Genomic DNA, 71,125 nt, shown 5'->3' on the forward strand with positions numbered 1-71,125 from the left:
ATGGTAAACCAAATGAAGGAAACGTCATTTTCCTTGAATTTTCTGCTCACATTTCGTTGGGGAAATGGGTTTCTAAATGCATTAATGTATACAAAAATGCATATATTAAGAAGGATAGGATCCAAGCCACCCTTAAGTTTTCTCTGAAACAGTAGAGCTTTGCCTCTGCATGGCCAAAGTGATCTGGTTTCTCAACACGAGATGCATGGTTGAACTTGGTGGAAAGGAATGTACTGGAGCCAACATCAGTGTCAGCATATGACTTGGTGATTGAGGCTTATTGGTCTCAAGCCTTAGAAACTTTAGGTAAGTTAAACCCAAACCCTGGGATCCTCAGGGAGAAAGTGACAAAAATGGATGCTGTGCACACAGTCACAGGATGCAGTGTTTTCCATAATCCCCCAGGAAATCCTCCCCACCATTTTCCACACTCACATCCTCATCACTTTATGATGAGAAGAGACTCAGTTCAGATGACAGCTTTAACTTCACCAAGACCACAGCCTCAGGCTGAGCTGGCTGCCTGGTCCACCCTCAAAACAACAGAAGGGAGTTTCACACTCAGGCTAAGTAATGAATGGAGCAAATGTAATTTTATCCTGAAGTGACTGATAACTCCTTTATTCTAAGCCTTTTGTACCAAAGGTCTAAGAAAAAGAAAGGCCGGCCACAGAATTAAAAGGGGTCTGGTCTTTAAATGAAAAAAACATAACGTTTCTCAAATATCCAATTTTATTTTATGGTTGTTGCATTGTTGAACACAATCTGCAGTTAGGATCAGAATTCCCAGGCCAATAGATTTTTAAACCATACCACAGGAGTCAACCTTAAAAGAAGTGAAATCTAATACTATATAGATTTCCATTTCTAAATACAGTATATTACAGAAGGTTAAATACACCACCTCTGTTTACTTACAGCTATAAAAAGATACATTAACTATACCAATTATAAATAATGTAGCATTTCATATTAAAGGCATTATTGTACAATGAAAGAATAAAGAACCCTCTAATGTATTACTATCAAGGTTAGTGTCTATAGTTACTCGAGAAAAAATCCTGAAAATTCAGTGTATGAAGTCAAATCCTGACTGAACAAGTTACTGATTGTCTAAGTGATAAGTGTTAACTGATTTAGAGAAGAAGGTGGATTGCTTATTGCATATTTCCAACAAGAATCAGAACCTCCTTTCACATATGACTTTCTTTATACATACACTGGTTTTAACATAGACCTCTGCTTTCTTGCTGCCCCTCGACTTCATTCTCAGACATAAGCACCATGAGAAAAGTACCAGTTAGTAACTGTAAAAGTATCTGAATAACACAATTGAAGTTTGGTTTGGTTTTGTTTTTTAAAGCTATATGGGAAGGCTTTCAGTTTTCCAAGTTACAACTCGGAATTGCACATCCTTCGGCTACACAAAGAGGAAAAGAAAAGTTCACAACTCGTTTGTGCAATACTCAGGCCACTGTAGCTGGGGACCCAGTTCCTCCATGGAGTCCAGATGTTCTTTGTTAATTAACCACTACTTAAGTTCAAAACAGGACTTTGAAAAACCAGGGCTGTATCAATAACAACAGTCTTCCCAGTTGCGTATGTTTTACTCGTCTAAAATTTTGATAATCAAACTGGAGAAAAGCAAAACTACACAGGTTTATCATAAAACCATTAATGCATAATGGTAGGCATGCCTAATTGGGCAAAGCAAATTGTGGCTCTGATTTGTAAAATGTGGGACTTAATGATCCTAGGAAGTGTCTGGGTCTTTAACAGCGATGGTGACGCTAGTGACATTTCCTGCCTAAGAAAGTGCCTTGTTTAAGGTAGAACATGACATAGTGTTAGATAAGCTCTTTGGGAGATTGATTCGGTCACATTCCAAAGGCAGTATTGATTTTAAGCTGGTCCTATGGTCAATGTCAAGATGCGGGCCTCGAAGACCCACGTCTGTTTACACCCAAAGGCCTTCAAAACCCCTCCGAGGTACTTGCTGGCTTCCCCAAAGCTCACCACGTCAGATCCTCCTGATCTTGTTCGTTTGTGTTTTTGTTTTTGTTTTTGTTTTTAACTTAGTGCGATTCCTTCCCACTGAATGGTAGGAGGGGCTTGTTCTCTGGACAGGTAACCCTGGGGAACTCACAGGTACAGGGCCCCGTTTGCAGAATGTGCAGGGATTTTTTCCCCCCAAATTCTTACTGGAGTCAGAGTCAGCAAAGCATTTTTAAGAGACTGTGCGATACTTCAAATATCACTTCCTGCTGGCGATGCCCCGAGCCTCCTCACTGTCCCCTGGGATCTGGTGGACAGGGGACACCGGAAATGGCCACTAGTCCCATCCTCAGGCAGGACTGCAATTTCACACACAACATATTGGTCAATAAAACAGGAATGTGAGAGGAAAATAAAAGTTGCTCAGATCCAGTAGATTTAAAGTCCCCAGAAGAAAGTATCCCTGGAAGGGCATAAATGTAGGTTTTTCCTCTGCAGTTTGATCTGCCACATTCAGCCGTCAGATACTTGTGGAAGGAGCCTGTCTTTCCTTCAGGGGTTCTTGTCATCAAGTTTGATGGTGACAGTTTTCACTTCTGTGTATTCAGCCAGCGCATATTCACCTCTGTGATTACAGAAAAGAGGGAGGTTTAAGATGGGCAGACACTTAGCCGTGCTGTGGGAACTCAGTTCTAATGCTTGATAGGCTAGGACTCCGCTGGGCAGTCTGGGGTCTGTGTAAAGGGCCAAAGAGCGAGGACTTAACAGAGTAATAGCCAGCACTCTAAGGCCATTAGGAAGTTTAAGTACATGGATATGTAACTTAAGGTGAAATATCAAGTTGTGCGTGTGTGATGCTTTTGAAATATTCAGAAGGACTGAGTTTGCCTGTAAAGAATGAAGGGGATTAAAAAAAAAAGAGGTGAATTCCCTGGGTGGCGGAGAATAGAGAGGGCTGCGTGGTGAAGGAGCGGGGTGAGCTGGGGTGAGCACAGAGGACACTGGGTTTGTAAGTTTTGCTGGCCATTTGGAGCCACTTGAAGAGACAAAAGAGGCAGAGACCCAAAGCTATTGACTGGGGATGTGGCCAGAGGGTCCCTGAGGGGCAGGGACGTGGAGGACCTGGAGCTGACCTGGGAGAGCACAGCTGGAGATCAGCTGTAAGAAGAGTGAGGCCAGCATGGAGCAGCACAGAGCGGACGCAGGGGGTCCACAGTGTTTGCGTTAGTGTCTCTGTGTATGTCCTTTCTTTCCATCTTGTGGAGCCCAGGGACCCTGCTCGGGCTTCGCAAGTCATCCGCAGGGCAGCTGCCCTTCCCAGAACTGAAAGGCAGCTTTGGATAGATTTAAATGCCTCCTCAACACTGACGTGAATAAGAATGTGTACGAATTTAGGAAAAGAGGTGGAAGCAGCGGTGGCCGCCGAGGCTCTGTGGTTAGCAAGACTTGAGACAGAGTCCCATCTCATCCTTTAGATCAGTGTTTCTCAAAGCAGGGTTCTCAGACCAGAGGCAGCAGCTTCACTGCACAACTTGATGGAAATGCAGATTCTCAGCCCCCAGACTTACTGTGGGAGGCAGAATAATGCCCTCCACTCCTTAAGGTGTCCACATTCTCATCTTCTGAACCCATGGATACTCGGCATAGGGGAATTATAGTTGCAGGTGGAATTAAAATTGCTAATAAGCTGACCTGAAAATAGAGAGATTACCCTGAATTTATCTAGGTGGGCCCAATGTCACCCCAAGGATCCTTAAAAGTGGAAGAGGAAAGCCAGAGAAGAGAGTCAGAGGGAAATGAAACTACAGAAACAGGTTCCGAGAGATGCAACACTGTTGGCCTTAAAGATGGAGGAAGGGGCCACCAGCCAGGGAGCGGGGGAAGCTCTAGAAGCTGGAAAAGGCAAGGAAACAGAGCCTCTCCTTAGAGTCTCCAGAAAGGGATGTAGCCTGGCAAACACCTTGACTTTAGCCCAGGGAGGCCATGTCAGATATTTATCCTACAGAACTCTAAAATGATAAATTCATGTTTTTCAAGCCAGTAATTCTGAGGTAATTTATCTCAGCAGTAATAGAAAATTCATATACCTACTGAGTCTAGGAGTGGGGCTCAGAAATTTGTGTTTTAGCAGCCAGGGGACCAACAAGCCAGGGGATTCTGATGTGGCTCAAACTGGAGAACCATGGGTTTAGATCTATGCAGCTTAGGCAAGATTTTTGACTTCCCTGAGCCTCAATATAATCATCTGTAAAATGGGAATATCATCACCTCCTTACAGATATCATGATTAGAGTTAATTCAATAGAGCATCTACTATGCAGTAGATAAAAACTGAATGGTAGAAAGTCATATTATTATTGTATTATTAATATGTCATTGAGATTCTTTGATAGTTTCCTAAAACAAAGTTCAAGAACCCATGATAATGGGTGATTATTCTGTAATCTTTTCTAAACATAATGAAATATAAAAGCCATACACAGAATGCTAAATTCAGCTTTTGTGAACAGAAACTCCAATTTAAAAAATTCGAAGACAAATGACAAATTAGGAAAAAAAATGCATTTGTAACCTTGTGTGAGAAACAGTGTGCTGTCTTCCTTAATATATACAAAGAGCTCTTAAAAACCAATTAAAAAACCCACAAACACCAGATGGAAAAATCAACAAAAGAAATGAATAGTCAGTTTGCAGGAAAAAAAAAAAAAGACTACCAGTAAGTGTTACAAAGATGCTCAATCCCTTACAATTAAAGAAATGCAAACCAAAAGAGTGGGGAGCCCACTTTTCATGTGGTGGATTACTCAATGTGGGGAATTTCTTCTGAAAACAATCTCCCACATCAGCCTGGTTTGTAATAGCAAACCCCCTTAGAAACAACAAAATCCCATCACAGGAAACCACCAATAAAAAGGATAGGATATCCAAAGCCTATTCTTAAGAGCAAAAAGTACTTTGTTCCCATTTTATCTGATAACAGGAAAAATAAAAAAAAAACCCATACCCATTTATATCCATTGTATGCATAGGAAATGTATAATAACCTTGAAAAGTGAGCACATAGTGTTGCATTGTAAAAAGTCAAACTGGTTAATGATTTATCAACTTAGCAAAGCAAAGCAAACCAAGTGATGAAATCATGCTGAATTAGTACCTAACTAATAAGTCCAGTATTAAATCATTCCTGTAAGATTAAGTGCATGACTCACCTCATTCTCTCTATTCCTGCAGTCACTGCCCTAGTTCAAGTTCTTGCCGCTCTTATTCGACCTAACTTTTTTTTTCTCACCCAGTCATGGCTGCCTTGGTGTTCAAGGCCATCCATGAGCTCAGCTTTTCTCCCACTGGACCTCACCAGAATGTCGGGGCGTTGGCACTGCTGATAATAGCGTTCACTGCTGTGTGCTCAGAGCCTAGAGCGTGCCTGGTGCATCAAAGGTGCTCACTAAACACATGCCAGTGAGCGCATGAGCAAGTGAACAAAATCAACGACAGAATACTGGTTACCGCTACCAAATGGGATGGAGGGCCTTGACTTTCCACGTGTCTCCACTGTCTGGATTTTTTTGTGACTGCGTTACTTTTATTGCAAAGCGAAACAAAGAATGAAGAAAAGCACCTAGAAGGAAGAGAAATTGCAGGCTTCATCCCAAGATGTGCACAGGAACAGATCCCCGGAGGGGCCCGTGGGTGGGCGGCAGAGAGCCAGCCGGCCTGGGAGGCCGGGGATGGGAATAACCATGGAATCCACCGCGCAGGGCTCCAGCATCAAAAAAGGGAACTTACTGCAACATGAAGACATTAACTAGAGACCACTGACAGCGGAAATGGGTTTTCAAGCCAGTTTCCAGGCTCCTTGTGAATTCTGTTTAAGTACTTTATCAAAAGCTTTTGGAAAATATGTGCCAAGGGTCAAAAAAACAGACATCCAAAAAAAGTCCCAATGGCGGCTCACCAGCAGGATGACACTCGGACCGTGTGCAGCAAATATTCCCTGTCCTGTTCTGCCGCGGGCAGGGGGTGCCATGGAGCCAAAGCACTGGGGTGGTAGGGGAGGTTGGGAGGGAGACGGAGGCAATGAAGGCGAGGAAAGCAGTGAGGGATACTGGGTGTGAGGCAGTAGCCTAGAAGTCAGGCGGGCCCCACGCATCCTTCCTGCAGCTTCAACATCCAAGGACATCAGCTTTGGGAACTGAAGTTCTTGCTGCAGGAGAAGACTGTGTCTGGCTTCTGGGAGCAGGGCCATGCAGAATTCTGGGTCCCCCAGCTGTCACAACCTGACTGGTTGAAGCAGCAGAACAGAGGAGACAAATGACCATGCGTGCTCTGGCTGGCTTCATCCCAGGTGGCTCAGAGACGTGACGCTTGCTGAGCAAGGCCCTGTGGCATGGTGGGTTCAAGGGTTCAATCCCAGCTTTGTCACTCACTGGTGGGGTGACCTGGGGAAAGCACAGCACAGCACCTCCCTGGGTATCCCTGGGTTTCCTCATAGGAAAAGAGGGTTTTTTTGCTTTTTTTCTTGCTCCTTTTATTACACACTCATCCTTAGAATGAAATGGTTGGATATATAAATGTAAGACATAACGTGAGAAAGTCTAGGGGGAAAAAAATCCTCATTTTAATCTGAGGCTAAGAATATCAGCTTCAATTAGCCTTAATCTGCAATCTACCTATTTCTTTCCCTTACAAACAGAAATAACAGACAAGCTTGATAACTTAACTCTTCATTGGTGGTTAGGGCTCTAGAATGTCCTTAACTTTCTTTTAAAGATCACTTTAAAACCAAAGCACTAATTTGACACAGTAAAAGCATAATACAAATATCCAAATTTCAGATCTGGCTTTTGTGAGATAGAGCCTAAGAATAAAGCAGCAGTGCCCACCGGCAATGGACCAAACGTGTGTGTCCCCCTGAAATTCATATTTCGAAGCCCTAACCCTTTATGTGAAGAAATCAGGAGGTGGGGCCTCCAGGAGGTGATCAGGGCAAGAAGCCCTCATGATCGGAATTAGTGTCCTTATAAAGGAAACCCCAGAGAGCACCCACGTCCCTTCCACTGCATGCGAACACAGAGAACACGGCCACCTATGAACCAGAAAAAGGGTCCTCACCAGACACCTTGATCTCAGACTTCCAGACTCCAGTCCAGACCATGGTATCCTGTACCAGCAGCCTGAAGGGACTCAGACAATCTCACGGACTATTACAAGGAGGACGTGCCTTAACACGCGCAGGGCACTCAGACAGAGTCCACGCTCAGCAAATGCCAGGTGTGGCCAGTGCTACTGGGAGGCCCTGGAGGCAACCCAGGTGAGCCAGTCCAGGTCTCATGTCCCTCTCGGCAGGGCAGGTGGGTGTGAAGAGGCTCACAGAACACAACACAAACAAGCCACTTGGCAGAGGACATGAGTTTTCTGGAGAAGGTCTTCATGGCCAAGAATTTACTGAGGTTCCCTGAGGGGGAAACCAGTCTTCGGAATCAGGGGGACACCAGCGGACACACTCTACTCAGACATCCAGATGGCTCTGGCCCATTTGCCATGAGCCAGGGCTGGACCAGAAAGAAGGACGGAAATGGGGGAGGGACCCAGTTCCCTGGGGAATAGGCAAGGGCATTTGCTTATGGATGAAAGCCAGCCCGGCTCCTCCATAATATCTTTATTAAGAATCTGGAAGGGGAGCTGCCCAAGGCCCCACGAAGGCCCACGCCGAGGGGAAGCACTTGAGTGCTCCCACTGGAAGATGTACAGATAAGTATGAGGCGATGCATTTGTATATAAATAACACAAACTGTTTAAAGAAAAGAAAGAGCTCAGAGTCCTTTGAGATGTCCCAGTAACGACCCTGTGTCTTGTCACAGATGGTTCCCCTGGGAAGATGGATCCTATAAGCTGTTTGTCCAGAAAGGCTAATAAAACCCCAGGCACCACCAAGAAGGACGTGGGAGAGAAGGCAGCATCCGGCTGGAAACCACAGCGTGCCCACCCCCTGGGACACTCCGTCCAGCTCTGGGCCTGGGCCTTTTATCTTGGGCCAGACACAGAGGGCCCACCCATTCGTCGAGGCCTACGAAGCTCATCCTCCCAGAGGGCACAATAAGGGAGTCCGTGGCGGGTTGGAAGGAGCGTGTGTTAAAGCATGCCTCCAAAGAGGCACCGAGAAGGAGCCAAGTCACCACGGTTTGTCCCTGGGACCTCCGCTGGTGGTCAGAAGGGACACAGCCCGACCTGGGAAAGAGCCCATCTTCCTTGCTGAGGGCCAGGGTTTGAGTTGAGGGATTACATCCCCTGTCTGGCAGAAAGTGCACTTTCCAGCTCTGCCCTGTCCTCATGCAGCGAGCAAGCGGATGTCAAGTATCCACGTGGGATGGGTTCAGGGGAGGACATATAAGGTGAGGCGGGGGGTTGGTCCCGGGGTCGGAAGGGGCATGGTGGGAGGATGAAGGTGGGGAAAAGCAGGAGGAGGAGAGGGGATACCCGATCCACACCAGCCCACAGGGAGAGGGCCGCCCACACACAGGAGCGTAGGGAAGGGCTCAGTGGGGTGGAGCCAGGCCACCCCCTGCGCATGCGCGTCTTGTGCATCTTTTATCCTCCCCGCCGACCGGTGTGGAGTGACAGCAGCACTTACAGTTCTCTGCCGTTTCCCGACATTTTAAAGCCACCAAATGGAGCCTGTGCGTAGATGGCGTTGTAGCAGTTGATCCTGGAGAGAAAATAAAGAGAAGCCCAGGGTCACCTGGAGAGGACCCAGCGGACCTCGGGCGTTCCAACCACTGGGCGCTTGGTGCAGAGCGTCGCCTAGCGGATGACTTTTTGTCGAGGTTTTAACTCTGCCTTCTCATTCTTCCCTCCAGAAACTAAAATCTGAATATATTTCAGCATAAAGTTTCTCAGTGGGGTAGAAAGGGAATGATAAGGGGAGAAAAAGGAGCAAAATTACGGTGAAGGGAGTATGAATTAGCTCTGAAATGAGACCCTCCTGGCATCAAAGTTCTTCTGCTTCCAGGCTTGTTACTCCGCCTCTCTGAGCCCAATTCCTCTTTATCTTCTAATGTCTTTAAAATGCGACAGGCAGAATTCTTGGGGAAGCAGGAACTTTCATCCATATTTTGCCCAAGAGCAGAATAAGAAATAAAGCCAGAGGGAAGGCGCCACAACACGGTAATCAGGAGCACGGGCAGCAGGGCTGGACGGCTGGCTGGCTGGCTCTGCTCTGCCGCGGGCTAGCTGTGTGACCCCGGGCAAATCACTCAGCCTCTCTGTGTCTTGATTTCCTTCTCTGTACAATGGCGGTGACAACAGTCCCCACCTCAGAAGGTGGTCATGAGAATGGACAAAGTGCTTAGACAGTGCTTGGCATGTGATACACGACTGAAAGCTCTCTGTTAACAGAAGGGTAAGGAAACAGCCTCTCGGGAGAGCCGAGCACACACGTTCTACTCACCAGACAGTTCCGGACTCCAATGCGGAAGCCAGCTTCAGTGCTTTGTCGAGGTTTTTCGTGAACACAGCTGCTGTGAGTCCGTATTCAAGGCTATTTGCTCTTTTTATCACTTCTTCGATATTTTTGAACTTCAGGATTGGCTGCACGGGTCCAAAAATCTATGATTGATGGCAAGAATGGCAGTGAGAGGCTATTCAAATGAAACATGTATGCTCTGGGCAGGCATTTTCCTCTGTCCTGTGCCTTTTTTGTACACCCAAATTGCTCACGCAAACAGAAAGGGTGACGGAAGAGAGAAAGTCCAAAGGTTTTTGAGTTGTGTGATGGCTGAAATCCAAAGGGAAAGATTAAATTAAACAAAAATTAAAAATAACAACCAAAAGATATGTTGGGTCTAAGCCCTCTCACTGGCATCAGGGCTTCTGAGAAGCCCCAGCCGTGAGCCTTGAAGGAGCTCCCTCCACACTGGGACACACAGAAGACAAAATCTTGGAAGTTTTTCTCGAAAAGCTATTGCGAAGGATGTTTTCAGCTGTAGGGCTGTGTGCCCTGACCTCTTGGTGCTGCATTTTCTATCAATGAAGGTCACCTAAAATGTTTTCCTAATAATGAGACAGTGTTCCTCCCAGTCTACAGCACAGCAAAGGAAAAGAAAGGGAAGGAAAGGAAAAGAAAGAGCTACAGGCTGAACATTTAAAGGTAATTTTGAGAGGAGCTGATAACTGATTCAATGTTTGGCACAATAACCCAGCGAGATGGTGTCAGTCTGCCGAAACACCTTCCCTGGTTCCCAGAGAGCTTGCATAGGGAGGTTTAAAGAGCTGAGTCTCATGCTGTCATGGAACAGTTAGTAACCCATAAAAATCTCAAGGAGAAAGTCTGTAAAAGGCCTGAACCAGGAAGCCTTTGGCAGTGATTCACTACTTCATGTGCCCCAAAAGACCACATCCTAGGGTCCAAACACTTGGGACCGTCCAGCTTACCAGTGGCCCTGAAAGACACGGTTAGAATTACACTCCTAAGGGGGGGGTGTCTCCTTAATTTCCACTATTTCCAAGGGTGCCCATAATGGAAAACCTCTGAGAGACTTCTAGCCCTGACAAGTTTTTGGAATGAACACATGTCATTTGAGTTCGGTCTTGGGGGGACTGAAGGCAGCTTTGGGCCCCGAATTTGTGGCTTGATTCCTGGCAAAAGCCCCAGGTGGCAACAGCCCTCCACCCTCGGCTAACCCAAGGACATGTTAGAAGACAGAAAAGAGACTGTTGCTCCCCGGAGGCAGTGAGTAACGTGTGAAAATGGGGGTTAGGACAAACTCTGCACCGTCTAACGGTGCTTGAGGTACCCAAGTGCAGGACGGCTTCCCAAAGGACCCCTCAGGAGAGGGGCAAAGTCCCAGGAAAAAGGAAAATGCTCCCCTCACAGAGACTTCTGGGGTCCCCGGGTACTGGAGAAGATTCGTGTTTGAAAGATCCCACCATTCTTTCCCTCAGCCCTTGGGCTCCCAGCTTGGTCCAAGGCCCCATGGGACATAATTTTTCCTGCAGCCCCAGTACCTCCTCTTTGGCAATCCGCATGCTGTCGGTCACTTCTGAGAAGACAGTCGGTTTGATGAAGAGCCCCCCGTCTTCCAGGGCTGAGCCCCCGCATTCCAGCCTGGCTCCCTCCTTCTTCCCACTCTCGATCAGATCCAGGATTTTGTCGAACTGCTTTTGGTCAATCTGCAAAACAGTGAGAGGTAACCCTGGTTTCCTTCGGGGCCATGGCCATCAGCTTTTGTGTCCAACGGCCACCTGTGTGATCAGCTGTCCTACCCCTGATATTCTGGCTGAGACATAATTCACAGAACAGATGTGCCTTGTATGCAAACATTCCTCTAATGCACAAATCTGGGCTCTTTGGAGCAGGAGAGATGGGCTTTCCTTACCCTCTCCAGGTGTGGGGTTTAATCACACGTCTGACCCATTCCAAGCTGTCAAGCAAATCCATGGGAGATCTGAAGTGGTCCCATTCTTTGCTCTCTTAACTCTTGCATCCTGCTAGGCTTGCCAGATTTAGCAAATAAAACTATAGCAAGCCCAGTTAAATTTAAATTAAAAAAAAACAAGTGATTTTTTTCAAAGCATAAGCACATCCCAAACAATGCTTGGGAGACACTTATGCTAAAAACATATTCATGTTTATTTGAACTTCAACTCCAACTAGGTGTCATGTATTTTATCTGGCAAGACTGTACCATGCTCACAGGGCACCAGGGTGACAGTTACTGGAATTCTCTGTCCATGGTGCAGAGGAGTAGTGAGAAGCCCTTCTGGAAACAGAATAGAGTGAGGCTCGAGGTGGGGTGGAGGGGCTGTCCCCTGGTTGGTGGAGAGCCAGCTCATCAGAAGGGCTCCACTTTCTGCCACATTGTCCAGGGGTCTCCCAGGCTGTATTGTGCCCAGTGCCACCAGTCCAACACCCAGCTTGTGGACATGGTACTCAACCAGCTGTCAAAGGGCACCTCTCTGGGAGACTGTGCTCTAGGCGGGAAGCGCTCTCTCCACCTGAAATGGTCCTTCTCCCCAATCCATAGGAGGCCTATTCTTTGATAGGTTTGCTGTAGCTGAGATTTTCAGACAGAAAAACTTTTTTAAAAGCAAATTTAACTTCAGTGCCACATTTGGATGACTGTCCCAGAGGAGCAGGCTGGCTTTCTCAGAAAGGCTGGCACAAACCAAGTACGCCCCTTGACCTTCATCTCATAAAATGTGGATCCAGTGTTAAAATACAACTGTTGGATCCATTCTTCACATCTTTTATTAGGATAGAATCCAAACAGATCAAAGACTTAACCATGAGAAATGAAAGCATAAAAGCTTCCAAATTCTCTCATCTGAGAGAACCCCTCCATGAATTTAGAGCGCTGAGGGCCTTTTTATGGCTTAAAATCCAGAAGCCAAAAAGGAAAGATTGATAAATGTGAGTATGTAAAAAAAAAAAAAAAAAGGCAAAAACATCATATGCAAAGGCAAAGGGCAAAACAACAAATGGGAAAAAACTGACAAGTCATACCACAGAAATAGAGCTAATCTCTAGTATGTAAAAAGTGCTTAGAAGTGGTTTTAAAAATGATCAATAAATTTTTAAAAATATTGAAAACTGAAAAAAATGACCTGTTATACAAGAGAAAAATATGCAAACTACATGTACAGTTGATAGAAAAGGAAATACAAATGGCCTTTAAACATATTATAAGATTTTTTGCCTTATAAGAGCTACACACATGTTAAAAACAAATGAGATACCATTTTGAACTATCAGCTAGGCAAAACTCCACATTCTATTAGTAAGGTTGGAGGCTTGTAGGAACATAACTTGGTTCATCCTCTTGGAAGGTAATCTGGCAACACCTACAGAAATTACAAAGGTGCTCCCACTCAGCAAACCCACTTGGGGAATCTGACCCATGGATATTCTCGCATGTATGTGGAATGACATACTCTGCGGCACCGTGCACAACCACACACGCCCTCATCAGAACGTGTTACTGGAATTCTAGTGGATTCATACAGTGGAATTCTAAGTACCTATTAAAAAAAGAGCAAGGCAGGTTCCTATGGTTTGCTATGGAAAGCTCTTCAAAAGTTTCTTGTTAGTGGACAAAAATCAAGGTGCACAACAGCTCTGTGTATAGACATTTTGCGTAAAAACAAGGGAAATCAGAATACATCTTCATTCTTGCTTGTATCTACTTAAAGAAATGCTGGAGAAATTTCTTCTAAGAACTAAGAACCTAAGGTTCCCATAGAGGGATGGGTAACCACGCCTGTGAATGAATGGAAGGGAATTTTTCACTATTGACCCTTTATATGTGTTTTGGGTTTTGACCATATGTATGTGCTCCCACCTAAAAAAGCAATTCCAACTGCAACTGATCCAGTAATATCTCAGGGTTCCCTCAACTTCCCTCCGGGTGAACCAAGTCCTGGGTTAAAAGTGCCAGGATTATTCTTTCCTCCTCCCCGGAGGCCAGGAGGCTAGTGCGGCTTTATCTAACTACAGGCTCTGAGTGACCGCTGACCATGCTCTGCCCCGCAGGCTGTGCTGGGTCCCCATGGAAACGCTACCCGCCCAGACTCAACTCTCCCTGGCAAGTCCCTGTGAACACATTGTTTAAATCTAATAATCCTCCATGAATGTCAGCTGGTGCCTCACAGTGCAGGAGAAGAACCTGCCGGAAAGTGACGGCCGAGGGGCACCAGAGCCACAGAAACACGGCCCGAGGATGGCCAAAGGCTGCGCGTGGCTCTGCCCAATAGGATGCGGGACTCGGCCCCCTGCCAGGTGGCGTGCACGAAGTCTGAGCGCCTCTTTGCTCCGTTGCCAAATAAACTTGAATGATTTTGGGGCATTCTGATCATCAACTGCCTGTAGTGGACTCCGATCTAGGTCAGCTCACTGTTTTACAGGCATGAGACAGACAGGACTATTTAGACAGCTGTAAATCCTCTCAGAGTAGAATCTTATTAACGTAGATGACAAAGCACTTTGAGAGGGGGAAAAAAAAAAAACCCCAACAGAATCCTAGAATAACATGCTGAGGTTAGAAGGCTTAAGTGAATTTTCAAAAGGACGTTCAGCAGCTGCATCAAAAGCACTGATGAAATCAACACCGTTCTGCCTGGATCTGTTCTCTTGGAAGAGATTCCTATATCTGGCTTCAGAAGTCAAGCCTGACGCCTTGGAAAGAGACTTACAAATGACTGATGGAGCAGAAGAGATTCCTTCATACGAGATCAGCTCACATATTTCCCACAGATTCCAGATTAGTTTTACAATCACAGCAGATTTGATAATGACTTGTGGTCATGTTTGTATGCAAACCTGAATTCCAACCAAGGCCACTAGACAACTTTTTGTCACTGGCCGCTGGGTTTGGAGCTGAGTCCTGGCGGGATGGGGAGTGTTGGCCACAAGCGGAAATGTTTCTCTCCACCAGGGTCACATGGCATCAGAGCCGTAGAGCATGTGGGCTGGGCCAAGGCGAGGGTGGGCGCCGTGGCCAGAAACACACCTTTTCTATGTGGTCCTCCCTCCTCCCCAGCCAGGGTGTTTCCACAGAATGGTCAAGTAAGACCCAATCGATGTGGCCATCCAGACTGGGGAGCCTGCCATTTCATGCTCCCCCTCCCCTTAAATAAATTAGGTGCTGTGAAATTTTCATAATATTCACAGTTACTCTTTTCCAGATGAGGAAACTGAGGTTTGGAAGGAGCTTGTGGCTTTCACAAAATCACAGAGCCAAACCTGCTCTCAGAATCCATGGTTTCCTGAGTAAACACATGGTGCCAACTCAGTGGGGAAGCCGCCAGCTCCTGGGACAGACACCAGTGGGTGAGTCCTGACATGTGATTTGAAACCTCCTGGCTGGAGCAGGACTTTGGCTACAAGCAAAGTGGGTTGCTGTCGAGCTCCATTTCAATAATGCATGGGATGGCCAGGCTGCCGTCTTTTAAATATTTATCCATCTGCCGCAGTGCATAATTAGTAAGAAAGTGATACAGGATGTGCCCTTTTAAAGAGGTTATTAAACCTCGTGGTTATGAGCATTTTCATCCTGACGTTAGCTTTGAAAACCAGGCCTCCAGAGATGTGTTCCCACTGCCCCATCCTCCGAGCCCTTTCCATGGAGATTATTTGGTTTCTGACTGTCACCTTGTCCTATAACACATGTGGGCTCGAGGGCCTCCAGGCTGAGACCACCTACATACTGATACCGTCCAACCAGGGTTACAACCTGCTTCTGCGGGGCGGCCGGCCAGAGAAGACAGCCTCTGCCCGAGGTGCTCTCCTGGGGACCTTGGTGGCTCAGAGAAGGGATGGTCCTCTGGCTGGATGCAGACAGGTACATTGGCTTATGAACCAGGAATGCCTCCTTTCTGCCAGGGCCCAGCATTATCTGCTGCAAGGAGCAGAGCCTCCATGTGACCATCCCCATTTCATAACCCTGTCAAGACCTGATAGGACTGGACTGTTGATCAGCATATGAACAAAAGCCTCCAGTGGCCAGGCAAGTTGGCAAGGGGGTCCTTGCTTCGAGCGGGACCCTGGAGTCACAGAGCACTAGAGCTGTACAGGGCCAGGGCCAGAGGCCTGCCAGGTCCAGCCCTGCAACGTGCACCGTGGTTCTGACACCTCAGTAGGTTACCTGGGGCCCCTGTTCGGTCCTGACGTCGAAGGGGTCTCCGACGGGCCGTTTCTTGGCGTACTCCACGCTCCGCCTGACAAACTCGCCGTAGACCTGCTCCTCCACGAACACCCTGGAGGCGGCCGTGCAGCACTGGCCTTGGTTGAAGAACACTCCCTGATGGGCGCACTCCACTGCCAAGTCCACTGGAGGGAGGGGGCGGTGGGGGGAGAGGAAGCGATTAAGTCGTTAGGGCAGGACTGGCGACAGCTGCAACTCTAATTGCCCACACGAGAAAACAGGCCCCGGGATGGCTGCATTTCAGAAATTAATTTCGCTCAGCATTTCCCAAACAGAGAGCGGATTTTCGGGTCCACCGAGTCTGGGGTTAAGTGGGTCCCCTGACTGCAGGACTTCTCAGTGTCCTTACTGCATTAACGAGCACAGGGACTTGTCACATTCCCCATCTCACTTGTCCATGGATTCCCTCCCCTCCCATTTCTGGAAACTAACATTCTATAGAATAACCTTTGATAAGTATTGATGGCAGCCAGTTGGTGAGAATTTTTTTTTATTACTGTATTATTTAAGTATTTTTATTTTGGTGGGGGAGAGGTAGTTAGATTTATTTATTTTTAGAGGAGGTACTGGGGATTGAACCCAGGACCTCATGCATGCTAAGCAGGCGCTCCACCACTTGAGCTATACCCTCCCCACTGAGAATTCTTAAAGGGGCCAAAACTGTCCACCTTGAGTGAAAGAAGGGTCTCATTAAGTAGCAACACTATGTATGACTTATAAGGGTTAAAAAAAAGATGCAGATTCTGCCTGACAAAGGCTGAATCTGCCTTGTAGAGCCGACACGGAGTTAAAACCAGTTACACAAACTGAACTAGAAGGGTGCTTAGGAAGAGAGATGGTTGGGGACGTGCTTGAGGGATATGAACACTAAGTGGGGTGTCATTTGCATTCATTGAGGGGCTTCTCAGCCCCGCCTGTCCCCTAACGCCACTGCTAGCTTAAGAAATGCAGCTTTCCTTCACCAAGAGCAAGAGCACGGGCCCTTTGCACGTGCACAGGTGATCCACCAACAGCCAGCCCTGCTCCACGGGCGGCTCCGAGGAACACTGCCCTTGGCTTTGCGAACCAGGCCGTTGTTATCCGGCAAGGTCGTCTGTGTAAGTCGCTATGACAGCAGATCAGCATCACAAGGTTCTTGCCCATCCCTGCACCCCCCATCCTCTCTGTGCCAACTTCAAACTGCCCCTCCTCCAAAGTAACTAATTCATTTCCTGCACCCTGACTGGAGCCGGGGGTGGCAGCTGCGGTGTCGGGGGATGGTGGCGTGTTACTGTTGATATCATGCCTGAGATGCCAGTTTATGTCAGGATTTAATTTTGTGGGATGGCCCTGCCCAGCTGAGGAGTAGGAGATGGCTACAGAGGGTGTTTATGATCCTTGTCAAACTGACCCTTGGACAGGAGTCCTGTATTTTAGCTGCAGTTTCCCTCGCTGGGAGGGAAAGAGCTGAGGTGTAGAAGGGGCACCCAGATACGGAGGCACAAGAATGCAAAACCGGAATCCTGGCTCTTTGGGGTTGGGGTTCGGAACTCCAGATGTGGGTGACACAGGGGCCACACCCAGAACTGCTCCATGTGGCTCCAGAGACCATTAGCAATACTGATGACGCTTCTATTAGGGAACACCAACTTAAGCAAAAAATGAGCGGTCCATTTTCCCACCCAGCCTCCCTTTCCTTCCCTGGCACTTGTTTTCTCATCCAGTCCTCTCTCCCATTGAATGCCAGCTTCAAGGAGAAGAACCGATATCAGTCATTTACACCTTAGTGAGAAATTGTGCAAGGGTCATTTTTCCCAGGGATATTTGCAATTCCAACCTTATCTGAGTGTGGAATGGAAGACTTTGTACTCCATGAAAGTGATTCCTGGCACCAGTGGGCAGGTGGGGGTTCTGTTATTTAAGGCACAGGTGCTTCAGGGAACTTGGGAAGCCATACCTTTTGACAGCTGACCTGTTAGCAGGCCAGTGAATACCCAGTGTGACCCTTTCTTCTCTCTCCTGGACACAGAATAGCATCTATTTTAATATTGTGTCCTAAGGCTCTAGCAAGACACAGACCACCCGCAAGCTGCTGGGCATGGTTGCTTTCCCAGGGAAGAGGTGATGGAACGAGAGACAGTACTCAGGCCAGTGGGATATTTTTAAGGGTCAGCCAATGCTGGCCTCTGATTTACCAGGTCTGAGATGAAGAAGGAAGAAACCCCTCAATTCTGCAAGTCCCATAGGAAGTACTGACTCAGAGGGGAGAGCACTGAATGCCTGTGAGCGGGGGCACTGCCCTGCTCCTCCTTCTCTTGGCCTTCCCTCTGCACAGGGGGCCCTGGAGAAGACCCCAGACCTGCTTGTCATGGCCCTAGCTGTGCAAGGACGGGGAAGGCAAACTTAAACTTGAATGACAGAAACAGGCAGCCTCTCTGGCTACCATGTAAAACATGTCCTCCTCCACCACAGCTGTCTGCCAGCAGAAGATGCTGGCGTGAGGGTCTCTATCTGCCAGTTATTTATGGCAGGATGACCCAAGGTGGAAAACATCCCCATTGTGTGTATGTGTGTGTGTGTTTGTCTGCGTGTATGTGTGTATCTGCATGTATGTGTGTATGTCTTTCTCAGTTGGTTCTGATCTGGGCAAGGAAAGGTTTTTGGATCGCCTAAAGCCCCAGCGACGCCCAGAAGGGGAGAGACTCACGGTCGGCATCAGCACACACGATACAGGGGTTTTTTCCCCCAAGCTCCAGTGTTACCCTCTTCAGGTTGCTCCGGGAGGCGGCTTCTTTAACCAGCTTTCCAACCTTCAGGATAAAAACCAGACCAGATTAAACCTCGGATGTGGCCAGATATGGCCCCAAAGTGGCCAAAATGTTCTGGACAAACCGGGTCGGCAAGAGTGCTGCCATGACCCGGGCCCCTGCCTCTCTGCCCAGGCATCTGTGCCTGGATGCCGCCTCCTCACTCCCCTGGCCTCTCCAGCATCCCCTCTCAGATCAGACCTTGACACAGCTGGATTCCTGGCCCGAGCCCTCCTCATACAGGAGTGGAATGGAGCCTTCGAAGGCCCAGGGGTTCGCCCACGGCCACACAGCTGACTAGTGGTGGAGCTGGCTCCTCACCTGTCCCTCCCAGCAGCAGGCTGGTCCAGCTCAGGGGACCAAGGGGAGGTGGTTTCTGTGTGACCCTTCGATGTAATCTGAGGGAACCTCGGAGAATTAGGGAAATAGCAAAGCTGAACTTCGGGGTGGGAGGGAGCCAGTTCTCGGGAAACACACCCTAAGCCTGAGGCCCCCAGGGGGTAGGGAGACTATAGCTTTGCTGTAAAGCAACCAAAGGACCATTCACCACACCTCCCGCGTGTACCTGAAGGGTCTGTCCTGTCATCCGCCGCACTGCTAGAGGCGGGCTTGGCCCAGCACAAGGCAGGCACTTGCCTTGGGCTGGCACCACCAGTTTAGAGCTGGAAGACTCTCAGAGCCCAGTGCATACAGGGGGCCTAGAGCCAGACGGCCAGCAGGAGGCAGAGCTGGGCTCATCCAGGGCTGAAGCCATTTGTCCAAAACTAAGGTGAAAGTGCATTTGAAAACACAGCCAGCTCTTGGGGGATGGCCTGAACGAGGTGTGGGATAGACCCTCATGACAAGGACCTTCCCTGGGGGAGCAGCAGAGGCAGACCGCCCTGCCAGAGGCCAGCCATCACTTGTGGGCTTGAGATGTGGCTCTGACAGCCGGCACAGCAGGAGGCCCTCAATGGGAAGTACCCCTGTTATGGAGATGCCCGCCTGGTGAGCAATCCCTGGGTCACAAAAGCCACTTCTTGTGCAGGAGGTTGGCTGCCCGGTGGGAACCCTACCCAGCTGGACCCCCGGGCAGCCCTATTTGGCCTAGAGAGGGAAACTGGGCAGGGCAGGGGCAGGGATGATTTGCTGTTGGGTGAAAAGACTGGGAGGATGTGGGAGACGCTGGAGGGTAGGAGCCACACCTGCTGCCTCTCTGCCTCTCCATCCCCCGTCTCCTGGCCACCGAGCCAGGCGTGGAGCTGCTGCTGCTCCATTCGGTGAGCAAAGAACTGCCAGCCAATCTGGTTCTGACTACATTTCGCTGACAACGCTCACCCTGGTGGGCAAAGGAGGGCGGCGGTGATGCTGTCCAGCAGCCGCCGCATGTGGGCTTAGGCTCCCAGCTGGACTAAGCTAGGGAGGAGATGGGGACACTTAACTGCCAGGGGAGCCCGATTCATTTCTTTTTTAAGTACAGAAGAAATATTGTCTCATAGAAATATTTCTAAAATAATTATACACAGATATGTTTAAATTAAAGAAGAAAGTTTTCACCTCCCCTCACCCCATTTGTGCCCCAGGACCTGCCACAGAGGTGGCCACAGTAAGAATTTCTTGGGAGTCCTTCCAGGCAATTTCTATTTCTCTACACACACATTTTTACCAATGGGATCTTATTGTATATACTTTTTTTTAAAAAAAATCTTTTACTTTTTTTTTTTAATTTAGGAATGTCAGTTTACAATGTTATGTCAATTTCTGGCATACACCACAGTGCTTCAGTCATACATGAATACATATATTCGTTTTCATATTCTTTTTCACGGTAAGCTACCACAAGATACTGAATATAGTTCCCTGTGCTATACAGTATAAACTTGTTTATCTATTTTATATACACCAGTCAGTATCTGCAAATCTTGAACTCCCAATTTGAACTTCCCACGCCCTTCCCCTCTGGTAACAATAAGTTTGTTTTCTATGTTTGTGAGTCTGTTTCTGTTTTATAAATAAGTTCATTTGTCTTTTTTTTTTTTTTTTTAGATTCCACATATGAGTGATATCATATATTCTTCTTTCTCTTTCTGGCTTACTTCACTTAGAATGACAATTTCCAGGGCCACCCACGTTGCTGCAAATGGCATTATTTTATTCTTTTTTATGGCTGAGCTGTATTCCATTGTATAAATATACCACAACTTCTTTATCCAGTCAATACCTTTTAGATTGTTATGTTTAAAAGTTTTTTAACAGCAAGAAAAAAAAAGTGAGGAAATTATGTTTCTCACCAGCTTTGAGAGGTCCACTGCTGTAACCATATTTTACTGTTCTTCTCTCTCTTGCCTCCCCTTACTGCTTCAAACTCTGAAGCTACAAAGATACTCAAGTAGGAGTTTGGAACTTCAAAGGTATAGTCTGTTTGTCCCCTAACAAATAGATTATTTTTTAAACTGTTTGAATTCTCCTGTGAACTTTTAACTACAAAGCTGTGCGGCAATATTCTTGTTGCCTTCCTATAGTTTGCTTTTCTGTGCTTCAACAGTAGATCACGTGATTTTCTTTTTTCTTTTTCTTTTTATCATATCTTTGGTTATGGTTTCAGGGTGATGGTGGACTCATAGAATGCATTTGGAAGTGTTTCTTTTCCTCTGCAATTTTTTTGGAATAGTTTCAGAAGGGTAAGTGTTAACTGTTCTCTAAATATTCTCTAAATAAATTCTAACTATTTGGTAGAATTCACCTGTGAAGCCATCTGGTTCTAGACTTTTGTTTTGGGGAGTTTTTAAATGACTGATACAATTTCAGTATTGGTAATCGGTCTGTTCATGTTTTCTATTTCATTCTGGTTCAGTCTTGGGATATTATACCTTTCTAAGAATTTGTTCATTTCTTCAAGGTTGTCCATTTTATTGGCATATAGTTCCTTGTAGTGGTCTCTTATGATCCCTTGTATTTCTGTGGTGTTGGTAGTAATGTCTCCTTTTTCATTTCTGATTTTATTGATTTGGGCCCTCTCCCTTTTTTACTTGATGAATCTGGCTAAGGTTTATCAATTTTGTTTATTTTTTCAGAGAACCAGCTTTTAATTTCATTGACTTTTTCTATTGTTTTTTGAGTCTCTATTTCATTTACTTCTGCTCTGATCTTTATGATTGGTTTCCTTATATTAACTTTGGGTTTTGTCTGTTCTTCTTTCTCTAGTTGCTTTAGGCGTAAGGTTTGGTAGTTTATTTGAGATTGCTCTTGTTTCCTGAGGTAGGCTTGTATTGCTATAAACTTCCTCTTAGAACTGTTTTCGCTGCATTCCATAGGTTTTAGGTTGCCATGTTCTTGTTCTGATTTGTCTCTAGGTATTTTTTGATTTCCTTGATTTACTCAATGACCCACTGGTTGTTTAGCCTCCATGTGTTTGTGGGTTTTTTCAAAAAATTTTTTTCTTCTTGTAGTTGATTTCTACCCTCATAGCCTTGTGGTCAGAAAAGATGCTTTTTTAAAAAAGTTTTCTTAAAGTTACTGAGGCTTGCTTTGTGATCCAGTATGTGATCTATCCTGGAGAATATTCCACGTGCATTTGAAAATAATATGTATTCTCCTGCTTTCAGATGGAATGCTCTATAAATATCAACTAAGTCCATCTGGTCTAATGTGTCATTTAAGGCCTGTGTTTCCTTATTGATTTTCTGTCTGGATAATCTGTCCGTCGATGTAAGTGGGGTGTTAAAGTCCCCCACTATTACTGTGTCACTGTCAATTTCTCTTTTTATGTCTGTTTACATTTGCCTTATATATTGAGGTGCTCCTATGTTGGGTGCATATATATTTACAATTGTTCTATCTTCTTGGATTAATCCTTTGATCCTTATGTACTGTCCTTTGTCTCTTACAACAGTTTTTATTTTAATGTCTATTTTGTCTGATAAAGTATTGTTATTCTGTCTTTTTAAAATTTCTGTTTGCGTGGAATACCTTTCTCCATCCCCTCACTTTCAGTCATATGATCATCTCATAGATGTAGAAAAAGCTTTTGATAAAATTCAACATCCATTATGATAAAAATCTTCAAAAAGTGGGCATACAGGGAACATACCTCAACACAGTAAAGGCCATATATGACAAACTCACAACTAACCTCATACTTGATGGTGAAAAGCTGAAAGTATTTCCTCTAAGATCAGAATGAGCCAAGGATGCCCACTCTCACTGCTTTTATTCAACATAGTTTTGGAAGTCCTAGCCACAGCAATCAGAGAAGAAAAATAAATTTTAAAAATCTAAATTGGAAACAAGCAAGTAAAACTGTCACTATTTGCAGACAACATGATATCATACATAGAAAATCCAGAGATGCTACCAGAGAACTACTAGAGCTCATCAATGAATTTTATAAGTTGCAGGATTCAAAATTAACATGCAGAAATCTGCTGCATTTCTATTCACTAACAAAGAAATATCAGAAAGAGAAATTACAGAAACAATCCCATTTACTGTCACATCAAAAAGAATAAAATACCTAAGAATAAGCCTACCTAGGGAGGCAAAAGATTTGTACTGCAAAAACTATGACACTGATGAAAGAAACTGAAGATGACGCAGACAGATGGAAAGATAAACTGTGTTCTTGGATTGGAAGAATCAATATTGTTAAAATGGCCATACTATCTAAGGCAATCTACAGATTCGATGCAATCTCTATCAAATTACCAATGACATTTTTCACAGAACTAGAACAAAAAAATTTTAAATTTGTATGGAAACACAAAAGACCCTGAATAGCCAAAGCAATCTTGAGAAAGAAGAACAGAGCTAGAGGAATCATGCTCCCTGACTTCAGACTATACTACAAAGCTACAGTAGTCCAAACAGTATGGTACTGGCACAAAAACAGACACACAGATCAATGGAACAGGATAGAAAGCCCAGAAATAAACCCACACACTTATGGTCAATTAGTCTATGACAAAGGAGGCAAGAATACACAATGGAGAAAAGAAAATCTCTTCAATAAGTGGTGCTGGGAAAACTGGAGAGCTATATGTAAAAGAATAAAATTAGAATATTCACTAACACCATATACAAAAATAAACTCAAAATGGATTAAAGATCTAATGTAAGACCAGATACTCTAAAACTCCTAGAGGAAAACATAGGCAGAACACTCTTTGATGTAAATCACAGCAATATTTTTTTTTGATCCATCTTCTAGAGTAATGGGAATAAAAACAAAAGTAAACAAATAGGATCTAGTTAAGCTTAAAAGCTTTTGCATAGCAAAGGAAACTATAAACAAAATGAAAAGACAAACTATGGACTGGGAGAAAATATTTGCAAATGATATGACTGACAAAGGACTAATTTCCAAACTATATAAATATCTCATACGGCTAAATATATATATATATACACCCAAACAACCAATCAGAAAATGGGCAGAAGACCTAAATAGACATTTCTCCAAAGAAGACATGCAGATGGCCAACAGGCACATGAAAAGATGCTCAATACTGCTAATTATTAGAGAAATGCAAACCAAAACTACAATGAGGTATCACATCACACCAGTCAGAATAGCCATCATTAAAAAGTCTACAAATAGTAAATGCTAAAGAAGGTGTGGAGAAAAAGGAACCCTCCTACACTGTGGGTGGGAACAGTAAATTGGTGCAGCCACTATGGTGAACAATACTGAGGCTCCTTAAAAAATGAAAAATAGACATACCATATGATCCAGCAATCCCACTCCTGGGCATATATCCAGAGAAAACTCTAATTTGAAAAGACACATGCACCCCAGTGTTCATAGTAGCACTATTTACAATAGCCGAGACATGGAAGCAACCTAAATGTTAACAGATGAATGGATAAAGAAGATGTGGTATGTGTACACACACACACACACACACACACACACACACACACACAAATATTACTCAACCTTTAAAAAGAACAAAATAATGTCATTTGCAGCAACATGGATGGACCTAGAGATGATCATACTGAGTGAAGTAAGTCAGACAGAGAAAGACAAATATCATATATTATCACTTCCATGTAGAATCTAAAAGAATTATACAAATGAGCTTATTTACAAAACAGAAACAGATTCACAGACATAGAAAACAAACATGGTTACCAAAGTGGCTAGTGGCAGGGGAGATAAATTAGGAATCTGGGATTTACATGTTCACATTACAATATATAAAACAGATAAGCAATAAAGACCTACTGTACAGCACAGGGAACTATATCCAATCTCTTGTAATAACCTATAATGGGGAAGAATATGAAAAAGAATATCTATTTATGTGTATAACGGACTTCCTTTGCTGTATACCTGTAACTAACACAACATTAACTATAAGTCAATAAAAAACAACAACAAAAGAATTAACCATATGTCAATAAAAAATAAAAAAAATTAAAAGAACTTATACCCCCCCAAAACAAACAATGTTTTTAGAGAAAAAGTTAATCAGTGTAACTGCTGCTACATTCACAGCAGTATGGAGTGGAATATTATCTAGTCATTGGTGAGAATGATGTCCTAACAGAAATATCTATGCAACATATTGAATCTTAGAATGAAAATGATGAGTCTTAGAAACACAAGTTGAATGGTCTCATAGATGCAAAATAAAAGGAAAACCACCTAAAAAAACCCAAAAGATTATGGATAGCTTTCCTTACTGTATAGACTGTAAAACATCACACAGGACAAATGTAACACACTGGAAAATACTTCCTAGAACGCTTGTGAGAACATTTCTGTAAGTAGTTGCTTCAAAGTGGAATTGCTGAATGGAAAGTGTTACACTTTGAATTTGTGGTCAGCTCTGTAATACAGCTCATCGCCTTGGGTTTTCTTTTAACCTTGATTGTATTGTTTGTCCTGCAGATGTTTGACATTTTAATTTTATCTCATCTACCCATCTTTTCTTCTGAGGCTTCTGAATAAATAAATTCGGTATTTACTTAGTTTGGAAACTGGGCCAGTGACTTTTTTTGTAACTGATTGTTACGTACTCAAATGGGTAATACACCACAGTTTAGCCTTTCAAAGGGAAAGTTCCCAGAGACGGTCACTTTTGCCCATGGCTGGTGAGGAGAGTTACCTCTGTGGACCCAGTGAAGGCTATCTTGTTGATCTGAGGGTGAGAAGAAATTGCAGCTCCCACCGTGGGCCCAAATCCTGGCACGATGTTCACCACACCCGGAGGGAATCCCACCTACGAGGAAGCCGAGATGGCATCTCAGAGAAGAAAAGACCAGCGAGCACGGCAGACCCACGCTTGGGCCAGGAGAGCTGTGGCTGTGTGATGTCCCCGAGCCCCAGGAAGCCTGGGCCTGGGTCCTCCATCCACCCAGGACCCAGACCCAGCTGGCCAGTTGCAGACTGGGCCAAGGCGAGGTGTGTACTCTCCTTCCAGACAGCACCTCCACCCTAAGGGACTTCCGAGTCAGATGGCAGTAGCCCTTCGTAGCAGAGCGCCATCCTGTGTGTGTGTGTGTGTGTGTCTCTGTGTGTGTCTGTGTGTATCCGTGTGCGTGTATCTGCGTCTGTGTGTCTGTATCTCTGTGTGTGCATATTTGTCTGTATGGGTCTGTGTGTGTGTGTGTGTGTGTGTGTCTATGTGTGTGTGTGTGTGTGTGTCTGTCTGTCTGTGTACTGGGGGAGAAGGGCCACCTTGGTCACAGCCTCCAAGGCTCAAAGACACCTGCAGAATACCCTTCTCCAGCTTCAACTTTCATTTTTTAAATCTGCCCCATTAATGTTCCAAATGGCAGCATGGTCTCACTCCTTCAAAGTCCCTGCTTGCTGCACAGAGCCAGCACATCCCGAAGGCAGGATGGCCATTCCTTTCATACCCACGCCCGGTGCTCTGCATAAGCTGGGTCTTTGTTATTAACCAAGAACACCTCAAATGAACCACGTGGGTGATGCTGGTCCCCACATGACAGTGTCTTCCTTAAAACACATTATTTTAGAAAGGCAAGATTTTAGCCCATGAGGCTTGAGTCTTTAGTTTTTCTAGACACTGTTTTAACAGTTGTGACTTTAGAATTGGTGGTCTCATTACTCTGACGTCATCAGGCTCTCCATCACAGAGAAGAAAAGACCAGCCACCACCAAAGGAAAGGACAGCGGGAAACTGGCTGATGACTGGCTGCTGCGGCTTTACATCTAAGCAACAAAGGTCTTCTTCCCGGTTGTATTAGCCCCGCTGAGAAGTGAAATGAACGGATCTTTCCTCCCATCCCTCTTGCCTTCCTCTTTCTTTGTTAAGCTCTGCGACATACAAGTTGGGGACAGGAAGACTGAAGCATGTTGCCAGGTGTGTCTGGAAGGAGGTGTCCTTTTGGCCTGCTTGTTTCCCTAAGTGGTGGCTGCCAGGGGTGGGACAGTCACCCAAGCGCAGAGCATTGGTGAAGGGGCTTGGGGCTTGGTGGCAGCCACTCTGGCAGGAGCTGGCAGGACCCCCCTCCACGAGACGAATGGACCATTTCGCATACCACACACGCAGGACCCCAGGGATCTTACTCTCAAGTAACCCTCCTGCAAATTCTCTACACAAAACATTTGGTCCTAAGCCACAGGTCTGAGCCCAGAATAAGAGTTCAGTATTCTCATTAGGGAGGAACAGAGTCTCTTCTAGCTCAGTGACCACAAGCAGGACAGGGAGAGCGCAGCTGCCAAGTGAAACACAGGAGTCATTCCCCTCCCACACAGCCGGGAGCCAGCCGGCTCTGTCACGCACAGCGCACTCGACCTGGCAGCTTATCTGGTGATGCTGATGGTGATGGCTTATCTTGCCTGGCTCCTGGGAGTGGGAATGTCCAGAACATATAATATTTTCTCTTTGGACGTCTCACCTCTTTGATCAGAGAGCCCAGATAGAGGGCGGTGAGGGGCGTCTGCTCTGCTGGCTTCACGACCACAGTGTTCCCACAGCAGAGAGCCGGTGCCAGTTTCCACACCAGCATCAGCAGAGGGAAGTTCCACTGCAACAGAACACAGAGGGGTTGGGGGGCCCAGGTCCACCGGCTATGCTGTCCCAGAGGCCCAGCAGTGCCTCGGTGGAGCGTTTCTTTTGCACGATTTCAATGTGGGGTATAGCAGGTAACATAGGAGTGCACAACAATCAGAACTGCATTCCTGCCTGGCGCTTCCTAAACTGCACTCTGGGCAATGCTACTAGGTGGTCATTGCGAAGAGGATTTTGCTATACATGCACGACCTTCTCATCTTGGAGGTTCACAATGCCATCAGCACGTTAACATCTCTGAAAAGTTCTGCAGGAACGAGGCTCACCTCTCCTTAACTCAGATGCCACAGTGTCTCTTTCTTTCCTTATAGGACACATACTAACCCCCACCCCCCACTCCAAATGGCTTTTGATAAACTTCATCTTGGGAAGTACTTTCTTGTGGTTCTTCAACCGCAGAGGCAGGGATACTGAAATCACTGGGACATTATACCCGGCAAGCACTGGCACCCGCTAGGCGTCCACTGTGTCAGGCGCCGTTTCAAACAGTGAACTCCTGGGATCCCCGCACACCCATGTGGGGCAGTCAGGTTACCCCTCCCATCTACAGATGGGGCAACTGAGGCACACAGGGGTGCAGTCACTGGCCCAAGGTCATAACGAGCAGGCAAAGGCCAGGATTCACAGCCAGACTTGTGTCCTCTGCTACACTGCTGCTTCGGTTGTCATCTTTGATGAGACGAGATGACACCGAGCTTCTCCAAGAGCGCAGGTAGCCTGATTCCAGCTGCCCCTCACCCGCCCCCAAAAAGTCTGTTTGGCTCCTTAAACTCCAAGGACGCCCCACCCCTGCCGGGCTGACCAACAAACAGCTGGATTTCTGCTTCCAGCTCTGTCTGGAATTCCTGCCCCTGGACAACAAACACAAGATCCCCATTCCCAGGGACCTGTGTGCTTGGCTAATGACAGTAGGCATTGTCTTTGGGTCCCCGGCTAGTGATGAGGGTCCTCCCATCCTCCGGACCCCCGCTCCTTAGCACATCAATGCCATCAGCTCTCTTACCCCACGAGCCCACGCCTTCTCCCGGCCTCCACCTCTTCTCCCTCGCAGCTTCCAGCAGGGCCGTGCCCGCGTGCCCAGCTCCCCTTCTGTCAGCCCCAGCTGCACCCAAATTCTCCTGGCACTCCTCTTGGGGAGCTCATCTCACAGCTGCGGTTCTGTCTTTTTGAATTTCTAGATCGGAGATGACCCCACTGACCACAGTCTCTTTCTGGAAACGTATTGCGTCGCTGGGAGGCCCCTGACCCTGGCTGCCCAGACTTCTCAGTGGGACCCCCTGGTGGTATATGGGGTCGGTCTCAGGCCCTCTTCTTTTCTCACTCTACACCCCTCTTTGGGTGACCCCTCCAAGCCTGGTGGTTAGGAGCTCCTCTGGCCTGACCATTGCTCATGAGTGGCTCCAGCCCTGACCACTCTCTCGAGCCCCAGGCTCAAAGAGACAAGCGTCTAACAAGACCCGCTGCTTGGCTGTTCCGTGGGCCCCTCCACCTTGCCCGCCTGGAATGACCTTCGCCTTTCTTGGTCCTCCACCCCCACCTACTTCTCCCCCAGTCTCCCCATCTCACCTATCGGCCATACCACCCTCTCATTTCACATCTTCAGTACCTAGCACCCTAGCACCACGCCTGGCACACAGCAGGCTCTCAAAGCTGGATGCTCCCACAGAGCACTTTTCCAGTCCTCCATCCACGCTGCCGCCTGCCTCCCCAGCTCCTTCCCAGCTGCTGCAGTGGCCCAGGGCGTCCTCCAACTGACAGCAGCATCCTTGTGTTCCTGCCAGCCTTCCACTACCCAGTGAATAAAGTCCTGGGCCCTTGGCGGCCACGGTGCACTGGACGCTGGGCCTGCACGCCTGATGTGTGCCCTTCCTCTTCCTGACTTTGTCCCCTCCTAAGGTCCCACCTCACCAGCTGTCCTTCCAAGTAGCCCAGGCACTTCCACACCCTCACTCAGGCCATTCTTACTGCTCAGAAAACCCTTTTTCCTGTTGAGCAACTCTTTCTTATCCTTCAAGACCCAACTGAGAGGCTACTGCCTGAGGGGAGCTGGCCATTCCTGATGCCTCTGGTTGGAGTCCACAGTGTCGTCTGTTGCACTCCTGGAGCAGTCGGCCCCTTGAGAGCAGGAATGGGGTCTAATCCATCTTGGTGACCTTCAAGCACCAAGCTCCATGCCAGAGAGCAAATGTTCAATTAATGCTGGTGTCATCAAATCAAAACACACTAGAAACTGGTTCAAAAGGCCACAGGGGAGTGGGGTGGGATCGACACTGTTCTATCTAGAAAAGTCACCATACTTACGGGAGTGATGGCCCCACATACACCTATGGGCTCATGCCTGGTGAAACACACAACATTGTCATCTGGAAGAGAGGTTACAAGGAGAGAACACACTTGCATTGATCTAGGTTAAGAATTTTAAGTAGTAAAAAAGACAAAGAAACCCAGAATCCCACCAAGTGTCAGCTCTAAGTCCTATCTGTTCCAAAAGAAGCAATTTTTAACTCAATTGCAAGTACAGGTCTTTAGAGGAAGCATCAGCACGGTGCCGCTTCTTTCCGGGAGCGGAGGAAGATGCTCTGGGGGGAAGACCGCTTCAGGACGCTCTGAAGAGGCTACCTGGAGCAGTGAGAAGACAGAGCCCCCCAGAGACCCCGGACAAGGCTGGGAGTCCTGCATTGGCTCACCTGTGGGGATGGTCCTGCCCTGTATTTTGTCCGCCCACCCTGCAAAGTATCGGAGGGTTTTGATACAGCCCTCCAGGTCGATGAAAAAGGCATGAAGGAATGGCTTCCCCGTGTCCATTGTTTCCAGGGTCTGCAATAACAAGATGAGATCTGTTTTAAACGCAGTTTCCCTTTTAACTATCAGGTTGTTAAAGACATGGGCAGGGAGAGGGAGAGAGCCCTCGGACATTGCTCTCGGGACCTCACAGCCGTGGGTCTCTTCAGAAAGCATGTAAAGTAAGACCTGTCCCCGACCTGTCCCCAACCTGTCAAGGGCTGATTTTCGGCCAAAACACCTCAATTTGGGGGTCTGCCAGAGTCTGGGCATGTGTCCCCAGGAGGGACTGAGGGTGCAAGGCTAATGTGGAGCCTCGCTGGAAAGGATATGCCTTAGCGTTTGGTTTTCCATCCTCCGGAGCACAGTTGCCTGGGCTGTGGGACCTGGCCACGTAGGTTTCTGTGCTCCTGGGAAGGTCTCAGGGTTAGCTGGCTTTGGGGTGGCTGGGGAAGGCTCCTCTAACAAAAGAGACAGGGGGACTCGGGTTCTTTCTTCTTGGCCCCACTGACCAGCATGGCTGTGGTAAGAGTGATGGAGCCCCCAGAGGGTCGTGCCACCAGCACAAAGGCACGCTCCTCCTGCAAGGGGCTGCCGGCCGGATGCGCAGTGGGAAGGGAGCAGGCTCGCCCTTGACAGCAAGCGATTCCCCAGGGCGAGCGTGCAGCCGCTCAATGGCACGGATTCTTTTCTGTTTCCAGCCAGGCTTCAGAGAACCCCTTTGTCCCTCAGACAAGCGGCTCCAGTGGAGCCCAGCGCCAAAACCGCCTGTCATCCATCTCTGCAGGAAGTGGCCACCCTGACACATCGCCCAGGGCAGGATTCTCATTTTAGAGTTGCTGGAGTGAGATGATAATTTACAGAGGAAGAGAGGCCCCTCCATGGGCACCCGCATGTGCCTCATCTCCAAGCTGGCCGGCTCTGTTCCCACTTCAAGGTGCAGACGCAGAGACTCATGGAGCCGAGGGGCTCGTCTGTGTTACCCAGAGGGTCAGTGGCACGGCTGGCACTGAATTAAAGAGAGGGACAGCTCTTTAGGCTGCTGCCCCTGGACATTTGCGTCTGGAAGGATTGTAGGACGGCCATGAGAAAAGCTGAGGCTACTTTATCTTTGCTTTGGGGATGAACCAAGCATGCTCCGAACAAGAGGCGATCACTTTCCTAGCTGGGTGGCCATGGCAAGTCCCTGAATCTCTCCCTGCCTCAGTTTCCTCTTCTGTGAAAAACAGTAATAATAAATGCCTACCTCATCGGGCTAGTGTGTGGGCTAGAGGAGTTACATACATAAAGCAGTGCCTACCCACGGTAAGAGCTACGTCCGCTGTTCAGATGATGACAGTAACAGCTCTGATGATTGTCATCATTTTCCCTTTTGGGGTCAGACAGGTGCTTGGCAATCCTCATCTGGGGACAGTGAGGAGACAGGGCTGTGTGTTGCTGAACACGATAGAGTTGGTCTGGGTCTGGGGTGGGCCTCAACCCCGGCAGGTGCTACTCAGGGGCCAAGTCAGGCCAACGTGACATTCAGTACACTGTACCTTTGGCTCCTACTGACTTACTTTCCAAGTTGGAACTTTTATTTTCTCAGGGGAAACCCAGCATTTGCAAATAATGCCACCATTCTTCAGGGCCCAGCTGTTCCACAAAGCATCTGCATGTCTGTTGGTGGAACCAGGAGTTTATCCTTGACCCTTTTCAGGGATGGGACAGGGAGAGAAAGGCAGAGGACTGGGACAGGACATTGTGGGGACGTGCAGGAGCCACTGGAGCCACTGCCCACCTCCAGTCCTGGCTTACCTTCTCTGGCTGGGTAACCTAGGACAGATTACCTAAACTCTCTGGGCCACAGAAATGGGATAATAAATTCTACAGGTCAAGTAACTACACCAAGGCTGATTCCTGGTGAGCATTCAACAAGCACTGACTATCTTTTATTATTAACTTAGGCCTGTTTGTTCACTGGAACGACAACAGGAATTCACCAGGTTGATTTCATGGAATCTGGCCAAGCAAAACCAGGTCACGATAGGTTTAGAAAGGAAGTTCTTAAAAAAAATAAAGATAAAAAAAGATTCGCAGGTGAGGACAAAGACCTGAATGTGAGAAATCAAGTGTTGGCCACTTATTGGAACTTTTAAACCATTACTGTGGCTGGACCATGAGTGAACCACAGCTGCTTCTAAGTTTACTTCCTTTAACATTTTTGGAAATATGCTTTCTGAAAAATTAACACATGGTAACCTTCAGATACTAAAGAATGAAGGGAAAGTGCTGTAGGATCGTGATCCTGGACACCCAGTGCCAAGGCTTAAATGCGGGACCCAGAAGTGGGGGCTCAGCTTGAGAAGAGAGTAAAGAGGGACAACCCCTATCAGGGGGCTCCCCAGATGAACACCCAAAGATCCAGAGTCTGGTCCAGGTGACTTAGGGAGAGAAAGCCAGGGCTGCTGGATCCCCCACATCATCTCCAAACACTGAACACGAAGTAAATTTCCAGTTCCATCAGAGCCACCACGCTGGGAGGAGAATGTGACGGAAAGAGGCACTTGGCTGCGTGAAAATGCAGGAAAAAGCCTATCAGGCTGGAGAGGGAGGTGTGCTTCCCTCTGGCGTGGTCTGGGTTTTAAACACTGCATTGGCCAGACGTGCTCTCGTCCCTTTCACGATGTGGCCAAGAGCTGGGTCTTATTTCTTGTGGGCAGCGAGGTCCCGATGGCAGAGGCGACTTGCTCGTGTGCTTTGGTACACAGTCCCGCCAGGACAGCCCAGCAGGCGGAAGGGGCAGGTGGCCCCGCAGCCGCTGCTCCCCGGGATGGTACTGACGCTGGAGGACAGGGTGGGGAGGGTGCCCAGGGCACATCCCCTCCCGCCTGCTATTAGTCCACATGGACATTGCAGACCGATGAGCTCATGCTGGGTGAAAACAGAAATGTTTTTGAAGAAGCCAGTTTGGCAGCTTGAGAGTTGAGGCTGGCTTTCATTGCGGGAAGAATCCAGAGACTCCACGGAGAGAAACAGTGACCCTGGGAGGGAGTGCCCCCTCAGCCAGCTTCGGACTGGCCAACCGGAGAGGAAGGAGGGAGGGCGCAGGTCTCTCTGCGCGGACCCGCCTTCAGGGAAATGCACCAGAAACCAGCACCTGAAATGCAGAGTTTCTCCACCCTCCACCCCAAGACAGACCAGAGCAATTTCAGAGTCCTGGCTGGCACTGTCCTCCACAAGGGTGTCCATCCCCTGGACTACTCATTCCAGACATCAGATCAAGAAAGAAAAGAACCATTTTTCCAAATCAGAGGCCAAAAAGGAGATTTCCTCCCCTGCCAACTGGGCTTCAAGGTCTGGGGTAAGTTTTACTCGGGAGCTGGGCCATGTGAGGGCTGCATGTGTAGGCTGCCAAGGACCTCAAGGCACAAGGGGGCCCCGAGGTTTCCTTCAGTCACACACCGCAAGACCAAAGGAATATCTGAGGATTTCTTTAAATCCTGCATGTACAACTCCTAAATGTCTTCACAGCCCATCTCATGGGAGCAGCCCAACCTCACGCAGTGGGCTAAATAAAAATCCTCACTTTGCAGCTGAGGAACTAAGGTACCCTGAAATTTGTTGGCCAGGAGAACATGTAGCTGACGTTAGAACCTGGCTCTTCAGATAGCATTATTATGAGGACTGCTATTACTAATAATAGTATCATGGAGTTAGTGCTTACTGCATGCCAGGGACTGCTAAGGATTTTAAATGAATCATTCTTACAACACTTAGATATCATTATTAGTAACGTTCTATGAAGAAACATATGCTAAGAGTGGGTAAGCAACTTCTCCAAAGTCACACAGCTAGTTAAGTGGCAAAGCTGGGATTTGAATCAAGGTCTTTGATACTTTGAGATTTCCTATAACCGGGTTACCTCGTCCTCACCATTACTTCACACACAATCATCACTGCGCATTTCAAGGGTGAAACAGGAGATTTTTAAGGTATATGGGGAAACTTTTTCTATGAGAAGTCATGACATTTATTTTAGTAAGTCTTAAAAAATGCATGTGACAATGAGTGTGTATATGTCCATGAATAACTGAAAAATTGTGCTGAACACTGGAATTTGACACAACAATGTAAAATGATTATAAATCAATAAAAAATGTTAAAAAAATGCATCAGCATATTAAACCTGTGATTTCATGGATACTGTCCTTTAGGATGAGGTTAAATTTAAGTTTAAAGGGAGTTCATGGATGACAAAAAGTTAAGTTTGTAACTGTGCAGGTGGGACCCCAGCCCAGCCCGGTTGTTTGGGAGTGTCTCAAGTCTGGGAACCACTAATGTAGCTGAATTTTCTCCAGGCAACTTCTTGGCCAAGAAGCTGAGTTGCAGGGGGCAGAAGTCTGACTTCAAAATGAAAAGGATGAATCCAGGGGCGTGGACATCTGCCGCCCGCCAGAGAGCCACACCTCAAAGGACCAGGCAGACCCATCGCCACCCAAAACCAGCATCCTAGATCCTTTCACCCACACCCTGAGGGGGACAGGCCCTCAGCGAGGCCAGCCGGTCCCACACCTGTCCCGAGTGCACGTACTTACAGCCAGGATGGCGCGGTCCCGCTCCATGAGGTCCGCCAGCTGGTGCAGCAGCCGGCCCCGGCTCAGGGCATCCAGCCGGCGCCAGGCCGAGCCCCTCTGGAAGGCGGCCTGCGCGGCCTCCACAGCCTTGTCCACGTCGGGCTGTACCACCAAAAACAGCAGAGAGCGCATCACCCTTTGCCAAGGGCTCGCTGTCAGTTACAGAGAGAGCGGAGTCCTGCCGCAGAGGAAGGAGGGATGGCGGGCAGGCTGAGAGCGGCAGCAGGGTTCAACGCACCTGAATGGCTGGGGGCTTTCACTTATATCTTAAGTCTTTTTCAAGTTTTCTCAATGGCCAAGGATTACATTTCCTTCTGATTATACAAGCATTTTAAAATAGTCATGGGGTGGGGCGGGCAGGGTATATAGCTCAGTGGGACAGTGGGTGGTTAGCATGAATGAAGTCTTGGGTTTGACCCCCAGGACCTCCATTAAAAAATAAATAAACTTAATTACCTCCACCCCAAATGAAAGAAAAAAAAGAAAAAGAAATAAAAAATAAAAGGAAAGTCCAGAGATGGGGAAAATTAGGGACTTTTTCCTGCCTTCAGCTTCACCTCCCCTCCCCACTGGGGGTAGAACTGTGGCACATTTTTATAGACAAGGAACTGGATCTTCTGTGCCCTGGTAGAATTACCATCAAACCTTCGTACTAGGAAAGAAGTGAGAGCCATTTAGAGTGATGACACCCATTTTTATGTTCAGGAAAATGGGGTTTGAGGCTCTGGTTGCTGATGGACGGCAGCTCACCCCCCAGGCTCCTCTGAGCCTCTCTTCCTTAGCGGGGTACAGCCAGCAGTGGACACCTGAAACCAGTCAAGAGGGACACCCTACCAAGATTCTGCATTTCCAAAGCATGCTTGGAAGTGAGTAAAAGCTTTTGCAAAGGAGATATTAGGACTTTGAATTCCCTGTCCCAGGCTCTGAAGTGGAGGCCACGACCTCTCCAGCTGCAGGGACAGGGCAGCCTCTGCCTTCTGCTGCTCGGAGCTGTCACCCAGACCACAGGAAAAGCCGGAGCCCAGGGCAGGGACCTCGCTCTCCTCCCTGATTCTTGGGAATGAATCCTACTCAGCATCACACCACCCCTCCCCACGGCCTCACATCTCCTCGTGAGCCCCTCCTCAGTGCTAGAGTCTTTGTAAACAGAGCTTCACATGGGACGCTGCACATGAGAGGGTCTGCATCGCAGGAACCTCTGTGCACACCTGTCACAAAACTATGGCTGGTGAGCATAGCTGCCTTCCAAACCTATGGCTGGTGGAATCAAGGTCAAGCCTATTTCATACATGTGTCCTTCACCCTGTTCATGTCCAACATGACCTACACACTTAAGAATGTCAGGTGAGTACTCTAGAGTTTGAGGAGAGGTTTTCTTTCCTCCTTACAAAAGCTGTTCCTATAATTCTTCCCCCAGTGACATTTATATTCAACAGATACTTTATAGCTTTGAAATGTATCAAGTTCACATCCAGGAATCTCTATGCAACATAGCTGAAATAAAATAACATATAATATATAATAATATATATATGTATATATAATAGAGCTTATAATATATACCTTGTGCCATCAAATAGCATTATAAAGGCTATAGCTTTTATTTATTTTTTTAAATCATTTAAGTTTCTGGTAGAGAAGAAATCTGGCAATTCCCTGGCATCATTAACTCTGCATGACTTAGTCAGCAAGTTTTTCTCCTTCAAGTTTTTTTGTTTCTTTTTAAGTGTCTCCTGCTATTTGGTGAAACACACCAGCCGGAAATGCTTTCTGGAGAGATCCTTTAATGCCTTCAGGTTCAAATAATTGATAAAAACCTTGCCTTTCGCTACATGATGATGACAGCTGAAGTCATCCTCCTAGACGGAGAAACATCTATCAAAGGAGAGTGATCTCTGCAGTGGATCGTCCCTAATTGATCCCATTCTGGGCCGTGTGTCTGAGAAGCAGCTCGCTCAGGTCCAACCCAGTGTGGGCCAGTTCTGTCTCACAGCTCAGCCAAAGCGCTTCCTCATCCATTAGTTATCTGTAATTGAATTACCGGCGGGTGGAGGTTGGGGGAGAGGGGGGACCCACCTTATCGCCTTCTTCCACTTCACATATTTTTTCTAGAGTTGAAGGGTTATATGTGGCAAACTTTTTTCCACTCTTGGATTCGTTCCATTCATTGTTGATGAATATCTAACCAGGAAAGGAAGTTGTAATGCATTAGGCTTAAATCAAAATCATATAATTCCAACATGCTGAGAACCTTAGGTAACGTCTTTTCCTTCCCTCCCACCAACCCACCCGCCTGCCTTTTTTTCTTTTACAGATGGGGCCTGAAGAGGGGACAGAGTCATATGTCCAGCCAGGAGCACGCTCAGAATTAGAATCTAAGTCTCTTGACTTTTAAGACATTTTCAGAGAATTACATTTTGTCATAATAAAACTAAAGCAATTAAAAATTTTTTTCTAAAATGGTCTCCTTTTTAAAATAACAAGATGAATTCACAGAGGAATAGCTGAGTTAGATAGTTAAATAAAGGGTGTAAGTTAAATTTTATACCCTTATCAAGTTTGGGGGAAAATTAATTATGTTTTATATATGCATATATACATATATATATATTTTATATATGCATATATACACATATACATATTTTATATATTTATGCCAGGCAATCTGTCTGACCCTAAAGGATATGTCAGCAGTGAGGCCCCTCTTCTCCCTCCTTCCTGCTGCAATCTCCAGCTAGATCACCGAGAAACTGGTTTTATACAAGGATCTTACTCTAAGCCTTTAGACATCATTCATTCACATTAGCATCCCCTCCCCCATTCTCTTTAAAATGTCTATTTTCATATTGGGTTTAATAAAAGCCAGTGCTGGAATACAGAGATAAATTTCTGTGTTAGGAAATGTTCTGATTATATTAACTGATGTAGCAAACAACTGTTTATACCCAGAACCAAAGAATTAACCCACAAAAAAATCACTTAGTTTGGAGACTCAGTTCTCTAGAACGTAGCCAACAATAGAGATATTATGAAGAAAAAGACGTCATGAGCAAACTAAAAAGAATTTATAAAGTCCATGCACTGAAAGATGTGTACTATTTACTCTTAATTTACCCTAAATTCTAACTGTCTTAAAAAGAGCCACATTAAAAGAGAGGGCTTTGGGGAAAGAGCCAGGAACCAAGGTGACATAATACACAAACCAGGCTCTGACTGCATGTAGGTCCTGGCTACCCAGTTGGGTACCCAGAGGACAATCACCTGCCGAACCAGCATGCGACAACCTCGTCGTCACAGCCCATCATGGCGTCAGAGAGACCCCAGTCTCGAACATGGATAAGATGCATTAGAAGCATTTCCATCAAATAAAACGCAGTTGAGAATTTCTAAGTACAGACTAGCTCATCAGATTCCATCTCTCTATCTATATGCATAGCTTTTGCTTTTCTTCAAATTATTTCAAGGAAGAATTATGTCCCTGCAAGGGCTAATTTCAATGATTGTGAATTTATTTATTTGGAACACTTGACTCCCCAGTGAGGATGGATGAGAGGGGAGTAATAAAACTTATCCAGTGTCTCTGTCCTGGGCTGTCCTGTAAAAACTCACTGGGAATGAAGCCTGCTCTGGGAAGCCGCTGGTGCACAGTTTGGATAACTCTCCACGGAAAACAGGGATCGTAAGGGCAGTGGGGACAAAGCACAGAAGGCCGGCTAAGAGCAGCCCTCACCCGTGGGCTGTGCCCATTCGACTTCTGGAAGCTCAGCGCCTTCCACGTGAGGCCAGGCCCCCAGGGAAGCGCGCGGAAAAGGCCAGGCTACAATTACAGGTTTATTCTTCCAGCTGAAACCAAATCCAAGAGTTCACTTTTGCCATCCATCCAGCAAGCAATCACTCGGTAACAGTAAGAAATTAATAAGTAGAGAAGAGGAGTTAAGTTAGTGTGGGGAGGAAAGTGCAGCCTGCAAGAGGGGCCCATTTGGCGGAAGATGAGATTTCGTGGGTTAGGTAATAGAGACTACCAGTGAAGCTGCTGATTCTGGGTCCTTCCTGGTATCAATTCCAAGGGGGAGGGAAAATGAGAAGAAGGGGATGGAAACAGATTGCAACGATCAGATGTCTGTTATACTTCATCCCCAGGCATGTTCCTCCTGCTCAAAAGAATTTACTTGGTCATTTATGACACTGATCTATCGTCCAGCAACTTAAAAGAAAAATTCAGACTTTCCAACTCTACCTATATTTTCCCATCACCATGTTTCTAATTTTGCAGAATTTTTTTCTCTTTATACTACATTAGTGAGTCATCTTGTAACTGGTTTCTACTGTTGAATTTTCTCTCCAATAAAACAAAACAAAAACACAGATAAGGAAGGGGTCAGAGAGTGAGGTTAATTATGCTGGCTGTATTGTTTTGAACTTCAAATCAGGATAATGGGTCTAGAAAAAAAGTGCTCCCCTTGACTTGTGAATTGGTACGAAACAAAACTCCTACCAGAATAGAATTATGTCACGTTGAGCTGTGGATGGAATTCGCAATTTGTGGAAGGAACGGAATGGCGTGTTATCCTGGGTCTGAGCTGGAAAACCACAGCTGTTGTGTTGGGTGCCCCCGCAGAGGTGAAGATGGTGGGCACCCAAGTGTGTTCTACTTTCGCCATTTAGAGTAACTTCCGCTGGCCCTCAGCTAAACTCAAAAGGAGCATGTTTTCAGAAAAGGAGATTTGAGGGAATTTTATTTTTCATAAAAGAGATCATAAAAACCAGTGTTCGAATGCGCCAGAAAATCTTAAAGATAATGTCTGCTACTGGACGAAATGTGAAGGCAAGGAAGGGGCCCTCTGAAGTGAAGGGGCTCTCTGCAATCTATGTGGAGGTTTTGGAAGGACCCTCCCCTCACCGGAATCACAGAGTAGAGCCCAGTGTTAAAAACAGGAGAACAGACAAAGGAGCTTCATCCTTCCGGAGGCTGGACTTACCCTGGGAAGTGGCAGCCCCAAGGCCGGGGCTCAGATCCACCATTTCCAGCGTGTCCTCCATTAGCAAGAAGCACCATGAGTCAGGTTTGAAACATAACAGACCGTTGCCCTTCACACACTCCACCACCCGGCCCTGTAGTACTGTTTCTCCAGCTTCTTTCCTCGGCCCTCTGCACTGCCTCTCCAGCCAGAGGCTCGCTCAGCATTGCTTGCCTGGGTCGCCCACCCTCAACCACAACTATACGGGCTGCCTGGGCCCCACAAGTGCTGGGCAGAGGCCTTTGCTGAGGTGAGCCTGGCCCAAGGACTGAGAGGCAGAGGCCTTGCCCTCCAGAGGAAAGGAGCATGCAGTGTGACCTGGTGTCAGGCTATCACAGCCATGTTTGCTCCTCCATCTCATGTCCTTCCCTTATCCTTAGTTACACACCAGGTTCCGTTCCAGGAAGAAGAGAGGGGAGACCCAGCAAGACAACAGACACCGGTCACTCTGTGAATGTGCTAAGATCCACCTCTCAGAGTAAGGGCTGCATTTACACTTGCAAAGGGTCATAAAGAATTGCAGAGAAAGAGGTGACTTTCCGTATGTGGCTGCATTGCTCTGACGGCACTCAAAAAGAAAAAAAGGAAAAGGAAAATAATACGCGTAATTTCTGATTTCTACAGCGTTAAAAAAAAACCAAAAACCTCATAAAGCAAAAATAAAACAAAAACCCACCACCAGCAATAACAGGTGAGCACCAACAGTGTCAGGTGCTAAAAACATTTAGGTGCTATTTTTACTGTTCCAGAATTTTGCGCTGGAATTTGCACTCTGAAGCTGATACTACTTAGGAAACTACATTAAAAATAATCTGCATCGAAGTGTCTCTGTTGATTACAGAGCCCTCTGAAAAGAGTTAATTTAAATGTCATGTGATCAGAAGTCCAGCCGACAATAAGTGCCAAGAGACTAAAATCTAAAGGCCACACATAGTGGCCTCCAAATTTCTCTGCTTGATTAAAACTGTTTGAGAGATGTAATTGCTACTTTTGAAAGTAAAATTGATGGGGGAATTTTCTAAATGCTGTGTCAGCTGGAGTTGGGGGCAATGGATAAGATGCAAAGATAAAAGGAGACAAAATTGGGGGAAGTGAAGCCTACCGAGGCTCTTGTGCCCCTAAACTGTCCCCCAGCACCAGCCCAACGGCCTCCAAACGGCCTGGGGTGTCCTCCCACGGGACGGGACCCCACGCACCCCTGGCCGGCCACGGGGCTCCCATCCCTGCTCAGCCCCGGCTCCAGGCCTCGCCATCTTCCTTCCTGCCCTAGGCAGGTGATCTCACCGCTTTGCCGACGCTCCATCCTCCCAGGCCGCAGCGCAAAAAAGACGAGAGCCTCGGGACTCGGCGGCCCTGCCACCCGCGGTTTCCCAGGCCCAGATCTGAGACCATGATCTGCCAAGACCCAGGCCTCTGGGCTCCAGGACAGTTTCGTCAGTGAGCACCTTCCTACTTGCCCTGGCTCTACTGGTGAGCCGGGACCAGCTAAACACAGGAGGTGCCCGACTTTTCTCTGGTTGCTCGGGATGACGTTTTCGGGGGCTTCCAGTTGCAGACCCGGGCAGCCCGAACTCTCAGACTGGCTCTTGGCGTTCTCGGTCCCCCTCTGACACTCCCGAAGCCCGACCCCTTCAGCCCCGGAAACCATGCTGGAGGGTCTGCGGGGAGACCACCGCGCCCAAGTCACTGCGGCCGCGCACCACCGCTCGCTTTCACAGCGCGCCCTGCAGGGGCACGTCGGGGCCGCATAGGGCTGCAGCTTGGCACCGCGCGGGTGCTGCAGAGGATCCCTCGCCTGGCTTTGAGCCTTAAAGCGCTGAGTCCTGGCACCCGAGAGACCGTCTTGGGGTGCGAGTCCCGGAGTCTCCGCGGTGCGCGGTGGACGCGCACTGGGCGGTCTCCCGCCGGGGATGCCCTGTCCTGGACGCTGCTTCGGGAGGGCCCGGCCCGGCGGAGAGGCAAACTCAGCTGAGGGCGTGCCTCCCCCAGCGCCCCGCACCCTGGGAGCAGAGCAGCCGGGCTCCCGGCCTGCTGGCCCCTCGTCCCCGCCGCCACCCGGGCGGAGCAGCCCAGCGCGGAGCAAGGCGGCCGTCGGGTGGGTGGGAACGGGCGACTGCCTCACCTTGGTGAACTTGACCTCCAGGTTGCGAACCGGGCGCGGTAGGGCGGGCGACTTCCTGTCCGGCTGCCCGTTCTCCAAGGCCCCGTTGGTGGTGGCCATGGCTCCTCCACGCTTCCCGGCCCGAAGCGCCCGAGTCTACGGCGCCCGCTCAGGCCTGGGCTGCGCAGCCTGCTCGCGGGGTGACAGCTCCGCGCCGCTTTATGGAGCGCCCCACGCCTCCCGCCCGAGGGGGCCGTCTAATTGGCTGCAGGACCGGAGGAAGGGAGGAAGGGAGGGCGGGCGGGAGGGGAGGGGGCCGGCCTGCCTCACCCCACCCCGCCCGCCGCCCCTGCGGGAGCCCGGCCACCCCCGGCCCGGCCACCAAGCCGCGCGCTCCCCCGCCCCGGAGGCTGCCCTTGGAGGAGCTCTCCGAAGCGCCGCCGGGCCCCGGAAGTCCCAGGGCTCGGGCAGCCGGCCGGGGCAGGGAGCGGGGGCGCGGGGCCGCAGCGCCGGCTCTCTCCCGGAGGAGGTCGGGCGAGTCCGCCCGCGGCACCTGCCGCCCCCTGCCCGCCGCAGCTCCGCGCACTCGCCCAACTTCGGTCGGCGCGCCGCGCTCGGGGAAGGTGCGCCCGCCTGCCTGCCGCCGGCCCTGCGCCGCGTCCCGGCTCAGGGACCCCGCGGGCCAGCCCCGCGTCGCTGCCCACGTGCCTCGGCCTGGGGTCTGGCCGCACGGTCCCCGCTCGCAGGACAGACGCCCTCTGCGCCCCACTCAGTCCGAGCTGGGACAGCGGGCAGGCGGGCGCGGAATCTCCCCGGCCCTGGGCGTCACAGGCCCAGGGCGAAGCAAAAGCGCCTGGCCCTTCCTGCCCCGCGCTGTGCGGTGCCCGCACGGCTGGGCCTCTGACCTTCACCAGGCGCGCAGCGGGCCTCCAGTTCGGGGCCCTGGGATACAATTGTTCTGATTTTAAAAATGCATAAATTATACCTCATTTTTTTTTTTAAATAAAAAAGAGAGAGAGAGAGAAAGCACGTGAGATCTTTGCAGTTTTAAGAGTTGAAGCGTTAGTCCCATAGGTCATTCGTATCCTCCCAGGGACGAAGAGGCACATTCAGCTCTTCGCAAAAGCTCCACCAACCCCCCGGGACTTGTCCCAGGTCCCACCTGAGACATGGAAGCAGCTTCTCATGCGTGTCATCCCTCAGGTTTCTGGAACAATGATGTGGGGGGATGAACTGTAGGACAAAAGCAGTGGTCTAAACCCCAGAAGCCTCGGCCCCTCAGTCCGTTTACTTCTGTGAGTGATCTCAAGTGACAAGCAACGGGGACACTCCTTACTGTCCTGAGGCTCCTTCTGTTTGTTTTGGGGCTCGCAGTGTCCATCTCTGTCCCCTCTCTCCTTCCTCACTGCAGTGCTGCTGGGTGTCCTAGATAGTGGAGTAAGCTTTTAAACTTTTGCAAACCCCTCATCAGACCCCTTGCCTTCTGGGGGTGGAAGAGTCCTATGCTGTTGTGGCTTAGAATGCACAGGTGAGGCAGGGAAAGGGGATAGTGGGTCCCCTGAATGAGTTAGGGCTGACTGACATCAGTGAGTTCTGTCCTTGATGCCAGGCTCTCTGACACTGATGAGGCCCAGAGCAATGTTGCCTCTTTCCTTAGCTGCTCCTGCAGTCCCTGGGTTCCCTGGCCTGCCTGACTTGTCCTGCGGCCACCACTCAGGTCTCTTGTTAACATGTGGGCAGAGGTCTCAGGTCAGGGCCCCTGCCTGGATGCGGAGCCTCAGCGTCTGGGTGCCTGGGCCCAGAAAGGGCCTGCAGGGTCTGGAGGCAGACCCTCCTGACTGGCAGCAACTGGCCTTGGGGGCCATTTGCAATGATACCAACCACCTCACCTGCAGCTCCTCCTGCTGATACCACCCCACCCCCACGTGATCCTGGAAGCCTGAGTTGGGAGTGGGGCCCTCAGCCGTAGCAGGCGGCTCCTAGAGAGCAGGTCAGGAAGATGGGCCTGGCTTCAGACTTGTCCAGACCAGCAAGCTCCCCCTGCTCGCCTGTCTTGCCACTCAGTGGGAGGGATGAAGGCAAGATGCTCTTCTCCCCATTTTACAGGTGAGTAAACAGAGGCATGCAGATACTTGCCCCAGACATCACCTGCAATGGAAGAATCAAGGCCAGACTCTGTGTGGGTGGATGGTGCAGGGTGTGGAGGAGGGATCTCTCTTATTGTTCCCTGTACCTTCTTTCAACAGGGGGAACACATGTATCTTGTGGGCCCATGTCACCAGGGCAGCAGAGAGCACAGTGAAGAAACAGGTGCAAAATGAGAGCAGCATTCCTCCAGGCTGTGCCTTTCGTAGGCCTTGAATCCCGAGGCCCTGGCCTCAGAGGTGGTGACCACAGGTGCTAGGGAAGGGAGAAGGGCCACAGGTGCTAGGGAAGGGAGAAGGACCATTTTCTCCCAGTCAGCCGCTGGCTATCTGGGTGGCAGGGGTATTGCCTGAACGTCGCGGTCCCTCTGACCACATCCCTGACCTGGACTGCAGCTGTGTGCTCTTGGGCTGCACACTGCACTCTGAGCTTCAGTTTCTTTTTTCTGTAAAATAATCTCCTTCTTATTTGACAGTGTTTAGGGAAGCTTAGGCAGGAAAATGGTCCTTTATAAACTGCAAAGTGCGGTGTCCATGGCAGTTCCTCATTTTTCTGTTCTTCTTGAAGATTGATTCCTCTTTGTAGGCTTTTCTGTTGGGAAGTTAGCAAGTTCCCCTGGCTTCTCTCTGGCTTGTGGAAACTTCCCTGGTCCACAGTCACTCAGCTAATTTCATTGTGAAAATAATATTTGTATGTCGTATTCAGCTCTGTGGTGCTGCTTTTTGTCTGCTGCTTGGCTTCTTGGCATCTCGGATTATCTGAGTCCAAGACAGCTCATGCCGAGGGCTTGTTTGTTTGATGGACATTCAGAAAAAATAAGCTTGAATAAAAGACTAAGATAAAATTGAAGTTAGAAATCCCACCCCCTCTGAAAGCTCAAGCTAATTTCATTTTCAAAAGCCTAAACCTTGTGGGAGATTTTGGGGTCTGTAGCAAATGTAGCTAGTAATGATAATGATAATAATGAAATCTTTTTTCATTTCAGGTCTGGTACCTTAGCCTCACTGGGGATTCCCAGAGGCCTTCTGAAGGCCCCAGCACCCCCAAAACTGTTGGCCAGCTGCAAAGCTGCCTCCCACAGGCTACTTACCTCATCCAGTACCCGGGAGTCAAGATCAGGTTCCAGGACTTGGGTGTGTGGAAGTCTGTCATAGATAGCCACACTCCTTGGCTAAAGGCGATTCTCTGAAGGAGGGAAGCAGTGTGGCTCTTCAATGACTCAGGGCAGATGACCTCACCTCGGTTTTTCTTGGCTGTGAAATGGGCTGACAGGTGCCCCTGAGGTGAGGGAAGACTGACCTTACGGTGAGCACCTCCCTGATGGTGTCCATGAAGTAGACACCACATTTCATGTGGGTCGTTCAGCGTTGCCCAAACTTGACTTGAGTAGGGACCTACTTGCCTTTCAGCCTCCCTGTAACTTAAGATCGGTCAAGCCTGCTTGGTGCCGCTACATCATTCCGTCCTCAGGGAACACACAAACAAATCTGTTTTCCTGCCATTTCTGGTGTCCAGTGATGACACCAGAGGCAAGAGTGTCCAGGCCTGAGGAGGATAAGCCAACAGACACCCAGTCCCTTCAGCCCTTCTAGTCCTTTCTGGCCCTGAGAGAAGATCTTCCAAACACCATATCGGTCTGGGGTGAATCAGTTTTAGACCAGGCAGAGGCAGAGAATTAAGTACATAAAAGCAAAGAAGACACTTCAGAATCTTTATGGATCAGGCCTTGGTGAGTCCTCACACCCGCAACCTGACAGTTCATGGCCGGCGGAACCTTCTCCCCAGCCCATCTCCCACCAGGGAGGGCTGTGATTAAGAGTTGTGACAGAGCAAGAGGGAGCAGGGCAAGTGAGGTAGAGACAGCTGGTTGACCACCCAGTCCTCCTCTTCTCTTGCTGCTGGGACTTCACATTATTGAGGACAGTGGGCCTCTCTGGCAGACAGGAGTGAGATGTAGACCAAAACCCTTGGGCTGGGCTTCCAAAGAAGCTTGTTACATGGGGCTGAATCAGCTGAGAGGCTTTTCTTTCTTCCTGCTGCCTGGAACATAAGACATGAGGGCTGGGACTCCAGTAGCCATCTTGTGACCATAAAGCAATGCTGAGAATGGAAGCTGTGTGATAAGGAGGTTGGAACAGGCACACAGGAAGAGCCTAATTACTTGATGACCCTGGTACCAGGCTTTATGCCTTGGATTTCCTTTCTTGGATTTCTTTCATGTGAGCTAACCTCGTCTTGTTTAAGCCTGCTATTTGGGCTTTCTGTTACATGTGGCTGAATACCATACTGACTAAATGATACAGCTGGCTATTTAAATCATGCCCCATCACCATGACCAGAAAAACAAATTTCTAAACTCAAGTGGAATAATTATGTCATATTTGCATAGAAAGAGTAGCACATTTTTAAAAAATCTTCTTATCACCATCTGTACTTTTTTGGCTTTAATCAAATGCTCTGAACATTCTGTGCTTAGGTTTATCATAAAAAGTTTTTAAAAGACAAAACTAATCCTGGGAGGGAATAAACGAAGACAGCCCATTGATTTCAGCTATAGCTTTCATTAGCCTAAACTGGATGGTGAGGTTCTATGGTGTTAGCTGTTGGGGCTTCACCCTCTAGCCTGCTGAGGAAGGTACCAACACTCAGAAAGCTGATGGGACTGCCCAGGTCGTGGGCCACCCAGAGCTGGAAGCTTCTTGGCCAGGGCAGCCCTGCATCCAGGGAGCAAGAAGTCAGACTTTGGGTTTTAAAGTACACAGAGTGGCACTTCCTGAAATCACTGCATCTCACTTGCTAACTCTCTAACTTCTTGAGACCACCACTGGACTTTCTCAGGGACATAAAGCCTTGTTTGTAAACTTTCCAACTCGCTTTAGAATTTGGGGGTTCTGAGTTTTGAGTCAAATTTGAATTATTTGGAGGTTTGAGTTCAATTTTCTCTGACAAAACACACTTCCTGGTTAGAAAGAAAGTCATTTAAGGGGCTTATAAAAGGGTTCTGGAAGATTCTTGGACACAAAGTGGTTCTCACTAAACAATTGTGCTGAGTTCAGCTGAATTGAATCAGAAACACACATATTAAATTTCCCTTGAAATCCACATGGGTATAAAAATGTCGGGAAAGGGGGCTTAGTAAGCTACAGTTTGCCAAACCCAAAACATTTGAAAACAAGTTTGAGTGTGTTCGTTTGGCGCATCACTCCTGGGCTGCTCCATCCTAGCCCCACAGTGACAAGACTGTCCTCCTATCTTTCAGCCCGGACTCCCTGGAAAGGAGCATCAGTTACCCAAGAGTCTTCCTTTGGATTTTTGCCATTACTTGAATCTTGGGTTGGAGACATGGTGGGAGAGGTTGGTCATTAAAATCTGTGTTCTCATGAGATGGCCCAGCAATCCTCTTGTATTTGTGTTTAGGGTGCAAAAGCACTCAAGCACGCAGTTCTCTTGAGGTTCCCCTGTAAACAGAAAGCCTCTAGAAAGCACATAGTATCTTAGCATATGTTTAGGTATAACAGATGGGAAGCCTATTTATATATTTTTATCTAGCTTTTTTTTTTTTGATATGGCATTGTGGTGATCAGAAAACATCCACCCAGCCCAGCCCAGGAGATTAGATTAATTAATTATTAGCATTTTCAAATTCATACTGCTTTTCATTAAGCATGTGTGCAGCATTGAGCTTGTATTATATTATATGTATTCGTTATATTGTATTGATTATATTATTTATATTGGTTATATTATTTGTATAAATTTTATATCTTATCATATTATCCTCAAATACTGCTTATCAGTTAAAACACGATGGATTGGGTAAGATACTTTCCACCAGCAACAGTCAAAAAGCATAAATATTAGGAACAAAAGCTGGAATTGTAGATATTCCATGGTTTAAGTGTGCATCTTATAAATTCCACGGGCACTTCAATTATTATGAATTTCAGCCCCTCTTTTACCCCAGAAAGTGCCAGCCTTTGCACCTGCTAGCAATATTCAGTGACTTCATTGCACTCTTCCAGTTGGCCACTAGATGGGACCAAGTTAAGTAGGAAGTTGCCACTAACGTTTTTCCCACTGTGAGAAACAGGAATTCCCCAACTTACAAAGAAATGATGTTGCAAAAGCTTATTGATACTAGAGTGCCCCAAACTTCAATTGTATCATAGACACAGTGCTAGAACTGAGATTAGTGCCTAGACGGGCCCACAAAAGCCCGCTCACTTCTCTGTGAGCTTAAAAGCTTTGAGACCAGACACATGAGGGTGTGACTTTCTGCCCAGGGAGCATGTGGACCTGGCACCTTAACTTTTCAAGCCTCCATTTCCTCTTCTGAAAATGGGAGTCACAATTCCTGCCCAGAAAGGGGGTGGCAGGGGTAATGGGAGAGAGCAAGTGTGACATGCCAGGCACACTTGCAGTGAAACAGACAGGAAGCCATCACTGCTGTCCAGCTCATCACTGATCTGACAGTCAGAGTCCCGAGCTGCCCGCCCTCAGCTCCCAGCCATCACGCCCATCTGGGTGCCCCCTAGTCCTCATTGCTTCCTGACCCTCTCCCAGGCAAGACAGCCAAGGACCCTTTAATGGAAATTTGCCAAGAGACTGCGGGAAATAGATTTTCTTTTAATGCTAAAGGATAAATATGCATGAGCCTGGGGGATGGGCCTTGCAATCAGTAGGATTCCTGCTAAGGCATTTTCTAGCCTCCTTATGGAAGCCTTCTGGGCCTGTTTCCTTATCTGTCAGAAGGGGATGGTGAGACCTCCCTCACAGCTTCAGAAACCGAACTGAGGTCCCTGACATGGCAGGGCTGGTCTGAGTTGGGGGTGAGGCTTGGGGTCCTGCACCACTAACAGCTACCGACCGGTATCTCAGAAGTGCCCTCTTTAGACTGACAGCATCAACATCTCCTGGGAGCTTTTTAGAAATGCAGACTCTCAGGCCCCGCCCTGCACCCACAGAGACAGAATCTGCACGTTAGCCAGAGCCCCGGGAGTTTCAGGTGCACATGGTGGCAGAAGAAGGGCTGCAGGCTCTGGTCTCTGGTTGATCAATATCTGGCCTCTTGTGAAAAGTGCCCCCACCCCGTGGTCCCAACCTGAAGCCTACTTTCTCAGGGTGGCTGTTATGAGTCCTTCCTCTCTTTCTAGTTCTCTTTCTCTTTCTCTCTTTCTCTGGAGATGACTTCACATTTCATCATCAGCCCAAGGAAATTCCAATACCCGTCCCAGCCAAGAGCCATCTGCCCACACCCTTCAGAGTCTTCCACAGCTGCCCCCAAGGGAATGGCTTTGCAGAATTTTAATCAATACGGTTTTACAAGATCAAAGCCCAGAAGCACCAGGGCAATACCATGGAGAGGTTACATTTTCACTACATGGAGTACAAATTGCTCTTTATACACATCTTGAATTCAGGGGTTGGAGGAAGGCAGGTTTAACAGGAAGAAATCAGGCTTGAGGAAGGTAGAGGGACTTTTAGGGGCACCTTGAGGGTTAGGTCCTGTGTCTGTTGGAGGAGCTGGGCTGGATATGAGCCAAGAGGGCCATAGTGGAACATGAGACTCCCCTCCCCTGGGGGCAACGGGGCACAACAAGGTGTTTGCCTAGAATGGCTGAAGTGGCAACATCCAAGGGGCAATTGTGGCCAGTGGACAGTTGAAGTGGGCAGCGGGAGGCCACAGCAGGGAGATGACATTGAACCTTGGGCTTCTTTGTGAGAACGTCAGTTCGAAGCATGGGACATATTCCAACTCGGGGTAGCTATGTTATGATAAACATACGATTTTGTGTATACAAAATTATAATTAAGCATCTATTTGTGTAGTCCTTGATTTGATATTGGTCTCCTTTACTAAACTGAGCTCTGTCAAGGAAGGGACACCATCTAGTAACACTGCTATCACCTAGGCAAGTGGCCAACACAGTGGAGGTGCCAAAAAGTATCACTGTATGTTGCGTCGACACATTGCTTCCAGGTTTTGTTAGGGACTTAGTGAAGAGAAATAACTACTCTCGGGCGTCCTGGCTCTGGCGGTTGCTGGCTGTGTGACCTGGGGCAGGGCTCTGACCTTCAGCTTCCTACTCTGTGCAATGGGACAGTTTAATAGCACACGGCTGCATGGAGGGCCTGGTGCTAAGATGCTGGACTGTTCTGGAAATGGCCTTCTCCAGGTGGGGGTGGGTGGTCAGGCTGAGTGTGTGGTCACCCTTCATCTCCTCAAGGAGGGGTTCTCCAACGCCACAGGACATTCACTGGTCAAGGTCAGGGTTGTTCTGCTCCCAGTGGAATGGAATGGAAGGTTGATTAAGGGACGAGAAGTTGTTAGGAGATACCTGAACAAAGGCTGGGCTAGGAAGAAAAACTGTACAAGATAAAGAAGGAAAGATTTCCCCCAAATAACCCGTCTAAAACAGTGTCCCCATCCTTCCCTTACAGCATCTTGCTCTACTGTCTCTAGCGCACTTCTCATGCCTTTCCACGTTGTTGGTTTATTGCCGGGAGCCCTGCTTCGAGAACCTAAGTGCATAACTATAGAGCTCCCCCCACCAGCCACCAGGTGGCGTTGTTGACACAGGACAGCTTGGTACCGGCTAACGCCAGGGGTCCCAAAATATCCAAAATGCAAACGGCCTTTTATGTATTTGGCATCAACTGTGAGGTGCATAGTTTATTAGTAGGTCTGCAATGAATTCATCAGGACTACTTCTCTTTCTAGAGCAAATTAAAATGAAGCCTTGGGTTGGAGTAATAAGAACAAATTTTACTTCTCTTCCCTTCTGTTTTTGGGACGCTAATTGATGACATAACATTTCCTATGGTTAGCCTATGTTGGAGACCTGGCAGAGAATTTACAGATCTCCAAAACATTTTTTTTTCCCATAGGCAAATAAACTCTGGACTTGGAGGGGCAGTGTTTGTCCACAGGCATAGTTGGCTGATTCCCAGTCTGGAATATTTTCTGCTACACCATGTGGAAATCCATGACCCCCAGGCATATATGCCCAAGCACCCTCTTGGTTTGTAGCTTATAAGAAGTAAGCAGGTCAGTCCTGAGCCAAAAAGATTTTACACTTTATTAAAGCATTTTATGAGCTGGTCTTCATGACTACAGAAAAATAGGATATGGTTTTTGCTCTCAAGAAGTTTGTGATTTAGTTGGGGAAATATGTCCAGGCAGAGTAATGATTTATCAATTCAAGACAGTATGCCATCCTGGAGAGGCAAGCAATGGTACTCTTGGGTACAGGGAAGATTTTTTTTTTTAAGGCAAGAAATCTCCAAAAGGCCATACACTGGGACCTTTCTGTTGTCACCCCACTGGGATAAAATAGGAGCAGGCAGCATTGGCTCAACTCTACTGAAGGTAGCAGAGAGACCCAATGTCACATTTGCATGAATCTTGTGTGCACTAAGGGGCTGGTGAGCCTTGACCCAGTGTATTGCCTGGCACCGTCACCTGTTGGGCCTGCCATCTCTGCCTGGCCCTCAGACTCTCCCTCACAAGGCATTCTGGCGTGTGCTTTAAGAATAACAAACTCCTCATGGAGGCCCCCAAATGGCTGCAGAGTGTGGAAGGGCTGAAAAGAAGCATGACTTGGGCATTACTGGGTGGTGTCTCGCCTACATGTGTGGACACCAACTTAGAGCAGAGCCCTCTTCCAAAGGAAAGAAAGACAGAGCTCCCCATACTGCCAATCTGTCTCCTCCACCCGGAACTGGCTCTCAGGAAGCTGCGTGGTCAGGTTGTTTCACACACCCATGCTGGGCCCAGTGTTTGGGGTGCTGGTTCTCAAGAGGGAAATCACTTTTCAGTTATGGCTTTTCTTTATTTTTCTGAAAAAAAATTTTTTAAGATCTTTTAAATTTTTTGGTTTCTTTTTTGGGGGGTGGAGAGTAATTAAGTTTATTTACTTATTTATTTTTAGAGGAGGTGCTGGGGATTGAACCTAGGACCTTGTGCGTGCTAAGCATGCGCTCTACCACTTGAGCTGTACCCTCCTCCTTAGTTAACTGCTTTACTTAAAACATAGCAGGCAGCTGTCATATATTGCTGTTTCGGCTCTACCCCATATATAAGGACTAATAGATAACCTTTTCCTCCTCCAGTCATGCTGAATTTAGTGTCTCACATATGCATTCATACAACAAAAGCTGGAGCATAGGTGGTCTGGCAACCTACTGTCTGTAACAACTCTTTCTTACCTATGGTCCTCTCTCATCTTTCAAATGATCTAGCAACTTCCTTTGTGTTAACCTTTGTGATTGAAGGAACTTATTTTTGGTAGCTTTCCCAACCCACAAAGCCAATCCCATTTGCAGGCGGAAAAGTGCAGTGTAACAATGGCATCGCTGTCTTTTTGTTGGTGACGTGAAAATGTCGACCCTAACGCCAGTCACCGTTGAAAGGTACAGCCTTGTACAAAATAACAAACCAAATCCCAAACTGTCTGTTTATGGTCATCACGGTTCACTTCCTTAAGCCATAACTCTGATTGCATTCTTTCTCCTGCCCTACCCTGAGGGCTGAGCTCTGAGGCCAGGGGGCCTGGATGACTCTTCCCTGGGAACTGAGCGTCAAAAAACACATTTGTGTGAAATTGATGCAGGCGGGACAAAGGAAACACTCAAGCTCCATGGGGACGTTACTTCAGGGACTCCTTCTGGTCCTTAGAGTTGTGCTTCCATCACCCCCTTCTTGAGCACCTCCCCCCTCGAGGCCCCGGTTCCTGTTGCACCTGCAGAGATCCCACTGGGACATTCCTGGCTGAGGAGGGAGAGGGTGTGGTAGGTAAGGTGCATGTGGAAATAGATTTTAATCTGCGATAATGATGCACAGGCAGAAATCTTAGAAGAATAGAATGGAGTGGAGGAGGGGAGGGTATAGTTCAGTGGTAGAGTGTGTCTTACCATGCACGAGATCCTGGGTTCAATCCCCAGTGCCTCTAAAAATAAATGAACTTAATTAACTCTCCCTCCACTAAAATAAAATAATACATTAGTAAATAAATAAAATATTTTTTTCTTAGAAAAGAATGGGATGGAGTAGAGGCAGGGAGCCAATGGCTGTGGGGGAGGGGAGGGTGGGGAACCCTAATCCTCTGGGTGCCAGTCCCCCATCAAGTCACCTTTCATCTTGGTGACCTTTCCCCAGGGCCTCTCACTGCTGTAAATGACAGATAGGAAATATGGCTGAGAGTGTCATCCTCCATCCTATGCATGCCACCCTTGACACTGTGTGCTTTGGGAAGAGATCTGACCTTGCAGGCGCCTCAGGAACACCCCTTTGTGTGAGAGGCCAAGCAAAGAAGAGGAGACAGGGCAGGCCGTGGAGGTGGGTTGCCCTGGGTTCCATTCCCTCTCCCAGTGATGGGGGACCTGGGTCAGCCACCCCGCCCCACTCAGCCTAGGTCACCGCAACCGTGACCTACAGATCGTCACACCTACTCACAGTGTGGGTGCAGCAGTGGCAGCCGGTCCCCAAAGATGGCGCCCATGAATGGCGCCTCCTGGGGTTCGCGTCCTTGTGCAGTCCCTCCCATGCTAACTCTGGGTCGGCCCCGCCTCTGCCTTAACTTCGGTCTTAACTAAGGTCTGGAAGCTTCTGCCTGTGTATTTTTGGGGGCCTGAGCTACCACGTAAGAAGTCCAGATATTGATCCATCACAGAGACCATGTGGAGAGACTGTAGGGAGAAGGAGAGGCCCTGAGACCCCAGAGAAAGACAAGACCAGTCATCCTAATGTCCCAACTGCCTCCCATGTACCCCTGCTAAGGCTCCAGGAAAGTGAGTGAAGCCATCTTGGACATCCAGTCCTGGCACCATCTTGGACAACCACCCCCTGTGCCATCTTGGATGACCAGCCCCAGCTGCCATCTTTAACATTCAGCCCCAGTGCCATCTGGGACGTTTAGCCCCATTGTCATCTTGGACATTTAGCCCCAGAGCCATTTTGGATGACCAGCCCCAACCATCTTCTGACCGTAGCTACACGAGAGACCAGCAGAAGGACCTTCTAGCTGAGCCCCTGACAGCACTTAGAATCATGAGAAATAATAAAATGCCTATTATCTTAAGTCACTGAGTTTTGGGGCAGTTTCTTATGTAGCAATAGATCAGAAGACTTGAGGCATACAGTAAAGTAAGAAATGCTAGCTCTCCGCACAGTATCCACTGTGAAGATGGGAAGATTTTCTGATAAACCCCAATGTAGTGCCTAGCACATAGCAGGTACTCAAAAATAGCCATTTTATTGTTATAAATAAATATAAATAGGTGATTTTCCCTCTCTGAGCCCTAATTAGTCTAAACACTGACTTCTCATGGGCTCCTGATATCCTGGAAGCTTGATTAACTCTGTGGAAAGGGGTTCCAAGTGTGCCCACCCACAGGCAGAGGCGTATTTCAGGGGTCTTTCATTCGATAAATATTTATAGGGCTGCTACAATGTGCCAGACTCCAAGCCAGGCACGGAGGATCCAGAGGTGAAAAGAACAGATACACTGCTGATCTCATAGCTCTTACAGACCAGGGAGAAGAATCAGAATGACAAATTGCAGGTGAGACTAGTGGTACGGAAAAGTGCAGAAAGAGCAGGGCTTGGTTAGGTTTAGTTCAGCTGCTGGGGACAGAGACTGGAAACCATGGTGACTTAAAAAGAACAGAGGTTTATTTTCCAGTGAAATGCAGAGATGGGAAGTCAAGAGAGCTGAGGAGGTAGCTCCACACTCAGACACCGGAGAGCCAGACATCTTCTGTCTTTCCTTCTGCTCAGCCATTTTAGCTGGACTGTTCCATCCTTAAGCTGGTCCCAAGATGGCTGCTGAAGCTCCAACCATCACGGCTACATTCCAAGGAAAATGGCAAAGAAGACAGCCTCCTCCAGATTTAATTATCCCCCTTCTGAAGACCTTTCTCTGAAGCACTGCCCCTCTCCAAAAGATCTTTACAGCTCTTTGGCCACAGATGTCTGTAAATTGGGAAATGTAACTTTTTTACCTGGGCCCTGTGCTGCCCTCAACAATATAAGGGTCTGTTAGTCCAGAATAAAAAGGAACAGGTATTGGTCAACAACTAGCAGCCTCTGCCACAGGGTCCGTTTCCTGATCACAGAAGACCATCCTGGGGAAGTGACATTTTAAGCTGAGAGAAAGGATACATCAGTTAGGCAAAAAGCTTTGCAGAAGCAGAGAATCAACCTTTGCAGAAAGCTGGGAGGTAAGAAATCTCACAGAGACTTCCAGGAACTTATAGGAGTCCAACGTAGACCGTGAGCCCTTAAATATAACTCCCTCTCTGTTTAGCAGGACGTTACTTTAGCTGAAGACCTGTAAACACCTGAGCCTTCCCCTCCATCCTGGGAAAAAGCTGGGGTCACTGCCCTTCATACTTGGCCGTGAGCGAGTTTCCAGTCTGCAGAACAGACTTGCGGGCTGAGAGGATGTGAGGAACTTAGGCCCTGGAATGTGATGCGGAGAGAGGAATGCTCCAAGTTAGGGAGGGTGGACCTTTGCCTCCATCTTCTGGGCTATGGTGGCCTCTGAGGACGAGGGGCACAGGTGGCCCCCTAAAGCAGCAGCTGGAGAGGTTACAGCCGTAAGACTTCCGGTTACTTCTGAGAGGACTTGGCGCCCTGCTACCTGTTTGCTGATTTTGTATCATGCAGGCACGAAGCAATATTTTAAAATGACAACTTCCTGAGCTCTGGGCCCTAGAGCAAAGGGCTACTCTAAATTCCTTTTGTTCTGATCCCACACATCAATTCAGCATGTGAGGGGGTCTGGAGAGAACTCAGCTAGATACGCAGGCCAGACAAATATAAAACATGTTGATTTTTTTTCTTTCTTTTCTTTTTTTTTTTTTTGCCTTTCAACAACTGGGCCTGCCAAGCCCACTTCAAGGAAAGAAGCTGCATTTTAAGTTAGCCCCCTTTTCTGGAGCTGGTGGGAATGTCTTCATTTCTGGGTTTTCCGCCTGTGGTTACCTTGTGAGGATTCCCAGTTCCTCTGTGTCCCCTCTCTGGCGGCATCCTGGCTCCTTGGGCTTGAATTCCCATCACATCTGCTGTGGGATGAGTGCCCAGCAATTTTCCATGAAGGCCTCGGTACAGAGAGGCTTCCACAGCTGCACAGCTCGCCATGCTCGGTACCCAGCACAGAACCCCCCGCCGACTCTGGCCAGAGAGCCATTGGAAACTGGCGTTCACTGGGAAGCGATTTGATTTTGTGATCACACAGCTCAGCTCCTCAGCCAACACAGCCCCAAAGATTCCCTTCTCTGGGGAGCTTCCCGTCCCTCTCAGGATTAAATCAGGAAGAGATGGAGATGGAGATGGAGAAAAATGAAAATGACATTTAGCTTAAGAATCTGTGAGTTATCTGCAAATCAACTTATTTCAAGAGTGGAAGAATTTTGGCTATTTTTTCTAATCTCAAAATGTACACAGGTCTCTCTTTTGAACTTCCTGTACATTTAAAGAGACCCTCACACAGTCTCCTTTTCTCCACATTGTTGCCGTTTGGAAATATGCAGCTCAGAAAGGGACCGAGGAGGTGGGAGCATCGTCATCTGGGAATAAAAGGGTATTTACATACTTTGACGAGAGGTCCATGCCGCTGCACCCATTGGGTGAAATGTTTATCATTGCTCCTTTGAAAAGTGAGCTGTAATTCTTTAAACGTGCCCGAGTCATCACTACCAAGCTCTGATTCTCATCTCTTAGAAGGCATTGCATTGCTTTAATATGCAACAGTCTAGCATAACATTAAATCATTTTTTAAAGTTTCATCTAGCTGAGCCCGAGCCAAGGTATTCTTGGGCTGGGTTGTGCACCGCCACCCTTTTCTTATATAGTTAAAAAGAAACACACGACAAAATACCTATGGAGTGATTTCACTCTTGCCAGCGTCCAAGAGTGATCTGCGTAAGCGGGCCCTCTAGGTCTGCAGGGGCCCCGCGCTGTGGCTTCATCTCGTCAGGTCCAGTTCATGTCCTCCAGTGCCCACCCCGCGCCCCAGGTGGCAAAGCAGGAGGTGGGAGCACGTGGTGGGACGGCTGCAGATTTTAAAAGATGCAGTTTTCCAAGGATGCCAAGGACTTGGTTGGAGAGGCATGCTAACCCAGGGCTGGGAGGAGAGCAAGTGCTTTTGCCCCATTTGTAAGCAATGCTTTTGTGAAGCTGTCCCCTCGCCCTGCTCCATGCCCTCCGCAAACTCCCACTCCTACACCGAGGCCAAGGGAGGGCAGCCCCTATGGGAGGCTTCCTTCCTCCTGCTCCAAACCTTCCTGTTTCCTCCTCCTTCAGGACAATTTTTGAACCTCTGATACAGCCCTCTGTAAACATCACCCTGGGTTTTATTTGATGGTTCACATGTTGATCTCCCTGGTTAGTAAGAGAGGGGCTATGTCTTGGCCACTCTAGAATCTTGGTGGCCTTCCAGAGTCCTTTAGTGACCCAGTGAAGGCAGCAGGACCTCCTCCCAGAGACACAGCCAGAAAGGTGTGGAGCCGTAGCTTCTGTTGTGACCTCCAGCCTCCCCCACCACCCCGACCCCAGGGCTCAGCACGCTGCCCACACCGGGCCCAGGCCCCCTGACACTGTCTCAGTTGCTTCTTGTTTCAGGCCCACCCACCTCGGGGCTCCCGGCCCACTTCTCCCCTCTGCTTCTTCAGAAAAAGCGGCCCGTGGGAGAGGTAAACATAGGACAGCAGGTGAATGTGAAGGGAACTTCCTCCCAGTCTCAGCCACTTCTGGGGAATGGCCTTGGCCCTTGGGACCGGGCGATGGTTCGGAAGAGATGCTGAGATCAGCAGAGGCCAGATGGCTGCCCCGAGTCGTGGTGGACGCTCATCCTCAGGGGCCCAGCAGGGTTCGGAGGACTTTCGGGGTGATCCAGGTTCTGTCCTCATCCAGGGTCCCAGCCTCTTGCAAGCCTCTTCCCTGGCCTTGCACCACCCTGGCCTCTGAGCACATACGGGGTCGCGTCTAGCTCCCCCTGAGATGCCAGGGTCCAGTGTCGCAAGCCCAGTCTCTCCCCCAGACCGGAAAGACAGTCTCCCCGGGCCCAGCTTCTCCTCCCCAGCCGGCTTGGCCAGTCTGGAAACAATGACTGTGGCGAGAAACTGCTTCTCACGGGGGTTTTGGAAACCGCGGCGGGGCCTCGGCAAACAGCTTTTGCACAAGGCTGTGGCTCGGCGTGGAGGAGATGCTTCAGCGCTGGGAGGGTGGAGAGGAAGTGACAGAGACAATGGGCAGCATTGTGTCTTCTCCCAGGAAGCTCTGCTCTGCGTTGCTTTCAGGGAAATTGACTCTGGGGCAGCTCAGTCTGTTCCAAAGCAGCAGCTTTATGTGATTATGTTAGTCCCAGGCTAGGACAAACCCGCCTTTCCTACCTCATTAACAGCAACGCCAGCAGGGACCAGCCATGCCATGGGGGGCTCGGTGCCCTAATTCGTCAGGCAAGGGCCGAAGAACGTAGGAAGTCGTAACAACAATGCATCTTAGAGCAGAAGCTGTCTGTGGAGGGAGTGCGGCTTTGATGTGGGGCCCTGTCCTGATTAGGGCTGATGGCTGGGGCCGCTTCAGCGCTCGGGAAGGTGGCATAAGCCGGGATGGCATGCGGGATGTGGGTTTTTGCACCTGGGTCTGATGAAGTTTGATGGGGTTTAACACATGCAAACAGCGGCTTTTGTTCTGCAGGACAAAGGCCTCCCCGACCTGGGCCCAGGCTGAGACCCCAGTGGCACCCGTTTCCTCCCCGTCGCCTCTTGTCACTCTCCTTGTGGAGGTTTAATTAGGACAACGAGCTTTCACAGGCTCATTTCTCACTCCAGCAACTTTCTAACACTTCCTAACGAGGAGGCTGGAAACTGAAGACAAGCGCAGGAGAGGGGGCTGTAAGGAAGGAGAGGAGGACCGTTGAGGGGCTGGGAGGGGCCGGGCAGGGGGTGTGGAGAGGAGCAGACCAGGCGCAGAGGAAGCTCAAAACCACACCGGATCCTTGGGGAACTGGGGATTGATCTGGGAAGAAAAGAAAAGAAAACAAATCCTAGCAGGCCTTTGTTTTCTGGGTGGCCAGATAGTCATTTCCCCCAAATTCTTTATGGTTCCGGAAAAGAAAGCAAAGGATCAATCAGTGTTGACTCTGTGAGTTTCAGAACCAGATCACCCGGGCCGTTAACACCTTCAACGCCTCTAACATGCACGCATTTCCCATCCCCTGGGTTCTAAATGACAAGAGCCGTGGTGACAGTACCCAGCCTCCCAACCCCTCCTGAACCAGACTCAGACGTGAGGAATTGCTACTCCTTGGGTAGATGGTGGGGATCCCACGTTAAGGGTGCAGTCCTGCTGACCTTGGTGGAGATGTCGGCTTCCACCTGCCCAAAGGGTGGGCTGAGCTGGAGCTGGAGGGACAGAGGGGCCCTGTGTATCCTTGCTTGTTTTAGTCAGTATAGTTCCAGTCATGCCGCAGTAACAAACACCCAAAGTGTAGGTACTTAAAGCCCGTGAAGATTTGTTTCTTCTTCTGCTACGTGTTTGTGGTCTGTTACCTAACAGTTCTGTGACATGTCACCCCCACTTTTGGCCTTAAGCTGATGAAGCATGGTCCCCTGGTTGGCAACACTAATGACTGGTTCAGTAGAGGGAGAAAGATGGTGACCACACATTGGCTCTTGAAGGGTCCCCCAGCCAGGAGATCCACATCAGTCTTGCTCACATTTCATAAGCCAAAGAAAGTTATACATGCATCTCTAAAACTTCCACAGAGGGAAGATATGTCCTCTTGTCATGCTTCTAGAAGGTAGAACTAGAAATATTTCTAGTATTTCTAAATACTAGATAGATAAAGACTAGATAGATAAATGAATAGTTCTAGCACTACCTTCTAAAAGCATTTCATTATTCATACTAAAAACCTCCTGTTTTAGTTATCTATTATTGTGTAATAAGTCACCCCAAAACTTAGTGTCTTAAGAAATAATTATTTTCTTACTTAGGAATCTGGGAGCAGCCTAGCTGGATGATTCTGGCCCAGGATCTCTCTTGAGGGTGCAGTCAAGATGGGCTGGGGTGGTGTCATCTGAAGCCTTGACTGGGCTGGACAGTCTGCTGCCACGATGGTGCCTCACATGGCTGTTGGCAGGAGGCCTCAGTTCCTTACCACATGGGTCTCTCTACCAGGCTGGCCGGAGTACGCGTGGCGTGGCAGCTGGTTTCTCCCGAAGCTGGTGGTCCGAGAGAGAGAGAGAATCAACAAGAAAGAAACTGCAGTGCTTTTAGGACTTAGTCTTGGAGTCACACCCCATCGCTTCTGCTTTCTTCTATTAGTGAAAATGGAAGCATTAAGTCCAGTGGGCACTTAAGGGGAGGGGAATTAAACTCTGCGTCTCAAAGGGAGGACAGTCCAAGGATCTGGGGTCATGTCTTAACACCCCTGCATCTGCATGAGCTCCTTAGGTGACTGTCAGGGTCCTGGGACCAAGCTCCAGGACTGCGAGTCCATCCGGCCCCAGTTTAGCCCTTTTCACTTATCACTGGACCTCCCCATCTGTCCCTGTTCATCACCAACTGGGAGGCGGGTGAGAGCAGAGGAGGGCAGACCTTTCAAAGCTGTCTCCTGGTGAAAAGGGAAAAGAAAGAGGGAAAGGAAAAGCTCTTCTCTGGCTCAACCCAGCTCTGTCTGCTTTGCCACAGGTGGGTATTACTGTTGGAGTCAGGGGTCTGGTCCCAGGAAGAGCGAGATGCCCCTCTGGGCAGAGGTGAATAGATGGCTGGGCTCCCTCACTAGCTAAGCACCTACTAAGCCCATAAGCTTCCAGGGCCGGGGGTTCAACTTCACACTACCCCAGAGTGACGAGCCACTATGCACCGAACCCTTTGAGCACAATTTCAAGGCCAAGGGCCTGCTGAACATCCTGGCATGTGTGGAACTTCCCACAGAGATTTCAACCAGTCAGCCTAGGCTCAAAAGAAAGGAGCAGAAACTCTAAGGGGAAACCCGGCAGGAAGTTGGCAAATGGAGAGATGGAGGTGGGTCATGAGGCAGGCAAGGTTTGCTCAGCCACCGGCCTTGACCCAGAGGCTCTGGGGGCCTTCAAATTCACTCTTTGGCAACCCACACAGATCCTGTTGGTGGGGGACTCTCAGTTTGGAGAGAGAAGAGCAGGAATACTGGATTTTAAAAATGACACTGTGCTAGTTGTGCAAAAAAGTTGCTAGTAAGGGCAACAGTCTCTTACCTGCCTTCATCTCCTTTGTTTCTAGACTTGATTGGGAGCAGTGTTTTGGGTTCCCACCTCCTCTAGGATGCTGGCCTAGTTAGAGCCCAGAGCCCAAAGGCTTGCCCCTTCTCAGGCCCTTTGAGGGTCTGAGTGTAAGTGGGGAGGAGAAGCTGTTGTCTCCAGGGCAGGCAGGACCCACAGAGGGCAGCGGGGCCACTGGGAGTTGGGAGATTGCTGGCCATGAAGGAGGCAGATTTCCTTAAGTCATCCCATTATTTATTTTTGGTCAATTATGAGAAAGATTCGTGGAAAAAAGAGAACATGGGATTTGGCCCAGATGAGAAAGGCTCAGATGACTTCGCTGGATCAAGTAGGCAAGTCACACACGTGTCACTCCTTGGGGCTGTGAACTGGGCTGGACGGTGCTAAAGGCAGCCTGATCCCAGAAAGCCTTGTTTGCCCAGGGACACCCCAGACACATGTGTGGCCAAAAGCCCTAAGGCTGTGAGCTGCCCAGCCAGCACCACTGGCACTCACTCCCTGACCAGAGTGGGTAGGAATCGGTGCGACCTAGGGCCCTGGACAGAGCCTAGTAAGCCAGGGCCAGCTTCTCCCCTGGGTGGAGTTTTCAGATTTTGATTTATTTTTTTCTTCCCTCTCCCGTTGCTCGGTCTTAGTGACTCTTTCTGGGAACTGTTGAGACTTGGTGTTCAAAGGTGAGACTGCACCCCTTTTTGCTGTTCGAAAAGCATTCAGTGGGTTCCTGTGGCAGGGCTGGTGGATACAACCTCTTTGGAAAGCAGTTTGGCAGAATCTACCAAAGCTGCCCATACTGGATGCCCCAGGAGGAAAACAAACGCTTGCATTCACCCAAAGACATGAACCAGAGCGTTCACATCACCAAAGACGTGGAGAAGGATCTTCACAGCAGCTTTCTTCCCAAGACCTGGGACGTACCCTAATATCCAGCAAAGGTAGATCAGATCAAGTGTGGTATATCCACCCAAAGGAAAACCACACTGCAGTGAAGACGCAGGAGCCCAGCTATGGGGCAGGGTGGATGGGTCGGACACACAACCGTGAGAGGATGAAGCCAGACAGAAAGGGTGTGTCCCACATGGCTCCATTTATGAGAAATCCAGGGACAAGCAAAACCACTCTGGGGGCCTAGAAATCAGGATGGGGGCTCTCTTGGGTGGGGTGTTGACAAGAAGGGGTTAAGAGCCTCAAGAGGGGGAAATGTTACGACTTTTTTTTTTTATCTCGGTGGTGGTTACACAGATATACACACAGGTGAGAAATTCATCAAGATATACCTTTCAGGCAGGTGCACTTTACTGTACGTGTGCTATGCCTAGAAAGAAAGACAGCTCAAGTGGTAAACAGGTTTCCTGCGTGTTCTAGCTCTTTCTGAAACTTTTAGAGATATTTCCTTTACCATAAAGAATTGATCGTTCCATTAAAAATAGAACACGTCACTTTGCCTCCTGGACTTTAGAGTCTTTTCAGGAGGAAGTGATCTGGGGGGACTGACATTCTAGTAGAACTTTGTCCCTGTGAGGAGACGAACCCTGCCCCCTCCCTCCATGTCAAGGTTTGTGCTGCGCATAGTTTCAGCTTTCAGATGTCATCCTCCAAGCAAGGAGTTCTCATTATGGTCTAATTACCTTGGCTATTGGAAACAGGAAACGAATGGCTGAGCTATTGAACTTGGGGAAAGAAAAGGAGAGAACCACTTCCTACCAATATTTTTAGTTTCAAAAAGATCACTGCTCCGTCTCTTCGGGGCTATTAGGAACATGAAAAATCTGCCTAATTATATATTTTAACAGGAAACCCAAGAAAGGACCAACAAAGTACTGTTTCAGTCTTTCAGATAAATAAAAATAAATGTGTGGGTGGAAGCTGTACATAAATACATTTTTATATTTTAAAATGCCTGATCACATATTTGCTTAAGGAAAGTCTGCACGTCATGGTAAAAATAATATACATCATCTGTTTTCCTCTGAAATATATAAACATATGAATAAATATAAATCACTCCATTTAAAAAAAATTGTGTAATGAGTTCTGGTCAAATAGGGTTCCTTTTCTTTCATGAATTTTTCTGGTTTGGGTGACCAGGCTGGGAAAAGGAACTTTGTGAAGGAGATGATGGTGACCAGCAAACCCTCAGAAATGGACTGAGGTGCTTGTCTTTCTGCTGAGGGCTCTCTCCCCACCACCCCCATTTCTGCTGCAGAGAGATTTTCTTCTATGGGGACAGAACAAAGTGGATCCTACTGGTTTCTCATTGTTCTTGTAAAATATAGGTTACGCCTACAAGCCCAGAGAATGAGCCCCTATCAGAAGCATTTCTCTGTCTTTCTGCTGCCAACCTCTGTGATATTGGATACTACATGAAAACTAAGAAAGCAAGGAAGACCGACTTGGAAACGCTGGGAAACAAAATCTGTATATTTTATTTCAAAGGGAAAGTCTTCATGAATGTCCCTCCTGGCCCTTTGGAGACACGTTGAACATAGGCGTACTTTTAATCAAGTAAATTAAACTTGCTTTAAAGCAAGATGAAGCAGCCGAATTGCGTCTTGCTGGAGAGATCAGCTTATACGTGCAGAAGCATTCCAGGTCTCTGGAAACAGAACACTGGGCAGGAACTAATGAATAGTGCTCTGACCATTTGAAGGGAATATTCTGCAAACCCTTTATATCAACCGTTAAGGAGTAAAGGAATGCATTTTTAAAGGGTCAACCAGGTGTAGATGCCCAATCACTTTTGTGCAAAGGATGGAGCCTTAAGAGTGGTTTTAACTGGTTTGCTGTCCCTCTCCAAACACATTTGTGCATTTAGCAAAAGTTAATGGTTTTTATTAAAATTGGTTTAAAACAATTAAAAACTGCAATAGTTCAGTGGTCATGCAGTTCCCACTTTTTTGTAAAAAAAAAAAAAAAAAAGGTGTGTATTTCTCAACCTTGTCTCTCCCCAGTTCCTCATCTGAAGTACTGAGTTGCTTAGATTCATTCTTCATAGTTACGTGTAAATAATTGAACCAATGACATAAGAATTAGCACAGACATTATTGTTGTTATTTGCTAAGGTGAAAAAAGCTACATTCATACAAACATCTTAGACACTCAAAGACGGGCATTTTTCTCAAGGATGCAGGAAGTCACCATCATCAGGACATCCCTTTTTAACTCAGCAACCTGAACCAGGAGCTTGTTGGAAAAGTGCTCCTTCAGGCCTGACTCTGTTACTGACTCAGAATCTGCCTTGCACACGAAGTTTTTGTTTGTTGGTTTGTTTATCTTATTTATTTATTTTGGGGGGCTAAGCACTCACTCTACCACTGAGCTCTACCTTCTCCCCTACGTGAGGGTTAGAGAAACTCAGTTCTGGTAACATGGAGTGGCTATGACGTAACTCTTCCAGGCATTGTAAGTGAAGGGGCCCAAAGATGAGTAAAAGCCGATCCCTTCCACACTGGGGAGTGGTCCTGCTCTCTCCATAAGGAGGGGTGAGGCCTTGGTTCCACATCCTGACCCCTACACACCAGCCTTGACTCGCACCTCCAGATGGTCCCGAGCTAGACCCCTTTCTGTGACTGCTGCATCAGCCAGGGCATAATGATCAAAGAAGCAATGCCGTGTTTTTTCCAGAAAGTCAGTGTTTGGAAGCAAATGTGGAAACTCTGGATTTCGTTGGTTTCCGAGGGAAGCCTTTCACAGATGCACCCCCTGACTGATGCCAAGCCCAGTGTCTACCTGCTCTCTCGGACACACAGCCAGCATCCCTATCTGGTAAGGGTGGGAGCAGTCTGGGGGCAGGGGAGTAGGTCCCAAGCCTCTGCATCCCTGACTCCTTAGCCCTTTCTCCTGTGTCTCCTGGAAGTTCTGTGCTCCTCACCAACGTCGTCCTTCCCTGTAGATGCAGGGCTTCCTCTGCCACGTGGCTACAGCCAACCACAAAATCTGATGAAACTGGGCCAAACAGAGCTGGGAGGAAGCTTTGGGAAAGTCAGCCCTCCGCAGGCAGGGGTGTGACTGGGTCCTGGGAGCCCCCGCTCCACTGTGAGCCCAGGGAGGCCCCCGTGGATAACGTGTTCCAGGTGTTCAATCTCAAAACAAAGAGGCTTTTCTCTGTTGCCTGAGAATGAAGAGTCCTCACTAGTTGCATAAAGTTTTTCCGAGATGGAGATGGTAATATTTGGTTACAGCAAGATCTGTGATTTCACAGGAAACCCAGCAGAGGTGCCCGTAATTTGATTCATGCAGTAACTGGGAAAACTCAAAGCAGGGAGCTGGGGTTTAGGGGGGAGACCCCAGCTCATTAATGCAGTGTTTGGTGGGGTCAGTGTTCAGCCCTGTGAGCAGAACCTCACACAATAGACTTCTGAGGTCAAGGTCACCGTGGAAGTTTTGCTGGTATTACTCTTAACTGTAATTCCCCAAACAGTTTCCATGACCTGTGTTACTCCTTTTGATTTAGTCTTTCTAGTGATTGCTAATGTGTAGCTTAAAAGCCAGAACAAATAGCACATGTAACAGAATGAAATCAACATTTAAGAGGGTCAAAAGTTAATTGCTACAAATGTGTCAGGGGGTGCCACAGTATTTGGCACCTGCAGAACATAGTTTTATAAAGTACCCAAGGTGAGTTGAAATAACACCTCAGGTTTTCCTATACATATACAAATTCATATCTTTCCAGGAAGTTTTATTTGAAATACTACTACTACTATATTAATTAAGTAAATCTATGACTTAGTATGAATTAATTAAGATTCATGTCAATTAACAAGAATGAAAGAGGGGAGGGTATAGCTCAAGTGGCAGAGTGCGTGCTTAGCATACAGAAGGTCCTGGGTTCAATCCCCAGTACCGCCTCTAAAAATAAATAATTAAGTAAACCTAATTATCTCCCCCCAAAAAATAAAAAATTTAAAAATTAAAAAGAAATTAATATAATTGGGTGTTCAGTTTAAGATGTGCACGAATGGCTTAAAATCTAATTCATTGGAATGTATTTTCTGTAAGATCACGAGCATTAAGAAACACATACATGCAATGTGAGAGTGATTAAAGGTGCTTATCAGTGCCTGGATCGGATGATGTATTTATGTAAGCACTCATAAAGAGTTAGTGCTTGCTGTCCAGGGCCAGGCTGCAGAATGCTGAAGGGGTGAGAACCTTTTTGGATCAGTTCCACAAGCTTTCAGATTCACTCTTTTTTGGGGGTGGGGTAATTTGGTTGGTCTGTTTGTTTACTTACTTATATACTGAAGGCACTGAGATTGAACCCAGGACCTTGTGCATGCTAAGCATGCACTCTACCACTCTTTCCCGCCTCAGATTCACTCTTGCTACCAGCTCCTGGAGGTGCCCAGGATGCCAGTTTCTCAGATGCAGAGCAGGGACAACATCTGCAGACCCTTAAAATATCCTTTGCATCCAATTATTGGGGAACCAGGGCTGATGAGTGGTGAGCCTTCCTGGTGACCTGTGGTCACCAATTTGGGTGATGAGAGAGAATACTGGGCTTAGGGGTAGCATACATGGGGACTTGAGAAGAGGATGGAAACCACAAATGTGGGGACTTTGGGTTACTGATAACTTTCAGATCATCCTCCCCGTCTCCTACCTCTACCCGGGTCCCCCAGATGGGCACACTCCCAAATGGATGCCAGTACATACAGGACTGATCCAGCCAGAGCACATCTGTCAGGTCACAAAGTTGTCATCTAGAAATACCTGGCTGATGACAACTGAGATGTGCTTTGGCTCATTCATGTTGGACTCAGCTTCCCAGAATTATTTATTGTAGCAAGTGTTGCCTGATTGGTATAAATAAAATGGAAGTACTCAATAAAATCATCACATGCCACCTTCTCTCCACCCCTTTTCCCTAGGTTTTAATACCTTTTGCCTTTCCTCCACTAGAAATGTTTGGACCAAAGCTCAATTTGACCTGCCCCACTTATACTTTTGATAAAGTACCAGTCCTTTCTGTTCTCTGCTTTTGATTTATAACATGGACTGAACACACTCATCACTTACATTTATACTGTGTGATTATCTGTCAATATTACTAACTTATTAAAATTCTTAAACATTCAAAAAATAATTAGGAAAATATTTAGGTGCTTTCTATTTTATTTTTTTCCAGCTTTATCAAAATTGTGAAACCCATTAAAAGGATAAAGAAATACTTAATGGAAATACACTATATTTGAAATAACTATTAAAGATGTTCACTTTCCTCATCTTTAAAATGTGAAGAGTTGAGTGACCAGCTGTCTCAGGTTCCTTCTGTTCCTAAAATGTTATGTTCTAAGATTTTGGCTGGGAGGCTCTTTTGAGTCAGCTCACTCCAAAATAAGCATAGTGAGATACATTTTTTTTCCAACTTAAATTATGAAAAATTTTAAACATACAGAAAAGGTGAAAAAACAGTGCACTGAATACCTGGATACTCACTTCCAAGATCCCACAGCGATGGGCATTGCTGCATCTGCTTGATCTCTTGTCACTGGTGAGTCCTTGTAAAGCAGTTGAAATTAAGTTGCAGACATAGTGATCCTTTACTCTCGAAGACGTCAGCATGCATTTCCTAGAGATAAGGACTTTCTCCTGCATGACACACATAATGATCATCCCTGAGAAAAATGAACATCACTGAGCTATCATATCACTAGAGAACTTGTGATACTGTCACGTCATCTAAGGAGGCACACTGTGCCTTCCTAGTCTCTTTTCATCTGAAACAGCCATCCTTCCTCTTTGTGCTTTGGTTTCCTCATCTGGGGAGGGTGGTAGAATCTTCCTGGAGCTTTGTTGAGAAGACTGACTACATTTTCATATCAGCAAAGTTCTTAGGATAGTGCCTGGCACACGGTAAGCATGGGTTAACACGGGGTTTGGAAAAACATGTATTTAGCCAGGGAAGATCAATCATCAGAAGATGTAAGTGCCTTTCCAACAGCCTCTGTGAAAAGTCCCAATACCTCCACAGCGGGGTTCATCGAGGGCTCTGTGTTGAATGGATACTACATGCTGATTCTGCATGTCCAGCCAAGGGGACAGTTCGGGTAGCCCCGGGGATGGCTGAGGACATTTTTGCAGGACACATGGCTCCCTTCATCACATACCAACTCCACATCTACGTGCATGTTGCATGGGCAGCTCTGGTGCAAGCTGCCAACACTCACCATCCCCAAGTTACACCACCGAGAAATGTGCAGGTAAATATGATACTGGGAACCTGCTGACTACGGTTAATTATGTTTCATTACTCCTATCTGCCTGCCACTAGGTTTACTGTACTTTTTCTTGAATGGCAAATAAGAAAGCTTTTTATTTTAAATGACAGCAGGGGAAGAATCAGGTTGCTAATTTCCCTGAGACGCATGAGAGTGTAATGACAGAGGCTGGAGAACAAAAGTCATTTTCCTTCAAAGATACGACTTGAAAGTCATTCTTTAAATGACTGGGATCTGACCTAGTGAGTTCCAAGATCCTAATTAAAAACAGAAAGCAGGAGGGAGGAGGAGGAAGGAGGAACGGTGTGGGTAGGGGTCCAAGATACATTTCTTGTTGGGACTCAGAAACTACCTTCAGTAACTTTGATATTTACCACTTGGATTCAAGTCATCAGAAATCACAGGGAAATGTTCAAACTTCTCTTTCAGAGGTTGCTGCCCTGATTTGCGACTTTAGGCAAATGAGTCTCAGATTTTTCATGTGCTAAGTAAAGGATGAGGATGCAGCGTCTCCTGCCTTCCCCTCCCCCTAAGGTCTTTTTAGGCTCTCAAATTCTACGATCAGAATCATGTCTGAACTCGGCTTCATATTACTTTTGATGTTCTATTGTTTTCCACCGCAGTCACTGCAGAAAATATATAACATTTTAAATAGCTAATGATCACACCAATCAATTAGTATGATCTAGAAGGTTGACCCACCTGGGTTCCCAAGGTTGGAATAGAACTGGTATAGCTTGTGTGAGTTGCTGCTACTGGCACTGGGAGTTGGTGCTATACTTTGAGAAAGTAACTTGGTGATATGTATCAGGAATTGTAAAATATTCCATGCTATCTGAGTAATATCCCCCTTGGGAATTTAGCCTAAGATAACCAAAGAAAAATGCTGTATGTATGAAGGTGTTCATTACCATGTAGTATATAATAGTGGAAAAACTGAAAATAACATGTCACTAGGTCAAATTTATAGTACACAACCTAGTGATTAAAAATTATGTAAGTGCTAGAAAGAGGGGACATACTCATGACACAACATTTTTGAAAAAGAAGACAAGAAAGTTACATATACATTGTGACTCTAATTCTGTAAGTATATGTAAGGGAGTGGGCAGAAATAGAAGTAGTTAGGGTAAGGGAGTAAAATTATGAGTAGAGTTGTTTTTATCCATGCATTCTTACCCTTCATCATTTTAAAGTTGTTTTTTTTTAATTACTAGGTTTGTCTCAGGTTTGGCTCACAGTTCTGTTTAGTATAAGGCATGTGTTAAGAAAGTTATTTTTTAAAATACCCAGCAACAAAGAGCATAAAAACAAAAACAAAGTAGTCAGGGCCGAAAAAAAAAAAAAAAAAAAAGAAAAGAAAAGAAAAAAGAAAGAAAGAAAAAGGAAGGAAGGTGGAGGATATAGCTCAGTGGTAGAGTGCATGCTTAGCATGTACAAGGTCCTGGGTTCAACCCCCAGTACCTCCCCAATACCTCTATTAAAAAATAAATAAATAAACCTAATTACCTCCCCACTATCACCAATAGAAAAGCTAAAGTTAAAAAAAAAAAAAAACTGTCCATGAGTAAGCCTGTTTTTCCAATACACAGTCTACTCAAAGCAGGTGCAACGGGTGACCAGCATGCCAGCTTTGGGTCAGCTAGAGCTGAGCCTCAGTCCCAGCTTGGACCTTTCTCAGTGGGTAGCCTGTTTGATACAAGCCTCAGTTTCCACAACTGTGTAATGGAAGGATAGCACCTGCCTGTGCAGAGCAGAGATGGGGTTGGTGATCATGTGCCTGGCGAGTGTGGAATCAATAAATAATAGCCTTTCTCTTAGTGAAAAAATTTTAAACGCTATCATTGTAACATTTATCACACATCGTTACATGTTATTTTTCTTATGATGAGAACTTTAAAGATCAATTCTTTTATCAACTTTCAAACATGAAATCCAGGATTTTCAACTACAGTTGCCATGCGGTACATTACATCCCTAGGACTTATTTCTTTTATAACTGGAAGTTTGTAACTTTTGATCACCTTCGCTCATTTCACCCACCCTGCCCTCTGCCTCTGGCAACCACCAATCTGTTCTCTGCAGGTTTTTGTTTTTGTTTTTAATTGCACACATCGGTGAGATTATACAGTAAGTATTTGCCTTTCTCTGTCTGACTTACTTCCCTTAGCATCGTGCCCTCAATGTCCATCCATGTTGCTGCAAATGGCGGGATTTCCTTCTTTTTTGTGGCTGAATAATTTTCCATTGTATATACTATATATTTACACACACCACAGTTTTTCTTTCAGCGCCATTGAAGATGTTTATTTTTCCTCCTTTATTATCGTTTGAAAAATAGATTAATATGCACAACACATGGTATGAAGCATGGTTTAGTTATAAAGCATCATCATGCTGACCACTCAGGGAGCACAATCAACTGCCAGACGTGCCCCTGCCCTGCGCAGTGGCCCCTTCTCACCAGCCCACCCA

The 71,125-nt window shown here is 47.5% G+C and overlaps 1 protein-coding gene across 3 annotated transcripts; it reads right to left on the bottom strand.

The window, feature by feature from the left end:
* Window positions 1-714: 714 nt before the first annotated feature.
* Window positions 715-42,410, bottom strand: ALDH1A3 (aldehyde dehydrogenase 1 family member A3). Of its 3 annotated transcripts, XM_074354346.1 has the most exons (14): window positions 42,039-42,402; window positions 36,975-37,079; window positions 34,860-35,000; window positions 30,189-30,318; window positions 29,803-29,864; window positions 27,329-27,457; window positions 25,570-25,683; window positions 18,379-18,481; window positions 15,633-15,817; window positions 10,999-11,163; window positions 9,443-9,600; window positions 8,627-8,701; window positions 5,509-5,614; window positions 2,627-3,687 (listed from the first exon to the last, which is right to left on the bottom strand). In XM_074354346.1, the coding sequence occupies exons 1-14, from the start codon at window positions 42,135-42,137 to the stop codon at window positions 3,547-3,549; spliced, it is 1,713 nt and encodes a 570-aa protein (XP_074210447.1). In that variant the 5' UTR covers window positions 42,138-42,402; the 3' UTR covers window positions 2,627-3,546. The 3 variants fall into 3 exon arrangements, with proteins under 3 accessions (XP_074210448.1, XP_074210447.1, XP_074210449.1); XM_074354347.1 differs by lacking the exons at window positions 2,627-3,687; window positions 5,509-5,614 and adding an exon at window positions 715-2,620 and having other exon boundaries at window positions 42,039-42,389; XM_074354348.1 differs by lacking the exons at window positions 25,570-25,683; window positions 27,329-27,457; window positions 29,803-29,864; window positions 30,189-30,318 and having other exon boundaries at window positions 42,039-42,410.
* Window positions 42,411-71,125: the final 28,715 nt, after the last annotated feature.

The sequence above is a fragment of the Camelus bactrianus genome, chromosome 27, assembly GCF_048773025.1.
Source record: "Camelus bactrianus isolate YW-2024 breed Bactrian camel chromosome 27, ASM4877302v1, whole genome shotgun sequence".
Classification (NCBI taxonomy): Eukaryota; Metazoa; Chordata; class Mammalia; order Artiodactyla; family Camelidae; genus Camelus; species Camelus bactrianus.

What these genes read in the sequence shown, in the direction of transcription:
- ALDH1A3 (XM_074354346.1), bottom strand. Translation starts at nt 42,137, where the DNA reads ATGGCCACCACCAACGGGGCCTTGGAGAACGGGCAGCCGGACAGGAAG. An exon ending in GGGCAGGACCATCCCCACAG is followed by an intron (nt 29,865 to 30,188) that starts GTGAGCCAATGC and finishes CCTCTCTTCCAG; the next exon opens with ATGACAATGTTGTGTGTTTC. An exon ending in TCGGGAAACGGCAGAGAACT is followed by an intron (nt 5,615 to 8,626) that starts GTAAGTGCTGCT and finishes TCTTCCTTCTAG; the next exon opens with GTGCTTTTCTTCATTCTTTG.